The sequence below is a fragment of the Cannabis sativa genome, chromosome 5 (genome assembly GCF_029168945.1).
Source record: "Cannabis sativa cultivar Pink pepper isolate KNU-18-1 chromosome 5, ASM2916894v1, whole genome shotgun sequence".
Taxonomy (NCBI): domain Eukaryota; kingdom Viridiplantae; phylum Streptophyta; class Magnoliopsida; order Rosales; family Cannabaceae; genus Cannabis; species Cannabis sativa.
In genome coordinates, this window is record NC_083605.1 from 7,329,462 (window position 1) to 7,401,550 (window position 72,089).

At 32.2% G+C, this 72,089-nt stretch overlaps 2 protein-coding genes and 1 non-coding gene across 3 annotated transcripts; 2 read left to right on the top strand and 1 right to left on the bottom strand.

The window, feature by feature from the left end:
* Positions 1 to 23,689: 23,689 nt before the first annotated feature.
* On the top strand, positions 23,690 to 25,761 carry LOC115704347 (exopolygalacturonase-like). Its single transcript, XM_061116177.1, has 4 exons — positions 23,690 to 23,815; positions 24,503 to 24,811; positions 24,896 to 25,411; positions 25,528 to 25,761. Exons 1-4 carry the CDS (start codon positions 23,690 to 23,692, stop codon positions 25,759 to 25,761), a joined length of 1,185 nt encoding a protein of 394 aa, XP_060972160.1.
* Positions 25,762 to 37,029: 11,268 nt separating this feature from the next.
* LOC133038125 (polygalacturonase-like) lies at positions 37,030 to 45,349 on the top strand. The gene is made up of 4 exons (XM_061116178.1): positions 37,030 to 37,066; positions 43,488 to 43,564; positions 43,792 to 44,700; positions 44,817 to 45,349. Exons 1-4 carry the CDS (start codon positions 37,030 to 37,032, stop codon positions 45,048 to 45,050), a joined length of 1,257 nt encoding a protein of 418 aa, XP_060972161.1. The 3' UTR covers positions 45,051 to 45,349.
* Positions 37,471 to 37,577, bottom strand: LOC133038657 (small nucleolar RNA R71). The gene has a single exon (XR_009688157.1). It is a non-coding gene; the product is annotated as a small nucleolar RNA R71 (small nucleolar RNA).
* Positions 45,350 to 72,089: the final 26,740 nt, after the last annotated feature.

A 72,089-nucleotide genomic window follows, 5' to 3' on the forward strand; every position in this document is an offset into this window, starting at 1 on the left:
GTGCTGATCTTGTGGAGTTACCATTGGCCGAATTTGACATTATACTTGGTATGGACTTTTTGTCTAAATACTCTGCTAGTATTGATTGCAAACGGAAAATGGTGACTTTTGAACCGGAAAATGAGGAACCTTTTGTATTTGTTGGTTCGGTTCAAGGTTCTCGTGTCCCTAGAATCTCAGCTTTGAAAGCTAGGGATTTATTACGAGATGGATGTGTTGGATTTCTCGCAGTGGTAGTGGATTCCAGTAAACCTGTGTTACTTGGGCCAGAAGAAGTTAATGTGGTTAAGGAATTCCTGGACGTATTTCCAGAGGAATTGCCGGGATTACCACCTCAGCGGGAGATAGATTTCATTATTGATTTAATTCCGGGAGCAGAACCTGTTTCAAAAGCACCCTATCGAATGGCACCTGCTGAATTAAAAGAACTGAAGATACAACTCCAAGGGATGTTGGATCTAGGGTTCACTCGGCCTAGTGTGTCACCTTGGGGAGCCCCTGTGCTATTTGTGAAAAAGAAAGATGGAACTCTTCGTATGTGTATTGATTACCGGGAGCTGAATAAGTTAACCATTAAGAATAAGTATCCTCTGCCCAGAATTGATGATTTGTTTGACCAACTTCAGGGCAAGACTGTATTCTCAAAAATTGACTTGAGGTCTGGGTATCATCAATTGAGAATTCGAGAAGAGGATATCCCGAAGACAGCTTTTCGAACCAGGTATGGTCATTATGAATTCCTAGGTATGTCGTTTGGGTTAACAAATGCTCCAAAAACCTTTATGGATCTCATGAATAGGGTATTCAAGGATTTTCTCGATAACTTTATAATTGTATTTATCGATGATATTCTTGTATACTCTCAGTCAGAAGCAGAGCATGAGCAACATCTTCGAATGGTTCTGCAGCGACTTAGAGATCATAAACTTTATGCAAAGTTCAAAAAGTGTGAGTTTTGGCTGTCACAAGTGTCCTTTCTGGGGCATATTGTTGGAAAAGATGGAATTATGGTTGATCCGGGAAAGATTGAAGCGGTGAAGAATTGGCCTAGACCTAAATCAGTCACTGAAATTCGAAGTTTTCTCGGTTTAGCGGGTTATTATCAGCGTTTTGTGGAAGGATTTTCCAAAATTGCCATGCCGTTATCTGAGTTAACTAGGAAGAATCAACGATTTATATGGTCAGATAAGTGTGAAAAGAGTTTTCAAGAGCTGAAGCAACGATTGATCACAGCTCCTGTTCTAGCCTTGCCCTCTGATCAAGAAAAGTTTGTGGTATATTGTGACGCTTCAAGGCAGGGTTTAGGCTGTGTGTTAATGCAAGCAGATAAAGTCATAGCTTATGCTTCTCGGCAACTGAAAGATTATGAGCAGCGTTACCCAACTCACGACCTAGAACTTGCAGCGGTGGTGTTCGCCTTGAAAATTTGGCGACACTACTTGTATGGTGAAAGGTGTGAGATCTATACTGACCACAAGAGTCTCAAGTATTTCTTCACTCAGAAGGATCTGAATATGAGACAGAGAAGGTGGTTAGAATTGGTGAAAGACTATGACTGTGAAATCCTGTATCATCCTGGAAAGGCAAATGTTGTGGCTGATGCCTTAAGCAGAAAAGGACCTGATCAGATATCCAACATGGTTATGATTTCCTCTCAACTAGCCTCGGAAATGACTAGAGCAAACATTGAGTTGGTGACTGAGGAATTATTTAATTTGACACTTCAGTCAGATTTGTTGGAAAGAATCAGAATGGCTCAGTTAGAAGATTTAGAATTGATTAAGATTCGAGAAGATGTCTTAGCAGGTAAAGCTAAGGACTTCTCCATTGCTGACAATGGGATGCTGTTGTTTAAGGCACGGGTGTGTGTCCCTGATATCAGTGAGCTTAAGAAAGAAATTTTGGAAGAAGCTCATACTACCCCTTACTCATTACATCCAGGAACCACCAAAATGTATCAAGATTTGAAGCCCTATTTCTGGTGGTACGGGATGAAGAGGGATGTAGTGGACTATGTCACTAAATGCCTAACCTGTCAGCAAATCAAAGCCGAGCATCAGCGACCGGCAGGGTTACTTCAACCGTTAACACTTCCGGAATGGAAGTGGGAAGACATTGCGATGGACTTTGTGGTTGGCTTGCCTAAAACCACAGGAATGTACGACTCAGTTTGGGTCGTGGTGGATCGTTTTACAAAGTCAGCACATTTCTTACCTGTTAAGGTAACCTATTCAGTGGATCAGTATGCTGATTTGTATGTAAAAGAAATTGTTCGTCTTCATGGGGTACCAAAGTCAATCATTTCAGATAGGGATCCTAAATTTACCTCAAAGTTTTGGATGAGTTTGCAAAAGGCTATGGGAACTAATTTGAAGTTCAGCACAGCCTTTCATCCTCAAACAGATGGTCAATCTGAACGAACCATCCAGATACTTGAAGACTTGTTACGAGCTTGTGTTATGGACTTTGGAGGGTCATGGAGTAAGTATTTGCCTCTGATTGAATTCTCCTATAATAATAGCTATCAAAGTACCATAGGAATGGCTCCCTATGAGCTGCTCTATGGAAGGAAATGTCGTTCCCCAATTCATTGGGACGAAACAGGAGAACAGAAATACTTGGGCCCTGAATTAGTCCAGAAAACGAATGAAGCAATAGACAAAATCAAAGCTCGAATGCTTGCTTCTCAAAGCAGGCAGAAAAGTTATGCAGATCCCAAGCGACGGGATGTTACATTCCAACCTGGTGATCATGTCTTTTTGCGTGTATCCCCGATGAAGGGAGTCAGACGTTTTGGGAAGAAAGGTAAACTGAGCCCTAGGTTTATTGGACCTTTTGAAATTCTGGAAAGAGTTGGGCAAGTGGCTTATAGATTAGCCTTACCTCCAGCATTATCAGTAGTACATAATGTATTTCATGTTTCTATGCTGAGGAAGTACGTGTCTGATCCAATGCATATTTTAAGTTACGAAGCATTGGAATTGCAACCTGATTTATCATATGACGAACAACCAGTGCAAATTCTGGATAAAAAGGAAAAGGGTCTCCGAACCAAAACCATATCATTAGTCAAAGTACTTTGGAGAAACAGTAAAGTGGAGGAAGCCACTTGGGAATTGGAATCTGATATGAGAGCCCAGCATCCTGAGTTGTTTAGGTAGATTTCGAGGGCGAAATCCTTTTAACGGGGGGATAATTGTAAAGACCGCCTATGAAAGAATACTTTGTATTATTAAATATTTAGAGATTATGTATTAATAATTGTGAAATGCATATTTTAGAAATATATTTTATATTATTTATGTTTTTATGCTATTTTATATTTATTTACCTAATTTCTGTGATTGTGTCCGGAAGCTGTGGAAAGCGACGTTGGGCCTAGAGAGTCGTATTTTATAATTTAAATTGTTATCGGAGTATTATTGTTTAATAGTTGAGGCGTTAGAATTTTCGGGGATTAGTTTGACCATTTTGCCCTTGAGTTGTTTAATTATTTATTTATTATTTGGGGGCAAGGAGGTCTTTTTGCAAGACTTTTCCTTTGACTTTTTTGGTTAATTCTTGGCTGGAATTGGATTTTACTAAGCTATTTTAAAAAAAAAAAGAAAAAGAAAAGAAAAGAAGAAAGAAGAAGCAAAAGTGAGGTTACTTAAGTTTGAAGGAAAAAAAAAACAAAGGAAATAGTTTTTTTCTCTTTCTCTCTCTTTCGATTCTCTTGGGCTGTAACTGGGGGTGAGAATTGTGTTGAATCAAGGGAATTTTAGTGGTATTGAAGCTTTGTTTCAAGGTAATCTTTCTCTCCATCTTTTGCTTGAAGTTGTTGTAGTTAAATTAGGTTTTGGTGTGAATTTTGGGTAATAGGTGGCTGTTTGATTTGGGGTTTGTTTAGGTTAGTTTCTGGTAGTAATTAGAGGTTGTTATTCTGGTTATAAGCTAAGCTAAGTGAATATTTTGATGTTTGTATTGAATTTTAAAGTTGTGAGTTCAATTGGAGCTTTAATGGTGATTTGGGATTTTGTTTGATTTGTTGTGATTTGTCACTTGGGATTGGTTTAATATAATATATACAGGTATTCTGGAAGTTTTGAAAAGATTTGGGATTGTTTTGAATTAAGGGGAAGGTTTTTTTGGGTTCCCAGCTCAGAACCGGAATTCCGGTTCCTGGGGCCCTGTTGCAACCGGTCGACCGGTTGGTCCCAGGAACCGGACTTCCGGTTGGGAACCGGCCTGCCGGTTGGGGCATTTTCCCGAACCCCAGTTTTTCCCGTTTTTAGGTATTTTAGGGTATTGGCTTCCTTTTCATCGATAGGGTTAAGCTTAGTTTGCATTTTATATTCCCGATAAGTGTTTTAGCGAGTCTCTCATCGGTTTTCGAATATATTGGTTTAGGGCCCTGTTATACGTCGAGCTGCACTTCCACTCAGGCTGACCGGCACACTTGAGCACGGAACGAGGTAAGATAGCGTAAGAGTATATATATGAAAGTTATGCTTGTTTTGGATGTTATTATAAGTACGGTGTTACCAACACGAGTACCCAGGGTACGTCGTGTTTGTGGTACAACACTTAGTAATTCTCGGGAGTACACTCAGGGCTCTACCAACACAAGTACGGAGTTGGTACTTTAGTGCATTTGGTATAGTAGTCGTACTACCCTTAAGAGCGTTCTTAATCATTTGATGAGCTTCGTTGTTAAGCTCAGGGCAGCTTGATCATAAAGCTGGCGGCGTGCTACTTTTATATGTCTTGCATATCTTACTGAGTCTGTTGACTCACCAGTTTGCTACCTTGTGTAGGTAAAGGAAAGGCAAAGCTGGAGGAGCAGTGAGGTGGAACTCGGCATGATTGTACATATCGCGGCAGTGCAACCCGGAGGGTTTCGATCTTATATTATTTTGAATCTATATTTTGGAAATATGTCCGCTAAACTTTTAAAAAAAAATGTATATGTACATATTAGTAAAATATTTTAAACTAGTATTTTGATACTCGGGATCCCGATCCACATGATTATTAATATATAAATTATTAAAATTAAATTCCGAGTTTATTATTACAAAATGCGGGCGTTACAATAATACTCTTGAAATTGAGCCTAACCATATCAGGATTTCGATCATGTGATCTAGGATCAACTTATAATATTGAATTGAATAGATATTTACGGTAAGTTTCAAAATCTAATTCAGAGTTCAATATCGGTCCATTCCAATGCATACTCCATGCATCTAACCTGAGCTTTACTTTAACCTATGTTCTGGAAAGAACATAACATTTCTCCAAATGTAAGTAAACTCTGTTGATAATTAATTATATAATAAGAAAAAGTTAGTTAAAGTATATACCTATAATTGCAAGCCCAAATACGCTACACACAAAATTATGCCGAACCCTTACAATATAAAGAAATACAACGAAATTACAAAATTAATTATTTCATTACTTATAACTAGTTATAAAAAATTGTAACAAGTTACTTAGTTACTAAATTATACATACATATATATAATCAATTATATCTCACACTATTATCTCAAAAAAATAAAATTATATCACACACTAATTCAATTTTAAAATTTTTATTTCTAAACTAATGAAATCCCTCCAATGTCATTTTATTCACAATAAATATATATTACAAAAAATATATAAAATACAATTACAAAATTTATTTCCATAAAAAAATATACACACACTATATACACACAATACATACACACATTATATACAAATATTCAATAAAATATACAAATACATATATATACTATACATTGAGGTATAAATTATTACCTAATAACCGCAATCCGACGACCACCGTAAAAAATCCCGGCACTATACACATAAAACACAATAATATTACTAATAAAATAAAAAAACTCAAATAATAATTTAAAAAAACAAAAAATAAAACAATATACATAATACAAAAAGAATAGAAGCAATATTTATACCTTAAACGAGGTTGAGATTCAACAATTTCTCAAGAAAAATGGGTGGCCGGATTTCAAACCCAAACTTTACTATTTGGGTTCGGATGACACTCAAAGAGGGTAAAAAATCAAAACTTTTTAGGTGTATGTTATTAAGTATCGAAAATGGAGGATTTTTTTAAAAAAATGGGCTAAAAAGGTTAAGAAATGGGGGAGATAAGGGTGGGAGAAGGTGGTGGAGGCGAGGGTTTGGCTGAGAAAATGGGCTCTCTGGTTTTTTGCTGGGTTGGCTGAGTGAAGTGGGGAGGAAGAAGATGATCGAACCCTATATACAAGGGTCGACCCTATGGCGTCGGTTCCTTCATAGGAACCGACGGCATAGGGTACACGTGTCGGGCCAGTCCGTGTACCCTATGTCGTCGGTTCCTATGCAGGAACCGACGCCATAGGGTCGTTCAGAAAAAAAAATAATATTTAATTTTGAACCGCCTCTAAATGGTATAATGCAATTTTATACCTATGGTTTTTATCAAAAAACCGCCTCTAAATGTCAATTTCGAACATAACGGGTATTTTCACACCCTTTAGCTTCCCTTTTTATAAATGGGGTTGAAAAAACTGTCTCTAAAGGCTAACATTGTAGTAGTGACTAGATAATTCTCTAAAATATATCTTCAATCAGCTCAGTAATTTCTATTTCTGTACCTACAAAATCGTGAGCAGCAAGTGCGACTTTTTTTATATAGAAAAAGAAAGTCTTGCTTCAATTTTCTTCACAAGAAATCTGATCAAATATATTAAGAATCTCACACGAGATCAGATATACACAACTGGACAGATAGAAAAATGATGAGTTATCAAACTTACCCTTTATGCCTTATTTTTCATAAATTGAAAAGCTAGACATATTTCCTTCCATATATAAATCAATTAATACAAAAATGTGAAAGTCAAATATACAAACTATTGAAACCAAATAAATAACTCAGCCGAAATTAATAAATAAATTATAAAATATTTTTGTCAAATTAAAGATGTCAAAAATATAATTAATATATATAAAAATGTATATATAATAAGTGTACTTTTTTATTTCTTTTTTTTTAACACTTTTTTACTCTCTTACAAAATTTTATTTTATTACTTTTTTTAAAAAATACAAACACTTATTATATTTTTTTCTCTCTTTTATATTTTATTACTATTCACACTCAAAATATTCTATACTATTTTTCTTTAATTAATCACATCTTATAAAAAAAATCTCAATTAATTTTTTATAACCTTTACTAAAATATGATTATTTTACTTTCACATTTTTTCTCATATTTTTTAACACTCTTTCTCTATCTTAAAAAATGATTAAGAGCACTCCTATATCTTTCTCTCTTTTACATGACTAATAAAAGTAGTAATTTTTTTTTGGATATTTTGTAGTTTATTCGGAGTTGATCTATGAATGATTTACATATTTTAACAAGGATATGATGTCTTGTTATTTTTCTATTGAATTATATATGCTGTGTTTTTGTTATTCTAGAGTTGTTTTTATGTTGTTGTTTAGATGTTTTATAGTTATTTTTCTGTTATTTTTATTTGTTTTTTTTGTACAGTTGTTGTTTAGTTTATGTGTATTTTTTATGGTGTATATTTTTAGTTTATTCCACACAATTTTTTTTGTTGTATATATGTGCATTTGTTTTGTTATGTTTAAGTGGTTTTCAAAATATTTTTTTGTTTAGCAGTTATTTTTTATTTATCTTTATTCATGTGTATTTTTTATGGTGTATATTTTAGTTTCTTCCTCACAATTTTTTTTCGGTTGTATGTGTGTTGTTTTGTAGTTTAGATATATATATATATTTAGTTTATTTTTTTGACATATTTTATTAAAATAGAATGATAAGATTTTTATTTTTTTAATTGACACAATATGCAATAGTAGATATTGACATATTAATTATATAATAAGATTTTATTATTTTTAATATTAATGTAATTATTTATTTAATTTTTTAAAAAATAAATTATCATTTTAACTGTTACTAACTCAAAAAGAAAAAGAAAAAAAAGAAAAGTTGAAAGTATTGTTAAAATGTGCTACACATTTCTAGAATATTTGTATCTTAGAATATTCTAGTGAAAACTTTAGGAACTTAGCAAAATAAATAAACTAGAAAAGCCTAGAATATTTAGAAAACTAGAAGTAACCATTCAAGTAGAATGTAAATCAATTAGAAAAGTTGTAAGTCATATATAAAACTAGAATAATCTAGATGAAATTAAATATAGGGGTAGATAATTAGAAATACCCCATCAAGCTTCCAAATTGTAACCAAGCTTGAGTAGTCAAATCAAGTCTTTTACTACTTACTATCTTGTCTCCTCTCTTACTACATACGTAAAAATTAAACACATAACTCTTCCTTGTTCCACCAATCATCCAACTTATTAACTTAACTTATCAACATCATCATACTACACTACATAATATCCATCCTATACAACCTCCATATATAATAATTTAAATAATTCATATACAAATAACAACTATCTTACTCAATCTCATTTAACATTCCATCAAGTATGAATTTGTAATATCAAATTTCATGAAAAAAAAATAATGTAAAAGTATAAAAAGATAAATCAAGTTGTCAAAATTAAGTTAAAAAATCGTAATACAAAAATATATTAAAGAGTTGATATTATTTTGCATATTACAATTAGGTCTTTGTTTTGTTATATTTTGTTACTTTGTGGTTATCTTTGTTATTTTTTTATTGTTTATTAAGTTCTTTTAGAGTTGTTTTTTTACTAAAATATAATATTTGTAATTTGAAACTTTAACACTTAAAAATGTTAAAATAATAAAAACAAATAGATATTTTTGTAAGATTCCCTAAAAATAAAACCAATAAAAATAAGTATAAGCCAAACAAAAGTCCAAAAATTTCATTGTCTTTCTCCTTGTTGTAACTCACTGTTTCTTTACAACCATAGGAACCTTCTCGATTGGTCGGCAAGGGTTAATTTTAGTGCAACAGGTATAACTGAATAATAATCACACAAACCACCCAAACAAAAATTAGATATTATAAGCAACCATATTTATAGTTTCACTTTCTATTTTAACATAATAATCAATGCATAAACTATAATAAACTTAATGTTTTTAGAAATACTATACACACATGATTACATCAAAATTAATAACAGGGAAACTATTGCACAACAGAGTAAAATCAATTATATATGCACTCAACTGTTTATCTCCAATTTACAGAATTACAAATTTTGTCATTACTTGCAAATAATATATAAGCTTGAGAAATATGTGGTAGATGTAACATTTACAACAGCTTATGCATCGGATCAGATGCACTAAAATATTAGGAGATGGAATGAGAATAGTAATAGGAATAGAATGAAATAAAATTTAAAGTGCATAAAAAAAATTGATAAAAAAATCATTAATTTTTTTTTCTTGTTACATTGGAATGGTCACTCATTTCTTTTTAAAATGGAATAGCCATTCCACCAAAATGGTGGAAAGAGCATTCCATTGGAATACCATTCCAATACTTTAAAATGCAACCAAACAAAGGAATGGAATGAAAATTATTTCCTTTCCATTCCATTCCATTTCATTACCTCCAACCAAACGCCACCTAAATCTTATTTTTGGTCTATACAAACCCACTGAAACTATTTGCCAAGTCAACCCTGTCAATAATTTTCAAAAATTAAAAAGGGGTAAGTTGAAAAATATCCCTTTTATTAATCAATTAATCAAATTTGCCTCTAATTTTATATTTATTTGAAACATACCTCTTTTTATATGTATTGTACCCAAAATACCCCGACATAAGAGAGTCACATGGAGAGTATCTTGAAGTGACAAGGGCAAAATTGGTATAATATTTAAAAAAAAAGGTAAAAATGATAGACTTTAAAAAAGAGGATAAAAATAAAGGAGGACAATATAAAAATGGTATAGATCGTAATTTTCTCAATTAAAAACTCACAATTAACAATCAATATGAAATTTCTTAGCTTCTAACAATTATTAAACAATCAGTATCCATGACTACAAGAACTTCTAGTTTGAATATATTATCTCCAACCTTGCATCTCAACAATCAAAGTTCATTTCTCACAATCATAACCTAAATTTCAAAAAAAAAAACAAAAAAAAAAAGAAAAAAGCTAGAAAAAGTTTGATTTTTCAAAATTAAACAATTTTTAAAACCCAAATTAAAGAGAATCATCAAAAAATATATTACACTAAAGCAAGTTACAAAACAAGATAGATAAAATATAATAGAACCTTAATTCATTTTATTCAACTTGAGACATTTTGAAACGGAGATAAATCCAGTATTACATTAAAAAAAAAAGTCGGAAATGGGATAGCATCGGTAATAGACATGAAATTGTAAATGTATCTTTCTTGCAAAAAGAAAAAATTAGAAGATAAAAGAGATAGAGAGATGATATTTGTAAGAGTGGGAGGGATTTTAGTAGTGGCGCCAATCAATCAAACGTAGAAATGGAGAGAGGACTGACATTTGGTGGGGGTTTCGTTTCGAGAGAAGAAGGGAGGGTCGATGAGAAGTTTGGGTCACCGAGAGAGGAGATGGGAGCAGGACCAATTTTGGTGGGGGCTTTATCGAGAGAGATACAAGAGAGGAGAGAGGGCCGACGAGAAGGTGGGTCACTGAGAGAGAAGAGAGGGAGCTAGTCTGGGTTGAGAGAAGGAGAGAGAGGAGAGCTAGAGGGTGAGGCACGAATGGGGGGAAGATGAATGGTATTAACTTGCTAGTTTTAGGTTTGTTATTTTTTGGGTCCTAAGTTCGTTAGCTCCTAACGAACTTCCCTCTTTTCTGGGTTTATTTTGTTGGACCTACTGTGTATAAAAGGGGCTTTTCCCTTTACTCATCAGTAATCATTTTTATTTTCTTTCTCTTAAAAATAAAGTTTTTTATTTTCTGTTATGGTACCAGAAGAAACCTAAAGTCTTCCACTCATATGTATACCTTCTTCTCCAATGGCGCGTACTCGGTCTTCAGGATCCTCCTTTTCCAGAGCTCCTCCTCCGACCGTAGATCGGCCCATTCTCACTGCTGTCGACCTGTCCATAGCTCTGTATGATGCTTTGCCCATTTTTTAAGATTCTGTAATGCCAAATTCACTGCTCGCTCCGCCTCTCCAAACATTTATTATCGACAATAATGGCCATGGCATCATTTCAAATTTCTTTAATCGTCCAGGTGTTGGTCTCAATCGTCCTCGTCAAGATGACCATAAAAGTCCCTACCATCTTAACAATGGAGATCACCCTGGCTATCTCAATGTTCCTAAACCGCTAACAGGCCAAGAAAATTTCCTTTCTTGAAAAAGAGTTGCTTTGATCTCTATTGCAACAACTATTTGCCAAGTCAACCCTGTCAATAATTTTCAAAAATTAAAAAGGGGTAAGTTGAAAAATACCTCTTTTATTAATCAATTAATCAAATTTGCCTCTAATTTTATATTTATTTGAAACATACCTCTTTTTATATGTATTGTACCCAAAATACCCCGACATTAGAGAGTCACATGGAGAGTATCTTGAAGTGAAAGGGGCAAAATTGGTATAATATTTAAAAAAAAAAGGTAAAAATGATAGAATTTAAAAAAGAGGGTAAAAATAAAAGAGGACAATATAAAAATGGTATAGATCGTAATTTCCTCAATTAAAAACTCACAATTAACAATCAATATGAAATTTCTTAGCTTCTAACAATTATTAAACAATCAGTATCCATGACTACAAGAACTTCTAGTTTGAATATATTATCTCCATCCTTGCATCTCAACAATCAAAGTTCATTTCTCACAATCATAACCTAAATTTCAAAAAAAAAAAACAAAAAAAAAAAAAGAAAAAAGCTAGAAAAAGTTTGATTTATCAAAATTAAACAATTTTCAAAACCCAAATTAAAGAGAATCATCAAAAAATATATTACACTAAAGCAAGGTACAAAACAAGATAGATAAAATATAATAGAACCTTAATTCATTTTATTCAACTTGAGACATTTTGAAACTGAGATAAATCCAGTATTACATTAAAAAAAATCAGAAATTGGATAGCATCGGTAATAGACATGAAATTGTAAATGTATCTTTCTTGCAAAAAGAAAAAATTAGAAGATAAAAGAGATAGAGAGATGATATTTGTAATAGTGGGAGGGATTTTGGTAGTGGCGCCAATCAATCAAACGTAGAAATGGAGAGAGGACTGACATTTGGTGGGGGTTTCGTTTCGAGAGAAGAAGGGAGGGTCGATGAGAAGTTTGGGTCACCGAGAGAGGAGATGGGAGCAGGACCAATTTTGGTGGGGGTTTTATCGAGAGAGATACAAGAGAGGAGAGAGGGCCGACGAGAAGGTGGGTCACTGAGAGAGGAGAGAGGGAGCTAGTCTGGGTTGAGAGAAGGAGAGAGAGGAGAGCTAGAGGGTGAGGCACGAATGGGGGGAAGATGAATGGTATTAACTTGCTAGTTTTAGGTTTGTTATTTTTTGGGTCCTAAGTTCGTTAGCTCCTAACGAACTTCCCTCTTTTCTGGGTTTATTTTGTTGGACCTACTGTGTATAAAAGGGGCTTTTCCCTTTACTCATCAGTAATCATTTTTATTTTCTTTCTCTTAAAAATAAAGTTTTTTATTTTTTGTTATGGTACCAGAAGAAACCTAAAGTCTGTTGGAAGTTATTTTACCAGGAACTTAGATCTACTCACAAGTATGTTGATTTAACAACTTAAATATGAACTTCTAAAACGATATGAAATTAAACACATAAGAGTATTAGAAATCTTACGATTGATTGCAAATGAATATATATGTCTCCTCCCACTCAGATCTCTAACCCTTGATTCCTTTCTGTAGCAGAGTATAATCAAGATCTGAGTCCGAAAGTCCTTCTTTGTTGTCTCTGAAATCTACACAGCCTTCCTCACTATGATTGAGGTATTACTTGATGTGTGTGGGCACTACTCTAGCACTCATACATTTCGAAACAGTGAAGGAATAGAGAGAGAGAGAGGGTGGCGGCTCAGAGAGAATTTTCTGAGAGAAAATTCTTTCAGAATAATGCTGTGAAAAGGTTGTACAGATGTCTGTAACTCTGAAGCCTTTGCCTTCTATTTATAGAAGACCACCAAGGGCTATAATTGACATTTTGAATTGAAAAAATCAAAGGGAAAAGGAAGCTAAGTGGCCGGCCTAGGCAATGTGGAAACAAGGCTTGCCACTTTTCCAACTTTCCTTTTCCTACACTTGATAGTTTCCTTTTTGTGAAAAATTGCCAATTCCATTGTTCAACCATATTAATGATAAATCTAATTATTTAATAATTAAAAATAATTATCAAATAATATATTATCATTTACTTTATTAATAATGAAACTAATTAAAGTTTCCTAATTAATAAATATGCCCTTCAAAATCTCTATTTACTGTTTTGCCCTTAATAAGTGCTAAATTCTCAAACTGACAAGTCCATCTTGAGAATTTTTAATTGATTAATTAAAATCAATTAAATGAGTCTTACAAGTAATATCATCTCAACTAGTGAGGGGACCATGGGTCTATATATCCGAGCTTCCAATAAGCAGATCTAGAATTTACCACTTAAATTCACTAACTTATTAATTCTTCGTTGAATCCACACATAGAACTCAGAATTGCACTCTCAGTATATAGAATGCTCTATATGTTCCACCATATAGACACATTATTAGTTATCCATTGTTATAATCCTAATGTGATCAATGATCCTCTATATGGATGATCTACACTGTAAAGGGACTTAAATTACTATAACACCCTACAATGTATTTTATCCTTAAAACACTTAACCCTGTATAAATGATATTTCAACTAAATGAAATGAGTACTCAATCATTTATCTCGTTTGGTTAAGCTCGAAGGAAATCACCCTTTGCTTACTATTCGCTAGATAGAAGCTATAGATTCCATATTTATGTTAGCGCTTCCACTCAATCGCACTACCGTGTTCCCAAAATGTATGTATTGCCCAGACTAAAGATTTAGGCTTAACTAACAAATCAAAGAACACGAATAATACTCTTGAAATTAAGCCTAACCATATCAGGATTTAGATCATGTGATCTAGGATCAACTTATGATATTGAATTGAATAGATGTTTACGGTAAGTTTCAAAATCTAATTCAAAGTTCAATATCGGTCCATTCCAATGCATACTCCATGCATCCAACCTGAGCTTTACTTTAACCTATGTTCTGGAAAGAACATAACATTTCTCCGAATGTAAGTAAACTCTGTTGTAGATTGTCATATCAGTGAAACCCAGTGTTCTGATAAATCTAGCAATACTTTATTCACATAGTCATGTTTATTTTCCACTGTGTTGACAACACAATAAACATGTTCAAGTATGTGAAAGGGGTTTGGATGAATTTATAAATCAAATAGACAAGCAATTGATTAAGTGAACCAAAACATACACAAGTGAATGAAAAATTACTTCTATTACTTTATTGATATAGAATAATCTGGATTACATTGAAACAGAGTTTTATTTAGGGCAAAAAAACCCAACAAAGTCTTCCACTCATATATATACCTTCTTCTCCAATGGCGCGTACTCGGTCTTCAGGATCCTCCTTTTCCAGAGCTCCTCCTCCGACCGTAGATCGGCCCATTCTCACTGCTGTCGACCTGTCGATAGCTCTGTATGATGCTTTGCCCATTTTTTAAGATTCTATAATGCCAAATTCACTGCTCGCTCCGCCTCTGCAAACATTTATTATCGACAATAATGGCCATGGCATCATTTCAAATTTCTTTAATCGTCCAGGTGTTGGTCTCAATCGTCCTCGTCAAGATGACCATAAAAGTCCCTACCATCTTAACAGTGGAGATCACCCTGGCTATCTCAATGTTCCTAAACCCCTAACAGGCCAAGAAAATTTCCTTTCTTGAAAAAGAGTTGCTTTGATCTCTATTGCAACCAAGAACAAAATAAGATTCATTGATGACACTCTCCCTCTCCCTCCTGCTCATGATCCCACCCTCAATTCTTGGCTCACCTGCAACAACATGGTTATGGCTTGGATTCGTAATCAATTTCTCCTGAAATTACAGCTAGTATAATGCTCCAAGACAAGGCTATTGACATGTGGAATGGACTTCACGATCGCTTCAACCTCCCTCTCCAACCTCAAACAAGGTGATTCTAACATCACTTCTTACTTCACTCATCTCAAAGTAATTTGGGATGAGCTCCGAGAATTCTAATCTTTTACTCGCTGTACTTGCAGTTGCACTTGTGGTGCCATGAAGAAAATCCAAGACTGCTACAATCGAGATCAAATTTTACAATTCCTCATGGGTCTCAACGAGTCCTATGCTCAGGTTTGGGCCCAAATACTTCTTCATCACCCTATTCCCTCTTGTCTACTATTTTTTCAATGATTTTTCAGGAGGAGAGACAACGTGGCCATGGTTTTAATCCCATCATTGTTGCAGCTTCAAAGCCCTCTAGTCCACCTTCCAAGAAGGCAAGACTAACTTGCTTCAACTGCCACAAACCAGGGCACTGATGTAATGACCGAATAGTTAAATCATGGGAATTAGCAGACAATTAAGAGGTTTACTTATTATTATGTGATTTTGTGCCTCTTAGTAGAAATTAGAGCTTATTGTCAAAAAACAGGCCTGAGGAAAATATTTTTTCAATTACGGAGATATATTTGAATCCTAGATGCATTATATATGCTATATGTGAATTTTTATGAATTTTATGTTTTATGTCCGATAATAGTGGAATGCGACGTATGACCTATATAGTCACTTAGATATGGTTTAGTATTTTATAAATAGCATGGCATTTTAGATAGACATTCGATATGTAAGGATTATTCAGGATTATAAGTTTGACGAAAATGCTATTTGGTGGCAAGGTTACTTGTTGGTAGAGCAAGGGGTAAATTATTAATTTAACCTTAGATTTTTTTTAGTGGCTAGTGGATTATTAGTGAAATCCTAAGTTTAATTAGGTTATTCTACAAGCTGAAATAAAATAAAAGTTTATTTCTTTAACTTATCCTTCATTCATTTCTTAATCAAATAAATTAGAAACTCTCTCTCTCTCTCTCTCTCTCTCTCTCTCTCTCTCTCTCTCTCTCTCTCTCTCTCTCTCTCTCTCTCTCTCTCTCTCTCTCTCTCTCTCTCTCTCTCTCTCTCTCTCTCTCTCTCTCTCTTGGGTCGGTCACCAAGAACACCAAAGAACCAACCATTTTCTTCCTCATTTCTAGCCAATTCTTGGAAGATTGAGCTGCTGAAGCTTAAGTAAGGAGTGAGGTAAGCTTCCCTCTTCTTTGTTCCTTTGAATTCTTATCTCTGTTGGAATTATTTTACTAGGATCTAGATTTACTACCATGTATGTTGTTTAACATCCTAAATATGAATTTCTAAAACAATGTAAATAAACACATATAAAGTTTGAGAAACCTTACTGTGGGTGCAGCGGAATTAAATGACTCCTTCCGCTCAGATCTCTAACCCTTGTATCCTTTCTGTAGCAGAGTATCACCAAGATCTGAGCCCGAAACTCCTTCCTTGTGTTTGGATTCTTCATAGTCTTACACACTATGATTGAGGACCAACTTGATGTGTGTGGGCACTTACTCAATCACTAATGGCTGAATAATATTTGTGAAGAGAGGCTATAGGTTTTGAATTGAAGAGGAAGAGAAGGAAGAGGTCTCATCAGAAAGCTAGGTTTTTAGCTTTGGAGGCATTAGTTGGATGAAGAGACCATAGCCTTCCTTTTTTTACTATCTTCAATAGGGTTAGGGTTGAATTATTAGGAATAAAAAAATGATAAAAATAGGGTAAAAAACCACTTGATGGCCGGCCACTTAATGAGCCCCACACAAGTTTGGGTTTTGTCATTTTTCCCAACTATTTTACCTATTTTTTCATAAATACCACTTTTTACAATTTCAACCCTATAAATGCCAAAACTATTTATTTAATAATTAAAATAACTATCAAATTAAATTATCATTTATAATATTTATTAATTAGACTCCATAAAGTCTCTTAATTAACAAATAAACCCCAAAACACTATTTCTTCACAATCAAGCCATATCTTAGTGAAAAATTCATAAACTAGACATAGTCTAATTTTAAAATTATAATTGATTAATTAAAATCAATTAACTAAGTCTTACAAGCAGTTTGTCTCAACTAGTATGGGGACCATGGGCCTATATAACCGAGCTTCCAATAAGCAGATCTAGCATTAACCAAGTAAATTCACTAACTTATTAATTCCTCATTGCATCCACCATAGAACTTGGAATTACACTCTTAGTTACATAGAACGCTCTATATGTTCCACGATATAGATACGCTATTAATTATCCATTGTTATAATCTCAATAATCAATGATCCTCTATAGACGACCTACATTGCATAGGGATAAAATTACCGTTACACTCTTTCAATGTATTTTATCCTTAAAACACTTGGCCACCTATAAATGATATTTTTGTGAACTAATATAATCACTAAAATGAGATCTCAATCATTTATCTCTATTCAGCCAAGCTCGAATGAAATCATCGTTTCACTTCTAATTACCTATAGAAGCTATAGATTCCATATCTATGTTTAGCACTCCCACTCAATTGTACTATCATGTTCCCAAAATGTATGTATCACCCTGACCAAAAAGTAAGCTTAACTAACAAATCAAAGAACACGAATAACACTCTTGAGATCGAACTAACCATGTCAAGATTAAGATCATTTGATCTAGGATCAACTAGGTGATATTAAATTGAATAGATATTACGGTAAATTTATCATCGGTCTCTTCCAATGTATACTCCATACATCCGATACTAGTAAAGTTTGCCAATGCCCTGGAAAAGACATAACACTTATCCAAGGTGTAAGTATACGTATCGCTGATTATCATGCCAATCTAAACCCAGTGAACTGACAAATCAGGGAATTAAACTTTTGAACGTATAATCATGATTATATTCCATTGTGCTGACAACACTATAATCATGAACAAATACATATGTTCTGGACTTAATAGAATTTATACATTAAATATAATCATGAAATAAATCATGTGAACCATGCAACATAAAATGATTTCTGATCTTTATTAATTAGTAAATCTGATTTTATTGAAATGGGTTTTATTTAGGGCACAAAACCCAATAGTCTCGAGATTAGGTTTTCATGTGTATTTTTGAGCTAGGTTTTGCTGTACAAATTGTCTAAGTTTAATTGAATTTTTTGGAGCTTGTATATGTTGGTTTAAGTAATTTTAAGCTGAATTGAATGCTTGTTGTGGTTTGTGAACAAAGTTTGAGCTTTAGAGCTCAAACTTTGCTCTCTCATGGTGATTTTTGTATTTCGGGGTTATTGTTCAGTTCTTTTGCTTGGTTTAGGTTATTTATGGCTTGAATAGGTGGCCTGTAAGGTTTGAAATGATTTGGAGTCGATTTGAATAATTTAGAAGGTTTTTTGGGGTCCCTACACTGAATCGGTCTACCAGTTCAGTTTGGACCTGTAGGAATCAGAATTCTGGTTCATCCCTAGGCAGTCCCCTCAAAATTGGTTTTCTGGTTGAGGAACCGGTCTACCAGTTGGGATAGTTTAGGGTACCCTTGAATTTCATGTTTTTACAATGTTTAGGGTACTGCCATGTTTATGTTTATGTTTATGATTATACTGTTCTTACTGAGTCTGTCAACTCGTAGTTATTACATGTATGTGCAGGTAAAAGCTAGAACTGAACCATTGTGAGTCTAAAGCTAAGGATGAAGATTGTACATATCAAGACGGTTAAACCTGGAGCATTCAGGGTCTTCGGGACGATGTTGGCTCACTTTGCTAGTCGCAAGACGACAACTTTTGAAGTTAAAATATTCTGTAACGTTTAGAACGGGATCTCGGATTATGTAAATTATTATGTTTAATTATTAAAGTAAATTTATTTAATAAATTTTTAATTATTCACATTTTTCAATAAACCCTTTGATTAGCAAAGGTGTGCACAGTATTTAGAAAACACCGTAACATGCCTAATCTAGGAGGGTGTTACAATTTTTGTATTAGAGCCGCCAGGTTGTTCTTCGAAGATCGTCAAGATATGTACACAATCATTATCAGAGATAGAAATCATTTTAGTAGATTGATAGCTAAATAGGAGCATGCTAAGTTCCCATGTAAGCGGTAGTTAGATTTCAATTATGATCGCTACCTGATCGAGCTAACTCATGAATGCACGAGTTTGTCCTAGAGAATGGAAGCCTGGCAAGAATCATGCAATTTGGTTAAGATAGATGATACTGGTGGAAGATGGAGAGAATGGGATCCCCCTTGTTCCCAGGGCTAAGTTAGGAGCCGGGGAAGAATCTATAGAGGTAATTACAAAAATCCACCGTAGGGTTCGTTAGAATTGGAGCAAAGGTTCATAAAATATGGAAGTTAGAATTCAATATATAGAGGAGGAGATTAGGAAATTAAAGCAGTATGGACTTCCTATTCTGCCTTCATCTCAAGTACTGGTTGTGTTGATTCCAGAGTTGCCAGCAAAAAAATTTATGGCTGGTAACCAAATGGAACTATCCGGTGGAAAATATAGGATGCAAGGACCTTTAGTTAGGTTGGAAAATCTAGAAGTGATAAATACCCCTCAAGCCGCATGTATTATAGAGTTTGTTGAAGAATCTCGAGGGACTTTGGGTATTTGTAGAGATGTTAAAGTTTGTTCAAGAATCTCGAGGGACTTTGGGTATTTGTAGAGATGTTAACTCTCTTACGATCAACCTTGACGGAAGTGGCACTGATTCTTTAGATGATCAGAAAAGAAAAGATCTATCTACATTAGTGGGCTTGAGCCAGAAGAAGAGGTTTCATAGGAAACTGGGCCAGGGTGGCCTTGAAGGTCATTATAGTATTCCAGAATGCTCTTGATGTAAGAAGCTTCATCTGGGAGAGTGTATTTGTAAGACTTGTTTCCAATGCGATTTACTAGGGCACTTTAAGAGGAATTTCTTATCAACTGTTCTATTGGACTTTATGTTAATTGACTTTAGAACTACACATTAGCATGTGGTAGTCAGGGTGATTAATAAAGTGGATAAACCTTGAGATAGATATGAAATATGGTTTGGAATTATGTTACTTGGCGGAGAATCAGTTATCTCCAAAGGGATAACTTAGGTCTATGCCAATTAAAGTTGAAAATAGGAAGTTGAATATTGACCTCGTAGTTTAGGGTATATTAGAGTATGAGATATTACTAAGAATAGAATTATTATCTAAATAAGCTGCTAGTAATGATTGCAAATAGAAAGTAGTAACTTTTTAACTTGAAAGTGAAGGCTCGTTTGTATTATGGTATCGGGACGAGGTTTTTAGGCTCCAGCTTTTACGATGGTAAAAGATAAAGATCCATCATGGGATAGATGCATAGGATCATTAGCAATGGGAGAAAATTCAGCCTTTGGACATTAGATTGGTATAAGAGTTCTTGGATGTATTTCAAGTAGAGCTTCTTAAATTATCATCACAATAGAGATAGACTTTGTTGATGTTTTGGTAGTTAGATACAAAGTGGTTTTGAGGCACCATATATAATGGCTCCAACAAAACTCAAGAAAGTAAATTGGTGACCTCAAGGGATGATGAATTTAGGGTTTACCCAACCTGTTGTGTCACCATGGGAAGCTATGGGGTGGTTTATTAAGAAGGAAGATAGATCATTTCCTATGAATATTAACTATCAAAGTTTATGCAAGTTTTTAATCAAGAATAAATATATTCTCTATTTAGGGTTAAGGGTTTAGGATTTAGCTCAAAATTTAAGCTTTTAAAGCTCAAGCTTGAGATTTAACGGCACTTTTCATTTAAAGGCTTGGTTTTGATTTTTGTTACGTAAAAAATATTGTATGGATGATATATGGGTGTTCTGTGAAGTTTGGAATGATTTGGTTAGGTTTGGAGCTAATTTGGAGGGTTTAAGGTTGAGGAAAATCGTGTTTCTGGCTGTTCAAAACCTGAATTCTGGATGGTACCAACCGGAATTCCGGATGGTACTAACCGGAATTCCATTTGGTCAGTTTTCGAAAAAGTTAAATTTTGTATTTTGGCCATAACTTTTCACTCGGGTGTTCAGTTTAGACGTTCTTGATACTGTTTCGAAGCTTGCAACGAGCTCTATCATATGATGTATGTTTTAGAGCTAAAATATAAGTTTTATTTTAGTGTATTTATGCTATGGAATTCGGTAGGAAACCCTAAGTCATCCTTTGCAGGTGTTGAGTAGTGTTTTGGGATAAATGCTTATTGGTTTACCGTTGTTGTGAGATAGGATCGAGATCAACGAGAATAGTTCTCCACTTGGGTTGGTCGACATGTATGAACCTGGATTAAAGGTAAGAAAAGTATATTGTACTGCACAATACGTTATATTGTAATACAATTAATATTGTTATGAATTGATTAATATTAAGATTAAAATATGATTAATATTATTATATAATAAAAAGATTGAGTGGTTAAGCGTGATAATGTGATGATACTATGGACATAATATATGAGCTCACCTGATTAGGTGATGCGATACTCCTGGCGACGTATCGAGCGTAGGTACGGGCGTCAGTGATATGAAAAATTTCCAGGTTATGGCATAGAGTGAAACCTTTGTAGGGTTTCCTGCCAGGTTATGGCATAGAGTGAAACCATAGTAGGGTTTCCTACCAAGTTATGGCATAGAGTGAAACCGTTGTAGGGTTTCCTACCAAGTAATGGTATAGAATGAAATTATTGTAAGGTTTCTTCCTAACGACGTATCGGGCATAGGTACGGCGTTAGTGACATATGATAAGTACTATGCAATTAATTATGTGATATGTGGGTGCAGGCCATGGCACGGGCTTACCTAATTAGGCAATGCAATACAAGATTATCAGATTAAAGCATTGACTTGCCTGATTAGGCAATGTGATGTAATGAAGATGGTTACCTTATGAGGTAACATATATATAATTTATATTATTAAATGAATATGATTCCTATTATTGGTATAATGATTTTGTACTACCAGATATTTTTATATTGCTTCTTATTCATGGCAGATGTCAGTAGTAATTTGGATTTCATCTTATGAATAATGCGTAATGATTTGATTACGATTGTGTATAAATGATAATATTCGAATAATAAATTATATGATTATTATTATTATTTTTCTTGTTGAGTCCTTCTGACTCACGGGTGCTATGCGGTGCAGGTAAGGATAAGGAAAAGTTAGAGCTTCCATAAGGTGACTACCTTCTCCAGCAGTGTATATATTGACATCGCCGGCCTGCATGTCAAGTTGTCAAGAGTTGTTTTAGGCTGTATCTACTGTGTGTTTTAGTTTAATATTTTTGAGGTGTCGTTATATATGGTTCTTTTGTGAAACTTTTTATAAAAGGGATCCCTGGAACATATTTTTAATATCGTTATGATGACCGTTTTAAATATTTTACTTTAATCAAGTTTTTAATATTATCACGGTTTTTAATAATTAATTAATTTATTAGTATTAAACGAGTTTGTAAAATCACACATGTGGCGTCCCTATAGATTAGGGAATTACAATACATACATAAACAATCATTTTTAATTTCAAGCCAAAATAAAATAAAAAATTATTCATTTAGTTTTTCATTTGAAAGACCAAAGAAGACAAATACAAATATTCACTTGAAAAGAAGGTTAAACATATGACACACACTATAACATATCTCAACTTACCTTTAACATACTTACTAAGACATGTGCCTATAATATATTGATTGAAAAAATATTGAGAATTTAGTTGTTAAGAACTTGTTATTATTAGTTAAGAACGAATCTCATATTTATCATAAAAATTTGTTTAATAGCTCTAATGTAACAATATTGAATTATCATTAATATAACAATGTTGACCTCAATGAGGTAATCTCTACTAAAATTAACAGATTAACAATTAAAATTTTATTGCTAAGTTCACACTTAAAATTAATAAAAATAGTTATGTGTATAATTGTATATCTTAATAAAAGATTGTATGTATTATATGGTAAAAAGTAAATTACAAACAATATATACGTGTGTATATATGCTGATAGTTTAGCTTTCATCTTTATTATTTTTCGAGAAATTTATGTATATATTACAAAAAAAATTTCATATTGATATCTAAAAATGTGTGTTTTTCGAAAACTATAAATGTAAAAATTAAAATATATTACATACTTAAATATATATACATAAAAGATAAGTTAAAAAAAAAAACTAAATATGTATGTATTATTTTGTATAAAAACATAATAATTATGATATATGGTTATGTAGTTATATAAAGTAAATAATCTAGATTCATGCATACTAATTTTTTATCATTATCTAATGTTGAATTATATAAGAAAATTGTTTTTTTTTTCTTAAGAAAATAACAAGTCATATACAATTTAGTAATGTTTTGTTTTTTATTGTTTCACTACTATTTTGTATATAATTAGTTAACATTGTTGTTGGTAAATTTCAGTTATATTTTATTATATATATATTGATGAATTGATTCACCAAAACTAATAAGAAGAAGAAGAAAAAATTCCACTTTGTTAACATACAAAAAGTTTACAGAGTAAAGAACAAGAATGATATGGCTTTGAAATTTCACATAACAGTAACATATTTGTCTTTAATTTTAGGTTTCATTCTTGGAGCCAAATCTTCACTTTTTGACGTAAGAACATATGGTGCAAAACCTAACACGGACATAAGTCAGGTAACATATATACTTGCTTTACATGATCAAAAAGACAATGTGTAATTAAATTATCTTAAATTATTTTTTCATTGAAGAATATTGTGTTATAGTATGGTATGCTATGGAAAAGATATACTAGCTAGCTAGCTATAAATTTTTTTTACATATAATTTTTTTTTTATTATTATTTAATATTTACATCCAATAAATTTACAATTTAAAATATCTTTATTTAACTAAGTATTAAGATAATTATATTTGGGAGCACTTTTAATAGGCATTACCCATTCATGGGATTATGAAAAGTTTTTTCTATCTAATTAAAAAAAAAAAAAAATTACATTATATAAGTTGGGATCGTTCCATCGACTTAAGAAAAAAAATTAAAAAAAAAAGTTTTTTGGCAAAAAAAAATTGAGTTTGACTTGAGTAGTTTGTATATAAACATATTTTTAATATAGTGTGAAAAAGTAATATTTTTTGATATTTTTTTATTAAGTAATTAAATTAAGCATAAAAATTCAATTTTTTCTCTTATTATTCCTTATTGGATTAAAATCTAATAATTTAATATTTTTAAATTAATATTTATAGTTAAATTATTTAGTAATCAATGGGTAATTACCCATTGAAAAGTGTTCTAATTATGTTTATTGGATGGTGTAGTTATAAATTTTTATGAGTATTTTTCCATAAATATTTTAGGCTATCTCAACTGCATGGAAAAGTGCTTGTGCATCACCAACTCAAAGTGTATTATTTATTCCAAGTGGGGTATTCTATTTAAAACGAGCTATATTACAAGGACCATGTAAGGCTCCAATAAAGGTTCAACTTCAAGGAACACTGAGGGCCTTAAATGATCTAACTGGTTTCAAGGATGAAGATGGTTGGGTTATATTTGAACATATTAATGACCTAAATTTAATGGGAGGTGGTACTTTTGATGGACAAGGTAAATCAGTTTGGGGCAAACAATGTGGAAAAGGCAAATATTGTAGTAAATATCCCATGGTAATTCTTCTAATCATAATAAATTATTTTCTATTATTGGATAAATTATTGTTACCATCTTATAATTATAATTTATTGAAACAGAATATAAGATTCGATTACATCACCAATTCCTTAATTCAAGATATAACATCGTTGGATAGCAAACAATTTCATATGAATGTGTTAGGTTGCCAAAATGTTACCTTTTTACATGTTCATGTAATTGCAAATGGTGATAGTCCTAACACAGATGGAATCCATATTGGGCGATCATTTATGATAAACATAACAGATGTAAATATTCAAACGGGAGATGATTGTATTTCTCTTGGTGATGGAAGTAAAAAAATAACTATTACAAAGGTTACATGTGGACCTGGCCATGGTATCAGTGTTGGAAGCCTTGGAAAATATATGAATGAACAGCCTGTAGAAGGAGTGTTTGTTAGAAATTGTACATTAATAAATACAATGAATGGATTAAGAATCAAAACATGGCCAAATTCATTTGTTGGATTAGCTTCTAATATCCATTTTGAGGATATTATCATGGAAAATGTGGGCAACCCTATTTATATTGACCAAGAATATTGTCCTTGGAATCAATGCAACAAAGCGGTATGTGAAAGTACTAATAATATATATAGTATTATTTTTATAATTAATGTAAAATTAGTACTAATAATCATTAAGATAATGATGACTAACTTAATTATTATTGTGTTTGCTCTTAGGTTCCATCAAAAGTTCAAATAAAAGATGTGAGCTTCAAGGATATTCGTGGTACTTCTGCAACAGCAAATGCTATAAACTTTATTTGCAGTAGTGGTTTTCCATGCCAAAATGTTGAAGTTGTTAATATTGATCTTAGATATAATGGAAAACAAGGTCATATTACATCTCAATGTAAAAATATCAAACCCAGGATACTTGGAATTCACAACCCAACTGCATGCCTCGCTAGCTAATAACCTTAATTAATTTATAACTATCATTGAAATTTGTACTTATATAATTCTTCCATCCACCAGGACATGAGAAGTTTCATACTACTCTTAATTTGGGTAGATATATAATAAAATATTTTTATAAGCTGTAATTCCTTTTAGTGCTCTTAAAATTCATTAAACAACTCATAGTACAATATTATACATGGATTACTTTGAAAATTCTTCAACAAATTGATTACACCTGTTTGAATCACCATAATCGATGCAATAAAAATAATATTTTATTAAAATTTATAACTATGATAAATATAGATTTTTGTTTGTAATATTCTACAAAAGATCTCACCATAGATAATATATATGGTCTCCCAACTTTCATCAATGCAAGATGTTATTTGACTCATCGTTATTCACATTGGTGAAGAAGTTGTTATATGTTGAAAATTACTTATAGCTAGAAGATCTTATTACTTTCATATTATTTGTTTATTAAAGTTTAACAACATATAAACCCTAAAATATGTTACTAATTGAATTCTAAATGTAGTTCTCTTAGGTAAGTGATCAAGAATCTTAAAATAAAAATTAGAAAATTATGTGTCATTTTTGTGAAATAACTTTGCACAATTTAGTGAGCCGAACTTATACTTAAAAATAAAATAAAAAAGTGAACTTGTAAATGACTTTAGAAGACTAAGAAATGTACATAAACTTTTGATACTTTATAACACCTTGCCACAGATAGAATTTGAGTGTTGAACAGAAGGAGTCTTATAATATTCCGTTGTGTTCTCGTTATAAAAAAAATTCTAACTTTATCTTTTGGGTAGATCAATAATAAGGGTAATTATTGAAAATACATGCTAGTAAATAAGGTCCTAATAATATATGTTCTAACTAGGGCTGAGCATCAGTCGGTTTGGTCGGTTTTTTTCTATATAAAAATTCAAAATTCAATTTTTTGTTTGGATTGGTGCAATCCGAAAACCGACCGACCAATCCAGAACATATCTTAAAACCGACCGTTTTGAACCTCGATTTGGTCGGTGTAAACCGCCCAAACCGAACTTTTTTTTAAAAAAATAATCCAATTTATTCTATAAATACATTATTTTACATTTTACAACTACAAACATATAAATTAATTGTTCAAAAACTAATTATCTTATTCTTTTAACTTTAATATTAATAAAAAAATAATATATTATTTTTATATATTATTAGTAACTATAATACATGAAAAAAAACTTAATAAATTAATATATATATATATATGTATAACGGTCGGTTTCGGTTTTTTCGGTCGGTTTATTACCAAAAAAAAAAACCGACCGTTCAATAACGGTTTAAACCGTTAGTGGTTTTTTCGGTTTTCGGTTTCGTCGGTTTCGGTTCCAACGGTGTTCCGTAGGTCGGTTTGAACGATTTTTTCAGTTTTTCGATTTTATGCTCACCCCTAGTTCCAACAATTATCCTCAAAGTCTTTGGTAATATGTACCTTCATGTACAAATATTGTAATGACCGTATACTTAGAATAAAGATTAGTAAGGTAATTAGCATCAATTGATTATATTATATGATTAAATGTGATTATTTATTAAATAGGCCCTATTTTCAAAAAATAGGTGTTAGGGTTACATTTATTGAATTCTAAGTGTATTATACATAATATATGTGCAATTTAATATGTTTATAATTTTTTTTAGTAACAATAGAAATGCAACAGTTTAGCCAATTGTGTCATATGAGTAAGGTTTAGAACATTTCATCTAGTGGTCGGGCTAAGTATATTGAATATTGGAAATATCGAGATTAGGCGAGATTATGGTAATAGACTATTTTACTCTTAGGCTTTAAGATTACTTAAGTGGGAAACAAGGGGAAAATTGGCCATTTTTCTTAAGAAGTGAATTTTGTCTTTAGTGGTTTTAGTAGAATAATCAAGCTGATTTTAAGAAATAGGAATAAAAAATAATTCTTAATTATTCATTAAGGGGGGAAATTAGAGATATAGCTAAGTGTATCCTTTCTCTCTCACCTTGAGTTCAACCCTAAGAAAACCAAAGGAGGTCAGGTTTTTGTCATTGATTTTCTATGATTCTTAACATGAAATCAAGGAAAGGTGGTGGTACAAATTAAAGGTAAAGCCCTGTTGGAATTAATTTTACCAGGATCTTAGATCTACTCACAAGTATGTTGATTTAACAACCTAAAATTGAACTTCTAAAACGATGAATAAAATACATAAAAGTTAAGAATAACTTACAGTGATGGCAGCGGAATTAAGTGTCTCCTTCCACTCAGATCTCTAACCCTTGATTCCTGTCTGTAGCAGAGTATAATCAAGATCTGAGCCCGAATGTCCTTCAGTTGGATGTGATCCTTCACAGTCTTCCAAACTATGATTGAGGTACTAAGTGATGTGTGTGGGCACTTCTCTCTCACAAGGATTTTCGAAATTCTCTCTTCTTTTCTCTCTTATTTTCGCAAGTTGTGATGCATGCAAAGAGCAATCAATAGCACACCAAGAGTAGAGAGAGGGGCAGCTATATATAGGAAAAGGGAAGAGCACAACTTTCCAAATAAGCAGTTTCCTGTTTTACTGTGTAATTGATTAACTGCCTTATTTGGTGTGATCCACCACTTTCCTATTTTTGCTAGGCTTTGATTAGCAATTACATGGCAATTAAAATTGAAAATAATAATTGGGAAACAAGCAAACATGTGGCCGGCCATGGTGTGTTTATGGGCCTCTTATGGATTTTGCAGTTTCCTCAATTTTATTTCTATTTCTCCAAAAATGCCATTTTTCCAATTCTAATCATTTAAATGCCAAAACTAATTATTTAATAACTAAAATAGATTATTAAATAATATTGTCATTTAAAATAATTATTAATTAGACATGCAAAGTCTCTTAATTAATAATTAAACCTAGAAACCCTTTTATTTACAATTTCATCCTTAAACTGTGAAAATTCACAAATTAGACATAGTCTAACTTTTAGAATTATAATTGATTAATCATAAATCAATTATAGAGTCTTACAAACAGTATAGTCTCAACTAGAATTGGGACCATGGATCTATATGCTGAGCTTCCAATAAGTTGAACCGATTTACCAAGTAAATCCCTAACTTATTAATTCCTTGTTGAATCCACTCTTAGAACTTGGAATTGCACTCTCAGACTTATATAGAGCATATTATATGTTTCACGATATCAACATGCTATCTCATTTAACCATTGTTATAATCTTAATGTGATTAAAAGATCCTCTATATAGATGATTTACATCGAGATGGGACCAATTTACCGTTTACACCCCTCAATGTATTTTGCCTCTTTGAACACTTAGTTACCTGTAAATGATGTTTTAGTGATCTAATATATAGTCATTGAAACAAGAGCTCATCCATTTACTTCTATTTAACTAAGCTCAAAGGGAATTATCACTTTACTTCTATACACCAGTAGAAGCTATAGATTCCATATTTATGTTGAGCACTCCCACTCAGTTATAGATGATTTACATCGAGATGGGACCAATTTACCGTTTACACCTCTCAATGTATTTTGCCTCTTTGAACACTTAGTTACCTGTAAATGATGTTTTAGTGATCTAATATATAGTCATTGAAACAAGAGCTCATCCATTTACTTCTATTTAACTAAGCTCAAAGGGAATTATCACTTTACTTCTATACACCAGTAGAAGCTATAGATTCCATATTTATGTTGAGCACTCCCACTCAGTTATGCTATCATGTTCCCAAAATATACGTATCACCCTGACCCAAAAGTAGGCTTAACTAATAAATCAAAGAACATGAATAGCACTCCTGAGATTGAGCCTAAGCATATCAAGATTTAGATTCTCTTAATCTAAGATCAACTTATGATATTGTCTTGGAAAGATACAACGGTAAGTTTACAATAACTTTGGCCAAGTTCAATATCGGTCCAGTCCAATGTATACTCCATACATTGAAACTAGTATACTTTACCAATGTCCTTGAAAGAACATAACACTTACTCCAAGTGTAAGTATACTTCATCGCTGATTATCACATCAGTGTAAATCCAAAACACTGATGAACAGGGACCAAATCTTTTGAATCATATAATCACAATCGCATTCCACTGTATTGACAATACTGTAATTCTGAATAACGATATGTTCTGGATTTAACTAATTTTGTGCATATATCAAATATATATATTAAACCATAAACATGTAACATACATGTAATCATAAATCACTTCAAAATTCTATATTGATAACTAATCAGATTGTAATGGGTTTTATTTAGGGCACAAAACCCAACAAGCCCTAGAACTCTTCTTTTTGAATTTTTAGTAGTTTTTCATTGGTTTGAACATGCAAATTATAAGAATAATTTTTTTCCGAACCTAGGTTTATTTTGGGTTGATTTCTAGGATAAAATAAAGTTATTTAAAGCTTGTTTTAATTTGATGACTGATTGTAGTGTTGAGCAAAATTGAGTTCAAGAACTCAAACTTAGCTCAATAATATTGGTTTTCATAATTTTTCGTTACATATGTTGCTACTGCTTGGGATAAGTTTGTTGGTTCTTAATTAGGTGTTCTGGAGGGTTGTAAAAAGTTTGGAGTTGATTTGAGGTAGAAATGAGAGTTGGTGTGTTTCTGCAGCAAAAAAACAATAGACTGTTTTTTATCCTTTTTTCTGGAAGTGACCCAGAAAAACAATCTATCGTTTTTACAGAAACAACCTGCCATTTTTCAAGTAGTTTTTCGAAGTCTTACTTTTTATTTTTTTCTCGATATTTAGGGCAATTTCATGCTATTTATCGATAAGAAAACTTCTGGTTTTGAGTTTAAGTCCCCGGGAAGGTTTTAGCGAGTTATATATCTGTTTCACGTAAATGGACAGGGTCTCTGTTCAATAAGCAAAATTTCTTTTCAGGTTGATCGACACATTTGAATTTGAAAATAAGGTAAGAATAGTATAAAATGTATATATATGTATATGTGTGCGTGTGATATATATATAAATTTTTATGTTGCTAGAATAGATAAATTAGTATCATAGCAGCGCACACTATAGTATTGGGTCCGCAGCGCGACTATCGTCCTGGTAGTGGTCAGAATGAATAAATTAGTATCATAGTAGTGTAAACTATAGTATCAGGCCAGCAATGCGAGTATAGTGCTAGTTTTGATTGATATTTAATTCCATAAAGTATTAGTTGACACTATCATATAACGATACAAACTATAGTACCTAGTCGACAGTACGAGTATAGTATTGGTTAAGAGTGATATTATGGTTAATGATACTTTTAGGTATAGACTGATGCTAGCAGTACAACTATCGTGTCGGGTCCATAGCACGATTATAGTACTGGTAGTGACTGATATAAGATCAATCATACCAAAGGCAAGAACGTTCTTAATTTATCTATTAAGCCTTGTAGAGAGGTGTATTGGCGCATAGATGCGCAAGTCGGTAATGTGTATCTATATATCGGGATGGTTAACCTTAGAATGTTTAGTTTCAAGACAACATGAGCTTCTATTTTGTAATCGATGTGCGATACTTTTGAGAAAAAAGTATTTTAGATACAATTGTAAACTTTAAACAGGATCGCTGAAATTATGTAAAGTTATATATTTATCAAAGTTTAATTTCAAAAGTTTTAATTTATCACATTTTCAAAAAACTTTTTGATTAACAGAAGCATGTAATGTAATTAAAAACTAGTGTAGCGTGCAGCGTGCCTAAGCAACTAGGCATTACAAATGTTTAAAATGATTTATATGTTTTTTGATGTGTTCATGTATTGCATGTAATTTGATGATATTATATGAATTTTATGTATGTTTTTTTGAAAAATATTTTTCTTAGGCTTGTTTTAGTCTTTAAAATGCTTTAGAGACAGTTATTGGTTGAAAAAATGACTAAAAGCACCCATTAGTGCATGTTGTCAAGCCCCTTGGCTAGTCTTTGGGTCCCGCGCACTCGTGCTCGATCGGTGTCTCTCTCATGGTGCAAATGGAGTTGATGGTCCATATAGTTATTGGTAACTATTGTTTTTGTTACCAACTAGTAACCAATGCCATTTTTTTTATTTTTGGTTAAAATTTTGTTTTTTAATTAAAAAAATTGGGTGAAAATTTTAAAAAACTATAAAATATTAATATTTTCAATTTCAATCCTAAATATCATACCTCAATTAATAAAAAATAATTTTTTAATTATTTATTGTTTGTTGTTAATTTTAGATATATATGAAAGTGGTTTAAATTTGAATTTAATTAAGCTGTGATATAATAGAATTATATTCAAATTTAAATTTGATTATTTTACCATTTTTAATACATGTTTAAATAATAATATCTAAATATTAGATATTTGATACATTCTAAAACCTAAAATAACCTAAAAAAAATATAATCTCTCTCTACAGCCCCATCAATTGCCCATACCTTCTAGCCAACTCTGCCCCAAATCCACCCACCCGCGCAAAGAACGACCACAGTCCGACCCCACAATGCCTACTCGCACGAAGAACAAAGGACCCATTTGTACGGAGATCCTTCTCCGTCCTTCGCCGATCTTTCTCCTTGTATGAAGGACTCATCCACCGACGCAAAAGACCCATCTAAGCCCGTTCCTTCCCTGTCAGAGCCTGTCTCTTGTCTGATTCGCCTCCCGTCTCATTGGATCTGCCTCATTCTCTAAAGAGAAAGGTATTATTCTAAAAAAAGAAGATTGTTGTTAGTTATTTTTTTGTGGTTGATTTAGAGCGAATATATATTGTTTGTGTTGAAATACACTTAGTTTTGATGAATTTTTCTTAATTTTTGATAGGTTTTATATGGGGGTTTTGGTGTTTTGAACTTTCTAACCGAAAGGAAAATGAAAACAATGTATGTTCTCAATTATTTCATCAAAAGATTCTCGATAAGTTAAATGGTGGTTATGGTATTTTTTGATCTGGTGTTGTGTTGGTTGAGAAAAAACAGAACCGGTCGTGTTGGTTCTAGAAAAATGAAATATGGTGTTAGTTTTTATGTGGTTGTTATTTGTATTTTTTTAGTTTTGATATATTTTTTGTTGAAATCGTGAGATCTAGTTTTCTAGTGTATTCTTTGTGTTCGTATTTTTCTCGACACTTTTTCAATACGTTCTTGACGGGTTCTCGATGCAAATATCCCAAGATTAGGGAAGACCTTTATCGATAATTTTTCGATAGATTCTCGATAGGTTATGGATATGAGTGAGAATTCTTTTTATTGTTGTTATGTTAGTTATTCTTGGTTGACTATTGATAGATTATCGAGTGATTATTAATTTCGATAGTTATCGACTGATTATTTCGATAAGCATTTGATAAGTTTTTGATAGTTCAAGTTTTACAAAAAAAAAAATAGGAAATTTAGTTATTATCAATTGATTATTGATGGGTTGTTAAAAGGTTCTCGATAAAAGCGAGAATTTTATTTTGCTGTTGTTGTATTGGTTATTATTGCTTAATTATCGACATATTGTCGACAGGTTCTCGATGTAATTAAGAATTAGTTTTTTAGTTGTTATTTTTTGTGATTGTCTATTGACTATCAATTGGCCCTCGACAGGTTTTTGATAAGATTTAGTATTGCATTTTTTGTTGTCAGGTATTCATTTTACTTTTGTTATTATTGTATTATTTAACTTTTTTTTTGATATCATTGATAAGTTGTGTTTTCTTCCCTCTATTGTCTTCTATCTATTTCTCGATAGGTTTTCGATTGGTTGTCGATATGTTTTCGATAGAATTCTAACATTTGTTATGTTTTCTTTCTTGAATAGCAACTGATTGTTATGAGAGGGTTATTTCCTCTCCCAGATGAAGAAACGTATGTAAAGACAATCACTTATGAAACTAAGATAGTGATTGAGATGGGTGTCGATGAGACACATCCTTAATATGATGCCCAAAACCTTGTTGTTTTCAAAAGCCATGCTAAAAAGTAGTAGAACAAGTTATCAAGTTAAACTTTAAAAATTGTAATAACAATATCCGGAGCCTCCATATGAAATATTATCGAAAAACCATCAAGAAATCATCATAGAATACATTTACTAAATTTTATAAAAGATTGCACAAACCATCGACAAAGCATCGAGAACATATCGATATACTATCGTTAAATTTTAAAAATTACAATGACAGCATCTGGAACCTTCACATAGATTATCAAAAACCCATCGAGAACACATCAATTTCCCATTGAGAAACTATTAAAAAATACATTTAAGCTAAATAGAAATTTTATTTAGCATTAAATATAACAGAAACAATTTAAGGGATCCCAAGTAACAGTAAACTATGCCTCAAACATGAGTTTTTCATGTAGCTTTGTTGTGGCCTAAACCGCCATAGTTGCTGCAATTTCGAGATTGTAGTACTACTTATTTATCACTAATTTCAAATCATACTCCAATGGGACAACCTCCAATTCTTTATATAAAATGTTGTGTATTTTTTGTAAAGTTGTGTCGGTTTCAACCATCAATATCATATTTTCTTCGCTTTTATACGCCCAATTAAATCTCTCAATACTCCAAACACCATCATACAATACAACCAGAAATGCAGGCGATCTTGCAATTCAATACAAATAAAAAACAATTGAATTAGAATAACAAATAACAAAAATTACAATAATAGAAAATAGTGTCAACAAACAGTCAAGAACCAATCAAGAACCTGTTAAAAAAAACAATAACTGTTGAAAATAATAAATAGTAAATCATCAAGAAACAATCGATAACCAGCTGAGAAATCATCGATAACATGGACAAGATACACACCATCAATAAAACTATCGACAAACAATCGAGAACACGTAAATAACATGTCAAGAATGGTTGTAAACGCAAAATCATTCACTATTTTGACAAATAATCAAGAATTTATCAAAAAACTATCGAGAAAGGTTGTCCCTAACCTTTGGACAATTACATCGAGAACCCATCGAGAACGTATCGAAAAAGCGTCGAGAAAAATACAAAAATAGTACAGAATACATACGAAAAATAGATCTCACGGTTTCAGCAAAAAATATATTAAAACCAAACAAATACAAACAACAATTGCATAGATCTACCGAAAATAGAGTGAACCGTAGTAGGTTTTCCTGCCAAGTTATGGCATAGAGTGAAACCGTTGTAGGGTTTCCTACCAGTTTATGGCTTAGAATGAAATTATTGTAGGGTTTCTTCCTAACGACGTATCAGGTGTGGGTATGGGCGTTAGTGACATATGATAAGAACTAGGCGTAGGTAAGGGCTCGTCTGATTAGACAATGCGATATATTGGTGTCAAGTTGTGGCACGGGCTCACCTGATTAGGTGATGCAATTATGTAACGGGTATAGATATGGGCGCGTCTGATTACACGATGCGATATATTAGTGCCAGGTTGTGGCATAGGCTCACCTGGTTAGGTGATACAATTATATGCTATATGGGTGCAGGTTTTTGGCACGGACTCACCTGATTAGGTGATGCAATTATGTGATATGTGGGTGCCATGCCATGGCACGGGCTTGCCTAATTAGGCAATGCAATACAAGATTATCAGATTAAAGTATTGACTTGCCTGATTAGGCAATGTGATGTAATGAAGATGGTTACCTTATGAGGTAACATATAGAATTTATATTATTAAATGAATATGATTCCTATTATTGGTATAATAATTTTGTACTACTAGATATTTGTATATTGATGCTTATTCATAGCTGTTAGGTTATAATTAGCCTATGTCTCGGGTCTTTAAAGTTAGCATTATCTCGTCTATTGGTGTCTTTTGGAGCAGTTTTACGCTTGATTTTCATTATTTCAGGTTCTCGGAGTGCTAAAGTTCAAATTCAGTCAAATGGCGAAAAACTGGGATAAATTGGAAAAAAAATTGGAAAATTGTCTCCAGAAGCTACAGTAGTCGCGACTTCCATTGAGCCAGGTCGCGACCCTTTTTCCTGGTCGCGACCCTGGTCGCGACTTCGAGGTTTGGCAGAACCTTCGATTTTCGAGGTTTGCCTGTAGTCGCGACCAGCTTAAGTGCTAGTCGCGACTAGGTACGGAAATCGCAGATTTGACCTAATTTTGATTTTTCTCTCAATTGGAGGCACACCACTCATCCCTATATAAGGAATACGACATTGAAGGTCAGAAGTAAGCAAAAACAGACCTAATAGTGGAGGCAAGTGGAGAGGAAGCTATCTTGAAGACCCGGAGCGATACCACCTTCTAGTTTCTTTCTTTTACCCTTTTAATTCTTCTTTATGTTTGTTTTTATTTCTGAATTAATCATGGATGTTTTTAGAGTTATTATGAACTAAATTTCCCAATAAGGGAGGATGATGATTGTTGTTTAAGTTTATGCCTAGTTAATAAATAATTGCCATTCCTTCATCTTATGTGTGAATACTATCTTTATTTGTGTTTGATTCCATGTGCAAGCTTGATCACCTTTTACATGTTTAATGATCTCAATTCGAAATCTGAAAAAAGAGAATTGAGAATGCTAAAATTTGGATAGTCTAGGTTTTGATGTAAAACGAAAGTATTTACATAGCCTCAGTGACTAATAGATTATTGCTTAATGCTGATTTTGTGTTGATTTAATTAAGAAGTTAATTAGAGAACATATTATTTAGAACCTAAAAGATCTGAAAAGAGTTAGGTTAATTTATAATCTGTCATTCACATTGAGATAAGGATAGCAATTAGGTATTAATATTGGTAGCTTATCAACAGGATTCACCTCCCTAATCTCTCATCTTGATTAATCTTTGTTTATTTTCTCTTTAATTTTCTGAGTTATTTACTTTCAAATTGCAAACTTATTATTTTACCAAATAGAATTATAAGTATAGTTCAGTAGTACTTAATCCAATTCCCTGTGGTTCGACCTCACTTGCGTGAGATACTACTTGATTGCGTACACTTGCGTAATAACCATAATTTTCGTAACAAGTTTTTAGCGCCGTTACCGGGGAATTGTTTAAAGATTAATATTACACAAATTATACTAACTTCTGGCTACTTTGGTATATTTTCTCTTGCTGATTTTTCTAACCTTTTTCTTGCAATATTTTCGTGATCTATTTCAGGAATCATAAGTGTATGCGCGGTCAAGGACAAGCTGTCATATTACCAGTTGATCCTGAAATCGAGAAAACTTGTAGGAGAAACCGAAAGAACAAGAGGCAAGAAGGAGTTTCAGCTACTGCTGAAACTGCAGAAATCATGGCTGCTAATGCTGCAAACAATGGAGGCAATAACAGTAACAATGGTGGCGCAGTAGAAGATCAAGCTAATGGCCGCAGCTTGAGAGATTACATTTTCCCTACTCTGACGGGAGTGCAGTCATGTATCAGGCCACCGGCAGTGGATGCAAATAACTTCGAGATCAAACCTGCCATACTTCAAATGGTGGAGTCTTCAGTTCAGTTTGGTGGCCTCCCTTCTAAAGATCCTAACCTGCATCTCTCTAACTTCATGGAACTTTGTGAAACTTTTAAAGTTAATGGAGTTAGTGATGATGCCATTCGACTGAGACTGTTCCCATTCTCTCTCAGAGAACGAGCCAAGAGTTGGCTAAACTCCTTGCCACCAAACTCTATTGCCACCTGGAATGATCTGGCAACAAAATTCTTGTCAAAGTTCTTTCCTCCAGCCAAGTCTGCAAAGCTGAGAGGAGAAATTAATAACTTTTGCCAACAAGACAATGAATCTCTCCATGAGGCTTGGGAGAGGTTTAAAGATCTAATCAGAAAGTGCCCTCATCATGGTATAGAGAAGTGGATGCTGGTCCACAATTTCTACAATGGGTTGGTAGGAAACACTAGAACTCTAATAGATGCAGCAGCTGGTGGAGCCTTTATGAGAAAAAGTGCTAATGAGGCGTATGATCTATTGGAGGAGATGACTCTAAATAATCAGCAGTGGCCAACTGAAAGAAGCCAATCAAAGAGGGTAGCTGGTGTGTTAGAGGTGGATGCCATCACAAAGTTGACAGCTCAGGTTGAGGCATTGACAAAGATAATTGCAGGGCAAGCTAAACAAGCCCAAGTTGTGTGTGAGTTATGTGGAGGAAGCCATCACTTTTCAGAGTGTCAAGCAGATGTGGATGATTTGCCAATGGATGAAGCTAAAGCCATTGGAAACTATTCACAGAACAACAACAACAATTATGGGTTCAACCAGGGTAATAACCGAAGAAACAGTGGGTTCTATCAGCAACGAAATCAGAACCGAATCGAATCAACGCTTAATCAAAGAACAAACCTCTGGTGGAAATTCTAGTTTGCAAACAGATTTATTGCTTCAATTCATGACTGAAACTAGATCTTCAATCAAAGACCCGTTCACGTATGGGCCAACTAGCAACTCAAGTAGCAACTCGTCCTCAAGGGAATTTGCCTAGCACAACTGAAGTAAACCCCAAAGAAAACTGCAAAGCAATTACCCTGAGAAGCGGTAAAAATTATGATGGTCCTGAATTGCCACATTCAGCTGATGGAGAAAAGGAGAATGAAGCTCAACCAAAGCCAACCCCAACACCAACATCAGAGAAGGCTACTGACAGCCCAACACAACCACAACAGTCTCCACCAATTAGCATTGATCACCATGTGAAAATACCCTATCCTCAGAGGCTCAGAAAGTCAAGTCTAGACAAGCAGTTCACCAAATTCCTAGAGGTCTTCAAAAGACTACACATCAACATTCCTTTTGCTGAAGCCTTGGAACAAATGCCCCGTTATGTGAAGTTCATGAAGGAGATATTGTCTAAGAAGAGAAAATTGGAGGACTATGAAACAGTGGCATTAACTGAGGAGTGTAGCGCCATTTTGCAAAAGAAACTACCGCCCAAGCTTAAAGATCCGGGTAGTTTCAATATTCCATGCTCTATAGGGGGTTCGGTGGAAACTAAAGCTCTATGTGATCTAGGAGCAAGCATTAATCTAATGCCTTTGTCTGTCTTCAAGAGGCTAGGATTGGGAAAAGCAAAGCCTACAACAGTGACTTTACAACTGGCAGATCGTTCTTTGACTCATCCTCGTGGGATAATTGAAGATGTACTGGTGAAGGTTGGTAAGTTTATCTTCCCTGCTGATTTCCTAATTCTTGATACGGAGGAAGATTCAACTATTCCCGTTATTTTGGGAAGAGCATTCTTAGCCACGGGCCGAGCAGTAATAGATGTTCAAAAGGGAGAGTTAAAGTTGAGAGTGCAAGATGAAGAGGTCAATTTTAATGTTTTTGCCCCAGCTGACATTCCTACCTGTTGCAAGATTGAGATGGTGAAGGGTTCTTTTGTTAAAGCTGATAAGAAGAAAGCAAAGCCTAAAGAGCGACTTCGAACGATTCAGCGTCGTTTGAAAAGATTGATGTGTGGTAGTTCTGAAGGTGAGCTTACTCTTGTGCAAAAATCTGAAATCAACACTATTGGTGGTCAATTTTCTTCATTTAGTACGAGGGCTCTTTTGGATGAAAAGGGTCCACCCAACCCTTTTTGAGAGAGTCTCAGGTAAGTCTCTTTTCTCTGCATATTCCTGTATACATTGGGGACAATGTCATATTTTAGTTTGGGGGGAGAGACTTAAAAATTTTAAATTCTGCACTTTAATTTCTGCATTTTAATTTTCTGTTTTAGTTTTTTGTTTTAGTTAAGGAATGGCAATAAGCTTGACGATAGTTGTATACTGCTGATTAGTGTGATGTGATTTGAAATTGTAAAATAACTGTGTGCTTGATTCTATTAACTCTTTGGATTAGTTTGGATGCTTAGAAACCTATGTTTTTCTGCAAATATTCAATTTGTGAAAATTGTTATAACTGTTTTACTATGGTTTATGGTAAGGTTGACAGGATAGCTTAGAACTTGCATATTTATTCTTTTGAGGCGAAATCCTTGATAGTGTTCAATTGGAATATGACTTAGGCATTTGTTGGATAGTTTGAGCCTTTCGAGCCTACCATAATAATGTGTATCCCTAGTTAACCTTTTGAGCCTAAACCTGTTATGTTTTTCACCCTTTGATTTGGAAAAAATTGTAACCACACTATTAATTTTTCTTCACCATGTTATCCATGATATCATAAGCTACATGATTAGTTTGGGGGAGGAGAAACAGTTAGTGTGAGGAAATAATGAGAGGGGGAAAAACTTGTAAGATTGAGAAGAAAACAATTATGTAATTCAATGTCACTGAAAAAAAAATAAGAAAAAAAATTGAAAGAAAAAAAATAAAATATATGATTTCAGTGATGTTGGAAAATAGTAGAGATGTCTTCTATCAATCTTGGTAAATTTGGGAACAGTATGGGGTTTTAGAAAAAGAAAAGTAAAAAAGCTTGTGGGTTCTGTTTGTGTGCTTATGATATCTTGAGCCAAAATTGTCTTTTACCTATCCCTGAATATCTGAGCCATACTATCTAAGCCTTGAAAAGACCTAATGATTCCGAAGAACACTGTCAACATTAGTGGAGAAAGGTAAGCATGTAAGCTTATGAGTTATTGGATTGTGGAATTAATGGAAAGAGTAAAACTTTTATAACAATGTTTCACATTTGAGTAAATTGTTGCAGTTGTACATAGTGTTATTTATGGAGCATCCGAGTTAATTATTAGAGTTAGTAGGATCAAAATTCTAGTTTATGCAAGTAGAAAGCAGAGCATGAGTCAGCAGTGTAGTGATTATCTGATAGTGTAGTTAGTTTTTTTTATCTTACTCGGGGGCGAGTAAGAATCTAGTTTGGGGGATTTTGTTAGGTTATAATTAGCCTATGTCTCGGGTCTTTAAAGTTAGCATTATCTCGTCTATTGGTGTCTTTTGGAGCAGTTTTACGCTTGATTTTCATTACATTATTTCAGGTTCCCGGAGTGCTAAAGTTCAAATTCAGTCAAATGGCGAAAAACTGGGATAAATTGGAAAAAAAAACTAGAAAATTGTCTCTAGAAGCTACAGTAGTCGCGACTTCCATTGAGCCAGGTCACGACCCTTTTTCCTGGTCGCGACTTCGAGGTTTGGCAGAACCTTCGATTTTCGAGGTTTGCCTGTAGTCGCGACCAGCTTAAGTGCTAGTCGCGACTAGGTACGGAAATCGCAGATTTGACCTAATTTTGATTTTTCTCTCAATTGGAGGCACACCACTCATCCCTATATAAGGAATACGACATTGAAGGTCAGAAGTAAGCAAAAACAGACCTAATAGTGGAGGCAAGTGGAGAGGAAGCTATCTTGAAGACCCGGAGCGATACCACCTTCTAGTTTCTTTCTTTTACCCTTTTAATTCTTCTTTATGTTTGTTTTTATTTCTGAATTAATCATGGATATTTTTAGAGTTATTATGAACTAAATTTCCCAATAAGGGAGGATGATGATTGTTGTTTAAGTTTATGCCTAGTTAATAAATAATTGCCATTCCTTCATCTTATGTGTGAATACTATCTTTATTTGTGTTTGATTCCATGTGCAAGCTTGATCCCCTTTTACATGTTTGATGATCTCAATTCGAAATCTGAAAAGTGAGAATTGAGAATGCTAAAATTTGGATAGTCTAGGTTTTGATGTAAAACGAAAGTATTTACATAGCCTCAGTGACTAATAGATTATTGCTTAATGCTGATTTTGTGTTGATTTAATTAAGAAGTTAATTAGAGAACATATTATTTAGAACCTAAGAGATCTGAAAAGAGTTAGGTTAATTTATAATCTGTCATTCACATTGAGATAAGGATAGCAATTAGGTATTAACATTGGTAGCTTATCAACAGGATTCACCTCCCTAATCTCTCATCTTGATTAATCTTTGTTTATTTTCTCTTTAATTTTCTGAGTTATTTACTTTCAAATTGCAAACTTATTATTTTACCAAATAGAATTATAAGTATAGTTCAGTAGTACTTAATCCAATTCCCTGTGGTTCGACCTCACTTGCGTGAGATACTACTTGATTGCGTACACTTGCGTAATAACCATAATTTTCGTAACAATAGCAGATGCCAGTGGTAATTTGGATTTCATCTTATGAATAATGCGAAATAGTTTGATTACGATTGCGTATAAATAATAATATTCGAATAATAAATTATATGATTATTATTATTATTATTATTATTATTATTATTATTATTATTATTATTATTATTATTATTATTATTATTATTATTATTATTATTATTATTATTCTTGTTGAGTCCTTGTGACAAACAGGTGCTATGTGGTGTAGGTAAGGGGAAGGAAAAGTTAGAGCTGCCATGAGGTGACTACCTTCTCCAGCAATGTATATATTGACATCACCGGCCTGCATGTCAAGTTGTCAAGAGTTGTTTTAGGCTGTATCTACTGTGTGTTTTAGTTTTATATTTTTAAGGTGTCGTTATATATGGTTCTTTTGTGAAACTTTTTATAACAGGGATCTCCGGAACACATTTCTAATGCTGTTATGAAGGCCGTTTTTAAATGTTTCACTTTAATCAAGTTTTTAATATTATCACGGTTTTTAATAATTAATTAATTTATTAGTATTAAACTAGTTTGTAAACTTACACATGTGGCGTCCCTATAGATTAGGGCATTACAATACATGCATAAATAATAATTAATAATTTCAAGCCAAAATAAAATTAAAAATTATTCATTTAGTTTTTCATTTGAAAGACCAAAGAAGACAAATACAAATATTCACTTCAAAAGAAGGTTAAACATATGACACACACTAAAACATATATCTCAACTTACCTTTAACATATATACTTACTAAGACATGTGCCTATAATATATTGATTGAAAAAATATTGAGAAATTAGGTTGTTAAGAACTTGTTATTATTAGTTAAGAACGAATCTCATATTTATCATAAAATTTTTTTTTATAGCTCTAATATTGTAACAATATTGATAATATAACAATATTGACCTCAATGAGGTAATCTCTACTAAAATTAACAGATTTATAACAATTAAAATTTTATTGCTAAGTTCACTTAAAATTAATAAAATAGTTATGTGTATAATTGTATATCTTAATAAAAGATTGTATGTATTATATGGTAAAAAGTAAATTACAAACAATATATACGTGTGTATATATGCTGATAGTTTAGCTTGCATCTTTATTATTTTTCGAGAAAATTTATGTATGCATTACAAGAAAAATTTCATATTGATATCTAAAAATGTGTGATTTTCGAAAATTATAAATGTAAAAATTAAAATATATTACATACTTAAATATTCTACTAGTTATACATAAAAGATAAGTTAAAAAAAGAATTAAATATGTATGTATTATTTTGTATAAAAAACATAATAATTATGATATATGGTTATGTAGTTATATAAAGTAAATAATCTAGATAAAATTCATGCATACTAATTTTTTATCATTATCTAATGTTGAATTATATAAGAAAATTGTTTTTATTTTTCTTAAGAAAATAACAAGTCATATACAATTTAGTAATATTTTGTTTTTTATTGTTTCACTACTATTTTGTTAATAATTAGTTAACATTGTTGTTGGTAAATTTCAGTTATATTTTATTATATATATATTGATGAATTGATTCACCAAAACTAATAAGAAGAAGAAAAAATTCCACTTTGTTAACATACAAAAAGTTTACAGAGTAAAGAACAAGATTGATGGCTTTGAAATTTCACATAACAGTAACATATTTGTCTTTAATTTTAGGTTTCATTCTTGGAGCCAAATCTTCACTTTTTGACGTAAGAACATATGGTGCAAAACCTAACACGGACATAAGTCAGGTAACATATATATACTTTGCTTTACATGAGCAAAAAGACAATGTGTAAATAATCTTAAATTATTCTTTCATTAAAGAATATTGTGTTTTAGTATGGTATATGCTATGGAAAAGATATACCATGGTAGCTAGCTAGCTGTAGAATTTTTTAACCTATATAAATATAATTATGTTTATTGGATGGTGTAGTTATAAATTTTTATGAGTATTTTTTCATAAATATTTTAGGCTCTCTCAATTGCATGGAAAAGTGCTTGTGCATCACCAACTCAAAGTGTATTATTTATTCCAAGTGGGGTATTCTATTTAAAACGAGCTATATTACAAGGACCATGTAAGGCTCCAATAAAGGTTCAACTTCAAGGAACACTGAGGGCCTTAAATGATCTAACTGGTTTCAAGGATGAAGATGGTTGGGTTATATTTGAACATATCAATGACCTAACCTTAATGGGAGGTGGTACTTTTGATGGACAAGGTAAATCAGTTTGGGGCAAACAATGTGGACGAGGCAAATATTGTAGTAAATATCCCATGGTAATTCTTTTAATCATAATAAATTATTTTCTATTATTGGATAAATTATTGTTACCATCTTATAATTATAATTTATTGAAACAGAATATAAGATTCGACTACATCACCAATTCCTTAATTCAAGATATAACATCACTGGATAGCAAACAATTTCATATGAATGTGTTAGGTTGCCAAAATGTTACCTTTTTACATGTTCATGTAATTGCAAATGGTAATAGTCCTAACACAGATGGAATCCATATTGGGCGATCATTTATGATAAACATAACAGATGTAAATATTCAAACGGGAGATGATTGTATTTCTCTTGGTGATGGAAGTAAAAAAATAACTATTACAAAGGTTACATGTGGACCTGGCCATGGTATCAGTGTTGGAAGCCTTGGAAAATATATGAATGAACAGCCTGTAGAAGGAGTGTTTGTTAGAAATTGTACATTAATAAATACAATGAATGGATTAAGAATCAAAACATGGCCAAATTCATTTGTTGGATTAGCTTCTAATATCCATTTTGAGGATATTATCATGGAAAATGTGGGCAACCCTATTTATATTGACCAAGAATATTGTCCTTGGAATCAATGCAACAAAGCGGTATGTGAAAGTACTAATAATATATATAGTATTATTTTTATAATTAATGTAAAATTAGTACTAATAATCATTAAGATAATGATGACTAACTTAATTATTATTGTGTTTGCTCTTAGGTTCCATCAAAAGTTCAAATAAAAGATGTGAGCTTCAAGGATATTCGTGGTACTTCTGCAACAGCAAATGCTATAAACTTTATTTGCAGTAGTGGTTTTCCATGCCAAAATGTTGAAGTTGTTAATATTGATCTTAGATATAATGGAAAACAAGGTCATATTACATCTCAATGTAAAAATATCAAACCCAGGATACTTGGAATTCACAACCCAACTGCATGCCTCGCTAGCTAATAACCTTAATAATTTATAATTATCATTTAAATTTGTACTTATATAATTCTTCCATCCACCAGGACATGAGAAGTTTCATACTACTCTTAATTTGGGTAGATATATAATAAAATATTTTTATAAGCTGTAATTCCTTTTAGTGCTCTTAAACAACTCATAGTATAATATGATATAATGCTTACTTTGAAATTAATTCTACAACAAATTGATTACACATGTTTGAATTACCATGCAATATGTAATTGATGCAATAAAAATAATATTTTATTGAAATTTATTACTATGATAAATATAGGTTTTTGTTTGTAATATTCTACAAAAGATCTCCCTATAAATAATATGGTCCCCTATCATTAGGGCCGGCCCTAAGCATAGGCGGGCTAGGCGCGCGCCTAGGGCCCACTCATTTTAGACGCCCAAATAAAAAAAATATCTTCTAAAAATATACATATTTTTTTAATAATTTTTAAAAATACCATTTATTTTTGTAGTAAGGGTCCAAAAATTTTTTTTTGTCTATAACTCATTTCAACTCAGGGCCGGCCTTGCCTATCATCCATCAATGTATGATGTTCTTTGACTCGTCGTTATTCACGATGATGAAGTTATTATATGTTAAAAATTACTAATAGAGGATCTTATTACTTTCATATTATTTGTAAATTAAAGTTTCATAACATATAAAACCCTAAAATATATATGTTAATTCTAAAGGTGGTTCTCTTAAGTAAGTGATCAAGAATCTTAAAATTAGAAAATTAGAAAAATTATGTGTCATTTTTGTGAAATAACTTTGCACAATTTAGTGAGCCGAACTTATACTTAAAAATAAAAAATAAAAAAAAAAATAAAAAAGTGAACTTGTAAATCACTTTAGAAGACTAAGAAATAAAATAAATCTTTAACACTTTATAACACCTTGCCACAAAAAGAATTCAAAAACTAGTGTTGAACAGAAGGAGTAATCCCGTTGCGTTCCCATTATAAGAAAATTCTAACTTTATGTTATTTTTTTCGTTTTAAAAAAATATATTTTAAGTAAATTGATAATAAGGTTAATTATTGAAATTACCTGCTAGTAAATAAGTTCCTAGTAATATATGTTCCAACAATAAATTATCGTCAAAGCCTTTAGTACTATTTACTTTCATGCACAAATATATATTGTAATGATTGTATACTTAGAATAGGGAATAGTAAGACAATTAGCATTAATTGATTTTATTATATGATTAAATGTTATTATTTATTAAATGCATGGGTTCTATTTTCAAGAAATAGACATTAGGATTGTAATTTTTCAATTTCGAAAATTTTATTAAACTTTAAGTGTGTTATATATAATATATGTGCAATTTAATATGTTTATGATTTTTTTTCGGCAACAATAGAAATGTGACGGTTTGGCCAATTGAATCATATAAGTAAGGTTTAGAACCTTTCAATTAGTGGGGTAAGTATATTGAATATTAGAAATATCAAGATTAGGCGAGATTATGGTAATAAACTATTTTACCCCTAGGCCTTAAGATTACTTAAGTGCGAAACAAGGGGCGAATTGGCCATTTTTCTTAAGAGGTAAATTTTGTTTTTTGTAGTTTTAGTAGAATAATCAAGCTGATTTTAAGAAAAAGGAATACAAAAATAATTATATCAATTGTTCATTAAGTTAGAAAATTAGAGATAAAGCTAAGTTTATCCCTCTGATCTCTCTCACGTTGAGATCAACTCCTGAGAAAACCAAAGGAGACCAGAATTTTGTCATTGATTTTCTATGATTCTTAGCAAGAAATCTAGGAAAGGTGGTGGTACAAATCAAAAGTAAAGCCCTAGAACTCTTCCCTTTGAATTTTTGGCAGCTTTTTATTGGTTTGAACATGTAAATTTTAAGAATAGGTTTTTTCCGAACCTAGGTTTAGTTTGGGTTATTTTTGAGATAAAATAAAGTTGCTTAAAGCTTGTTTGAGGTTAATTTGATGGCTGATTGTGGTGTTGAGCAAGTTTGAGTTCAAGAACTCAAACTTGGCTCAATAATAGTGATTTTCATAACTTTTTTTTATATATATTACTACTGCTTGGGATAGGTTTGTTGGGCCTTAATTAGGTGTTCTCGAAGGTTGTGGAAAGTTTGGAGTTGATTTGAAGTAGAAATGAGAGTTGGTGTGTTTCTGCAGCGGAAAACGATGGACCGTTTAGAAACGGTCTAAGTGGTCTACCCTTTTTACTAGTAGTTACCTAAAAAAATAGTTTGCCATTTTTACAGAAACGACCTGCCATTTTTCAAGCAGTCTTTTTGAAGTCTTGTTTTTTTTATTTTCATCGATATTTAGAGTAATTCTACGCTATTTATCGATAAGAAAATTTCTAATTTTGAGTTTAAGTCCCTGAGAAGGTTTTAGCAAGTTGTTTACCCATTTTACGTAAATGTGACATAGGGCCTCCGTTCAATGAGCAAAATTTCTATTCAGGTTGACTAGCGCATGCATTTAAATTTAAAAATGAGGTAAGAACAATATAAAATATATATATATGTATGTGTGTACATGTGATATACATATTTATATTGTTAGAATAGACGAATTAGTATCATAGAAGCGCAAACTATAGTACTGGATCTGCATCGCGACTATAGTGCTGGTAGTGGATAGAAAGTATGAATTGGTATCATAGTGGCGTAAACTATAGTGTCGAATCAGCAATGCGAGTATAGTGCTAGTTTTGACTGATATTTAATTCCATAAAGTATTAGTTGATGTTGTCATAACAGTACAAACTATAGTATTTGGTCGGCAGTAGGGGTGTTCGCGGTGCGGATTGTGCGGTTTTTAACCATTTTTTCAAACCAACCCGCACATGCGGTTTTTCTAATTTTCCAAACCGCACCCGCACCGCGATACTAAAAAACCGCAAAAACCGCACCGCAAAAAATGATGCGGTGCGGTGCGGTTTTTGCGGTTTATGCGGTTTGAACTATCACAATTTTTTTTTTTGAAATAATCATAAAATAATTAAACTATCATTAATATAATTATTCCAAAACACTTAAGAAAATACAACAAACTTGAGACTAATAAAAGTTATAACAACAACAATAAATCAATAATCTTTTTAAAGTTTCAACAACACACTTAAATCAAAATAACAAACTTGAAACTAATTAAGTTCTAACAACAATATAAATGTACAACTAACATACTTACATCAATAGATTAAAAATAGAACAAACACAAACTTCCAACTCCAAATTTTAATACACATGTATGGACTTGGGTTTGTTGCTAAGAAGAGAGGGTTTGTGAAGAGTTATGGATTTTGCCCTAAGATTTATAGGCTTGGGTTGGGCTCATATGTATGGGCTTAATAAAATAAATATAAAAATTGAAATTTTAAAAGATGCGGTGCGGTGCGGTTTGAATCGCGGTTTAATAATTCAAAACCGCAAACCGCACCGCACCGCGCGGTTTGGGAAAAATTCAAACCGCAACCGCACCGCGAAGAATTTCAAACCGCATTTTTTTTGCGGTGCGGTGCGGTGCGGGCGGTTTGAGCGGTTTGAGCGGTTTGATGTACACCCCTAGTCGGCAGTACGAGTATAGTACTGGTTAAGAGTGATATTATGGTTAATGATATTTTTGGGTATAGACTGATGCTATCATAGCGGTACAACTATCATGTCGGGTCCACATCACGATTATAGTGCTGGTGCCTAGATACAAGTCAGTAATGTGTATGGGTGCCTAGATACAAGTCACTAATGTGTATATATATTTTATGCTTTTCTTACTGAGTCTGTTGATTCACAAATATATTTGTATGTGTAGGTAAGGAAAAGGCAAAGGCTAAGCAGTAGTGAGTCCGGAGCTTGTGAGTCTTTGAAAATATTGAGATGGTTAGACCTTGAGTGTTTGGTCTCGGGACAACATGAGCTTCTTTTTTGTAATCAATGTGTGATACGTTTGAGAAAAAGTATTTTGGATACAGTTGTAAACTTTAAACGGAATCCCAAATATTATGTAAAGTTATATATTTATTATAGTTAAAGTTTAATTTTAAAGTTTGAATTTGTCATGTTTTTTAAGAAACTCTTTGATTAACAGAAGCATGCAAAGTAATTAGAAATTTCTATAACGTGCGTAAGCAAATAGGCATTACAAATATGTTTAAAATGATTTACTTGTTTTTTTTTATGTGTTCGTGTTAATTGTATGTAATTTGATGGTTTTATATTTATGCATGTTTCTTTGAACAATATTTTTCTTAGGCTTGTTTTAGTCTTTAAAATATTTTAGAGGCTATTATTGGTTGAGAAAATGACTAAAAGCACCTATTAGTGCATGCCCCCTAGGATAGCCTTTAAGTCCCGCGCATGCGTCTCTGGTGTCTCCATCTCATGGTGCAAATGGAGTTCATGGTCCATATGGTTATTGGTAACCATATTTTTTTTTTTTTGTTACCAACCAATAACTAATGCTATTTTTTATTATTTTTGGCTAAAATTTTATTTTTAATTAAAAAAATTAGATAAATTTTTTGAAAAACTATATGTAGAAGGTAGATACCTTGAGAAACAAAAATGGCAGAAGCCAGAGCAATTAAAGTAAAACATAACAAACAGAGGAGAATTGAACAAGGAGCCTTACTCAACTGAGTAGCTCAATCCTTTATTTATACTGCATAAAGAGATACAAGTGGATAACAGAAAATCAGAAAAATACAAGTAGTTATAACTAACTAACTAACAATATATCTGTCAAATAATAGTGTCAAGAATGTGTTTAACATCCCCCCTCAAACGAAAAGGTGTTTCAGCCATCTTGAGTTTGGACCTGAGATACAAAAACCGTTCTGTTGACAGAGACTTAGTTAGAACATCAGCTATTTGATCCACAGCTGGGACATATCGGACAGAGAGCTGTTTGGACATAATGTGTTCTCAAACAAAATGTAAATTGATCTCAATGTGCTTAGATCGAGTATGAAAAACTGGGTTAGCTGTAATAGCAGCCGCACTTTGGTTGTCAACCCAAAGTATTGGACATTGAGAGGTGGAGTACTGAAGTTCAGAAAGAAGGGACATCAACCATTTAATCTCTGCAGCAGTGTTGGCAAGTGATCTGAACTCACTCTCAGTACTAGAACGAGCAACAACATATTTTTTTGCAGACCAAGAGACTAAATTACCACCAAAGAACATAGCATAGCCTCCAATACTTTTTCTATCATCCAAACATGATGCCCAATCGGCATCCGAATACCCTTGGAGATTAAGAGAATCAGCTGGTGTAATGTGTAGGCCATGAGAAATTGTGCCCTTGAGATATCTCATCAGTTTTTTACAAGCTTCCAAATGGGAAGTTGTTGGTGCGTGAATAAACTGGCTTAATTTGTTTATTATGAAAGCCACATCCGGCCTTGTCAAGGTCAAATATTGAAGAGCACCGAGGGTGCTTCGATACAAAGTTGTATCCTGAAATGGTTCTCCCTCTTTCAGTGATAGTTTGACAGAGGCACTAGAGGGATTAGGACTTGGTTTAGCTCCTTCCATGTTGAGTTTAACTAGTAAATCCGTGATATACTTAGTTTGTGAGAGGTACATCCCATTTGAATTGCGACAGATTTCAACACCTAAAAAGTAGTGAACATTGCCCAAGTCCTTCACAGAGAAGGTGTGATTGAGATCCTGAATTAGTTGGTTGATGAGAGAGGAGTTTGGCCCTGTAATAAGAAAATCATCCACATATACCAGCAAGATTATTAGAGACTGACCAGACCCGTAGGTGAATAAAGAGTTGTCAAACCTTGAAATTTTAAACCCTCTCTGAACCAAGGTATCTTTCAACTTCTGATTCCAAGCCCGTGGTGCTTGTTTTAATCCGTAAAGTGCTTTGTGAAGCTGACAAACATGAGTGGGTTTAGAACTATCAATAAAGCCCTCCGGTGGCATCATATACACAGTTTCTTCTAAATTCCCATTCAAGAAAGTATTGCTAACATCCATTTGTTTAACAATCCAATTGAAGGAGACAGCAAGAGTGAGGATTCTTCGAACTGTTGCTGGTTTAACAACTGGAGAGAATGTTTCCTCATAATCAATGTCGGGTGTTTCAAGATAACCTTTTGCCACAAGTCGAGATTTCAATCTGTCTAAGGTGCCATCAGCATTAAGTTTCACCTTATGGACCCATTTGTTACCAATAACAGTCATACCAGGTGAGAAGGGCACCAATGTCCAAGTACCAGCCTTTTTTAAGGCAGTAAACTCAGTGTCCATGGAGTTTAGCCACTGTGGGTGTTTAAGAGCAGCAGCAGTATTTTTTGGTTCAGAAGGAATGAGGGCAGAGGGCAATGGATATTTTGTGGCTAAGTAGGATTTTGGTTTGACAATGCCATTTAGAGATCTAGTAGTCATATGGTGTGTTCTGGTGACAGGGTTGGGATTGGTGGAAACAATGGTAGAAGGTGAGCTTGTAGATTGTGTTGGAAGGGCAACAGGAGGAGCATCTGGGGTGGGATTAATGGTGGCTGCTGGGACATTGGTGCAAGTAGCAGTGGAGTTGTTTGGGAGAGCAATATTAATTGGAATATTTGGTGGTATGACAGTATGATGTGGCTGTTGTGCTGCTGGTGTGCTGTCATTTATTGCAGCAGGATGAGTGTCCTCGGGTTGTAGTGGCATTGAAGCATTGTTGACAGAAGGAAAAATATGATTAGTGTCCACATAAGAATTAGTGGAAAATGTAGAAGTAGGATAAGGATGAGGCTCATTTACCTTGAGTGGAGTAGCAACAGTAGGTGAACCAGGAAAGTGGGACTCATCAAATACCACACGTCGTGTTATAAACACTTTGCCATTAAGATGCTCACAAATGTATCCTTTGTGATGTGTAGAATATCTCAAGAATAAACATTGATCAGATCTAAGCTCCAATTTATGTGAGTTGTAAGCCCTTAAATGAGGATAGCAGCTGCACCCAAAAATCTTTAAAAGGCTCAGACCAGGCTTCTTTGAAAAAAGACACTCATAGGGACTCACATTCTGCAGAACAGGTGTTGGTAACCGATTAATAGTGAACACAGCTGTGGCCATGGCATGCCACCAATATTCCATTCCAAGTCCAGCTTGTGCTAATAAAGTCAACCCGGTTTCAGTTATATGTCGATGTTTGCGCTCAGCCCTTCCATTTTGTTCACTTGTTCTAGGACAAGGGTGCTGAAAATGAATGCCTTGGTCAGACAAAAACCGAGCAAATGGTCTATACTCACCTCCCCAATCAGCTTGAACACTCTTAATGGGCAACTGAAATTGTTTCTCAACTAGACTTTTCCATTTAATGAAAGTGTCAAAGGCTTGGATTTTTTGTGTCAAAGGAAATATCCAACAATACCTACTATAATCATCTAGGAAGTGAACATAGTATTTAAACCCTTCCTTGGATGTTATGTGGGATGGACCCCATAAATTCGTATGAATGAGAGCCAAGGGCTGAGTAGCTCTACTGTGAGAAATAGGAAAGGGTAATTTGTGACTTTTGCCTTGATGACAAGCTTTGCAAAATTGCAAATTGTTGAGTGATCCAGTGTGTGATATATTAGGCAAAAGTTTTGCTAAGGTGCTGTTGGCTGGATGGCCAAGCTTACAATGCCAACTATTAATATCAAGAGATTTAGAAGCAGTGAAAACTTGATAAGGGGACTGAGACAAAGTGAAATTACTGGTATTATTATCATTAACTTCTTGAAAATTACAAGCAGTAGGTGTGTTACATTGACACATACAATGAGTTACAGAATTATTAGACTCAGTGGTAAGATTACACTCAATCGATGAACTGGGATGGTCACCAAGCTGGTAAAGACCGTCTTTAGCTTTGCCCTTGAGAAGCACAGTCCCCGTGAGTTTGTCCTTGACAAAACAACAGGATTTGTGAAATTAAAGAAACACATCGTTATCAGTTGTTAGTTGAGAAACACTAATAAGGTTTTTACGCATAGAAGGGACATGAAGAATGGAATTTAGATGTAAAGATTGAGTGTCCATAAGAGAGGGGAGTTTAGAATGACCAATGCTAGAAATGACCAATTTCTTACCATTGCCAACTGCCATGGTTTCATTTCCTTTGTAGGGTGCAGCAATGTCAAGATGGGCAGAATCATTGACAACATGATTCGTGGCTCCTGTGTCCACGTACCATGATTCATCATCACCAAGCTCAGTAATCATGGTTGTGACATGTGCCCGTGGGTCATAAAGAATATCAGATTCAGTTAAATGAGCTTGAGGATGAAAGTTACCATACTTGGGAGTGACCCAATTTTTATCAAAGCGATAGTGACAAACAGCAGCGGTGTGTCCTGTGCAGAGGCAGACTTGACATAGGAGCTTGCTACCATTGCCACGACCATAGGGGCGAGGTCGATTGGGATGATTGGGTTGACTACGATCCATACCACGGCCATAGGAACGAGAGTTCCCGTTTCTTGATTGCTGGAATGCAAGATTAGCTTGCATGTTGAGAGAAAGATCAGCAAGAGAATGATGATGTTCGAGCCGAGTCTCGTGAGAGAGAAGAAGAGCCTGAACTTCTTCAAAGGAAAGAAGATCACTGCGAGACGTAATCCCTGAAACCATAGGGTCAAATTCAGGACCCAAGCCATTTAAGAGTTGCAAAACCAAGTCTTGATTGGAGATTGGAGAACCAGCAATCGATAGAGCATCAGCCAGATTTTGAGCCTTGTCCACATAGTCGGAAATTGAAAGATTAGCTTTCTGCAGATGGGAGAACTGGCCTTTGAGCTGCAATAAACGAGCCTTCGTCTGGCTAGAAAATCTCTGCTCCAAGACACGCCAAACAGAGTACGAAGAATTGAGTGTAGCAACCGAAGCAAGAATTGGTTCGGACATCGACGATCGTAGCCAAGAAAGCAAAAGTTGGTCTCTCTTTTTCCATTGGGTATATTCAGGATTAATGGCACCAGTGATCAATGTTGGTGGAGGAGAAGCATCCGAGAACAACACATGGTCAAGATCGTGACCAATAACTGTGGGAACAACTTTGGATTTCCAAGAAAGGAAATTGTGACGATCGAGTTTGAGGGTTAAAGAAGAAGAGAGAGAATTGGAGAATGGATTCCATGGGATATTCTGAGCAAGTCCAGCAGGAAGCGTTGTGTGAGGATCGGAGGAGGAAGACTCGGACGTAAGCCAATTGGACGATGATACCATGTAGAAGGTAGATACCTTGAGAAACAAAAATGGCAGAAGCCAGAGCAATGAAAGTAAAACAGAACAAACAGAGGAGAATTGAACAAGGAGCCTTACTCAACTGAGTAGCTCAATCCTTTATTTATACTGCATAAAGAGATACAAGTGGATAACAGAAAATCAGAAAAATACAAGTAGTTATAACTAACTAACTAACAATATATCTGTCAAATAACAGTGTCAAGAATGTGTTTAACACTATAAAATATTTATATATTTAATTTCAAAGTTAAATATCATACCTTAATAAATAAAAAATTAATTTCTACTTATTTATTGTTTATTGTTAATTTTAGATATGAAAGTGGTTTAAATTCGAATTAAATTAATATGTGATGTAATAAAACTATATTCAAATTTAAATTTGATTATTTTACTATTTTTAATACATGCTTAAATAACTATATCAGAATATTAGATATTTGATATATTTTAAAACTTAAGAACCTAAAAAAATATAATCTCTCTTTACAGCCCCATCAGCTGCCCATACCTTCTAGCCCACTCCCCCCCCCCCCCCACTCCACCCACCTGCGCGAAGAACGACCACAATCCAACCCCACTCCGCCCACTCGCATGAAGAACAAAGGACCCATTCGCACGAAGATCCTTCTCCATGCTTAGCTGATCTTTTTCCTTGTACAAAGGACTCGTCCACCCACGGGAAAGACCCATCTAAGCCCGTTCCTTTACTGTCAGAGCTCATCTCCCATCTGATTCGCCTCCCGTCTTGTTGGATCTGCCTCATTCTTTAAAAAGAAAGGTATGATTCAAAAAAAGAAAGTTTATTGTCAGTTATTTAATTTTTTGTGGTTGATTTAGAGCGATTATATATTGTTTGTGTTGAAATACACATAATTTTGATAAATTTTGCTTAATTTTTGATAGGTTTTATATGGTGGTTATGGTATTTTTCAATGTGGTGTGGTGTTAGTTGAGAAAAAACAGAACCGGTGCTGTTGGTTCATAAAAATGAAAATGGTGTCAATAGATTTATGTGCTTGTTGTTTGTATTTGTTTGGTTTTGATATATTTTTCGCTAAAATCGTGAGATCTAGTTTTCTAGTGTATTCTATATGTTCGTATCTTTCTCGACACTTTTTCGATATGTTCTTGACGGGTTCTCGACGTAAATGTCCCAAGATCAGAGAAGACTTTTATCAATAATTTTTCGATAGGTTTTGGATAAGTTATCGATATGAGTGAGAATTCTTTTTACTGTTGTTATGTTAGTTATTCTCGCTTGATTATTGATAGATTATCGACTTTGACAAGTTTTCGATAGTTCAAGTTTTACAAAAAAAAAATTAGGGAATTTAGTTATTATCGATTAATTATCGATGGGTTGTCAAAAAGTTCTTGATAAAAGTGAGAATTTTATTTTGTTGTTGTTATGTTGGTTATTGTTGCTAAATTATCGATATATTATCGATAGGTTTTCGATAGGATTAAGAATTAGTTTTGTAGTTGTCATTTTTAGTAATTGTCTACTGACTATCGATGGGTTCTGAACAGGTTTTGGATAAGGCTTAGTATTGTACTTTTTTGTTATCATGTCTGCATTTTATTTTTGTTATTATTGTATTGTTTAATTTTTTTTTATATCACTAATAAGTTGTGTTTTTTTTTCCTCTGTTGTGTTCTGTCTATTTCTTGATAGGTTTTCGATTGGTTGTTGATATGTTTCCAATAAAATTCTAACATTTGCTATGTTTTCTTTCTTCAATAGCAACTGATTGTTATGATTCATCTCCCAGATGAAGAAGCGTATGCCAAGACAATCACTTATGATGCTAAGATAGTGATTGAGATGGGTGTCGATGAGACGCATCCTTAATATGATGCCCAAGACCTTGCTGTTTTCGAAAGCCATGCTAAAAAGTAGCAGAACAAATTAAAATAACAACATCCTTGTATTAGAAAATATTTTGTATGGTTTTATACATTTTGAGACAATTAGTCTAACTTTTTCTTGTTATCAAAGTTAAACTTTAAAAATTGTAATAATAACATCTAGAGCCTCCATATAAAATATTATCGAAAAACCATCGAGAAATCATCATAGAACACATTTACTAAATTTTGTAAGGATTCCACAAACTATCGAAAAAGCATCGAGAACATGTCAATATACTATCGAAAATTTTTAAAACTTGCAATGACAATATTTGGAGCCTTCACATGAAATATTATCAAAAACTCATCGTGAACACATTGATTTTCTGCCAAGAAACTATCAAAAAATACATTTAAGCTAAATAGCAATTTCAATTAGCATAAAATATAACAGAAACAATTTTATGGATCCCAAGTAACATTAAATTATGCCTCAAACATGGTCTTTTCATGTAGTTTTGTTGTGGCCTGAACCGCCATAGTTGTCACAATTTTGAGACTGTGTTACTACTTATTTATCACTAATTTTAAATCATACTCCAATGGGTCAACCTCCAACTCTTCATATAAAATGTTGCGCATGTTTTGTAAGATTCTCTCAGCTTCAACCATCAATATCATACTTTTTTTTTCGCTTTTATATGCCCAATTAAATCACTTAATACTCAAAATACCATCATACAATACAATCAAAAATGTCGGCAATCTTGCAATTCAATACAAATAAAAAATAACTGAATCAGAATAACAAATATTAAAAATTACAATAATAGGAAATAGTGTCAAGAACCTGTTGAAAAGAAATTAATAACCGTTGAAAAAAATAGACAATCAATCATCGAGAAACAATCGATAATTAATTGAGAAATCACCGATAACATGGGCAAGGAAGTTTAAAAAGACAACTATACACACCATCAAAAAATTATTGACAAACGATCGAGAACACGTAGATAAGATGTCAAGAATGGTTGCAAATGGAAAATCATTTACCATTTCGACAAATAATCGAGAACCTATCAAAAAACTGTTGAGAAAGATCGTCTCTAACCTTGGGACATTTAGCTACAAGTTGTGACTAATTTAGTTTTTGTCACAACAAATTTTGTGACTAAAAATACTAGGAGTGTTCATCAAACCGTTCAAATCGCCCTCACCGCACCACACCACAAAAAAATACGGTTTGAATTTCTTTGCGGTGCGGTCGCGGTTTAAATTTTTTCTAAACCGCGCGGTGCGGTGCGGTTTGGTTTTGAATTTTTAATATACAGTTCAAACCGCACCGCACTACATATTATAAAAATACCAATTTTTATATTTATTTAGGTCCAATATGTGAATGTCCAAGCCAAAGCCCACTAATTATTGTATTATTGAAACTTAAAAGTTTTTTTCATATTTATTTTCAAGCCTTATGGTATTTTTGACAAGTGTTGCTCAAGCTTTGTTGTATTTGTGATAGTTTAATTATTTGGTAATAATCTAAACCGTAGAAACTGCAAAAACCGCACCGCAGTGCACTATTTTTTGCGGTGCGATTTCTGCGGTTTTTTAGTTTCGTGATGCGGGTGCGGTTTGAGAAATTGAAAAAATCGCATGTGCGAGTTGGTTTAAAAAAATGGTCGAAAATTGCACCACCCGCACCGCGAACACCTCTAAAAAATACATTTAGTCACAACAATTGTAATTTTTATGACTAATACTTTTAACTACGGACTTTTTAGTCACAACACAATAATGATAATTTATAATTAGCCACAACTTTTTTATCTTTAGTCATAAATTTTGTTGTGGCAAAAAGTAAAAAGTTTTTGTAATGATAGGACGAGAGCGACTCCTTTGGGTAGACGAGAGAGGGAGCTAGAGAGAAGTAAGGGGGGAGGGTTGGACTGGAGGGTGGAGGGAAATGTAGAGAAAATGTTTTTTTTAGGTATTATTAATTTTTGAAATAAAATAAATAAGAAGGATTTTTTAGGTAAAGTGAGATATTATTAGAATAGAATGGTATAAATAGGAAAGTATTTTTTGTAATTTTTTATTTAAAAATAATAAATGAAATTTCCCAATATAATATATGGTAATGGTAGTCATGAGTAATCATAAATTTGAGTGGCCTCCAAAATTGTTGTAAAACTCGTATTGTTTTTTTTCCATGTAAAACTCATATAGTTGGTATATAAAAGAGCCTCAGCCAAAAGTTTCTCCCTCTATTATTGAGCGCAGAACGATATTCTTTACACACCACTCGTTAACATTCCATGAAAAAACAAAAAACAAAAAGCAAAGTCATGACATGATATAATATAATATCATATTCGTTCATGTAATTTATGGCTGATAGTAAATTCAAGTGAGATTTTTTCTTTTTTTTTTTTAACTGCTATAGTGATTGTTCCTTGGCAAAAACATGCAGGATTTTGTGTTCAAAACATGGGCAACAAAGTAGTGTTGATCAAGTGGTAGAGTTTTGAAGAGTGAGCATCATTTTTTTTCTGAGTAATGCTAAATAAATAGAGCCCAAACCCTTTAAGAACTAGTGGCATTGGGGTCCTAAAAAGCTCAGCCCAATTCATTACGAAAAGAAAACAAAAAGGGTCATTATGTGGACCAGGCTGAAATATGGAAGCCTAATGGAAAATTTGCACGCTTTTTCACACTAAATATTGAATTTTTTTTTTCCTGTTTTACTGTGGAGTAGATTTTTTTTTTTCCAAAAATATTGTATTTTTTGCAAAAATATTATGTATTTTTTTATACTATGTATTGTGTTAAGTTTTCAGTGTTGTTCCACAGTTATTTCTTAGCTGTCCACTGTTATTTTAATTGTTTTGTTTTCTTATTTTATGATTGTTTTATAAAAAGACAGTATTTTTATAAAACAAAATTTCATGTAACAGTAAAATTGTAAATTTTTATTTAAAATTCAGTATTTTTTTTTTTAAGAAAAATCACTCTATTTATCATTGTGTTGTCCACTACCTATTAAGGTCCGGAAATGTAGGGGACATATATATACACTAGATCAGTCATTATCACTAACTACTTGATTCTAATTTTCTAGTGCTTTGAACTGAACCTATGGCAACTCCTTGATGAACTTTAGATTCTCTGTTTTATTTTATTTTTTCTTTTTGGATGGGTTTATGGGTACTAAACTGTTTGGTGGGCTTCTTCATTGTCACCCAATAAATTTTGGGCCTCTAAACAATTAACAAGAGTTTGCCCACTTTGTCAAATCGAAACATAACTTTAAGCATTTCTTGTTTGCCATAACAAAGTATATGTTTTGCATAATTAGTACTTTTTTATTATTCACTGAAACACTCAAAGTTTTTAAGCATTAAAAGTGTCATATAGGAAAAATTAAAGACTTTACTTTTTTATGACATATTTTTTTTAAGGAATAATTACATAAGATATTTTTTTTTGTAAAAAAATTACATTTTACGTTTTTCTTTTTATATTTTTACATTTTCATAGTAACAACACAAAAATAACAAAAAAACTATATAAAAGTAACATCTAAATAAAATCAAAACAACAACAAAAAATAAGATACAGATAACAAAAAATCAACAGCAAATTAACAAGAGTACAACATAAAAAAGCTGTATTTTCTGTAAATAAAATAAAAAAAATCGTAAAAATATTTAAAATTCCATGAAACCGTATTTTTGTAATTTTTTTTTATTTTTGTATATTTGTAAAATAATCCTTTTTTTTTTAATGTATTTGAGTTATAAGTTTTTGATTGTCTTTACATTTTTTATAAATTTTTTATGTCATATTTTTTTTTGTAAAATAGTTTTTCAATATCACATTTTAACTCTTTTTTTTTTTTTTTCATTTCCTGCCACTTTTATTTACATAAAGTTTAATTTATACGAAGGTATTATATTAGTTGATTCATTTTATTTTAATTTTTAAAATTACAAATGACAATAAATATGAGTTTAATTATTAATATATATAACATAATATTATTTGGTGTAAAAATTATAAATGTGGAGATTTTGTAATTAACTGGAGGTGGTGACATTAATAGTGAATTGGGGATATTTTGTTTGTTTTATTATTGGAAAATATTGAAATAAATTGGCAGTAATAGCTAAAGAAGTATTGAATTTTTTGCTTTTTTAGTTATACAAAAAGATATCAATTTAAATTATTTTTATAATAAATTGAATGACTATAATATTTAGGAGATTTGCCAACCCATCTATTTTAATAATTGTTGTAAACAAACAACACAAACTCAAACCTATCAATGGTTAATTAATCAACAAGAATTAAACCAGCAAAACCATAAATATAAACAAGATAATTAAACAATGAAAACAAAGAGAGAACACAAGGATTTAACCTGGTTCGGATCTCAAATTTTGAGTCCTACTCCAGCTCTCCTCCAAGGAGATATTGTTGGGTTTTATGCCCTAAATAAAACTCATTTCAATATAATCAGATTTACTTATTAATATAGATCAGAAATAACATTTAATGTTGCATGGTTCACATGATTTATTTCATGATTATATGTACATAATGTATAAATTCATCTAAAACCCTTTTCACATACTTGAGCCTGTTTATTGTGCCGTCAACACATTGGAAAGTAAACATGACTATGTGAATAAAGTTTCCTAGATTTATCAGACATAGGGTTTTACTGATATGATAATCTACAACAGAGTTTACTTGCATTTGGAGAAGTGCTATGTTCTTTCCAGAGCATTGGTTAAAGTAAAGCTCAGGTTGGATGCATGGAGTATGCATCGGAAGGGACCGATATTGAACTTTGACTTAGATTTATTAAACTTACCGTAATATCTATCCAAGTCAATATCACCAAGTTGATCCTAGATCAAATGTTCTTAATCCTGTTATGATTAGGCTCAATCTTGAAAGGCTATTCGTATTCTTTGATTTGTTAGTTAAGCCTACTTTTAGGTCAGGGTGATACGTACATTTTGGGAACACGGTAGTGCAATTGAGTGGGAGCGCTAGCATAAACATGGAATCTATAGCTTCTATCTGGCGAATAGTAAGCAAAGGATGATCTCCTTCGAGCTTGACCAAACGAACATAAATGGTGGAGTACTCATTTCACATAAGCTGAAATATCATTTATACGGGGTCAAGTGTTTTAAGGAATAAATACATTGTAGGGTGTAACGGTAATTTAATCCCTTTACAATGTAGATCATTCATATAGAGGATCATTGATCACATTAGGATTATAACAATGGATAACTAATCATGTGTCTATATGGTGGAACATATAGAGCATTCTATATACTGAGAGTGCAATTCTAAGTTCTATGCGTGGATTCAACGAAGAATTAATAAGTTAGTGAATTTTAGTGCTAAATTCTTGATCTACTTATTGGAAGCTCGGTTATATAGACCCATGGTCCCCCCACTAGTTGAGATAATATTGCTTGTAAGACTCATGTAATTGGTTTTGATTAATCAATTATAATTCTCAAACTAGACTATGTCTATTTGTGAAATTTTCACTAAGTAAGGGCGAAATTGTAAAGAAAGAGTTTATAGGGGCATATTTGTTAATTATGATACTTTGTATGGTTCAATTAATAAATATGATAAATGACAATATTATTTAATAATTATTTATAGTTATTAAATAGTTAGAATTGGCATTTAAATGGTTGAATTAGAAAATTGGCGGTTTTGAGAAAAATCAGATGCAGAAAAGGTAAAACTGCAAAATTGCAAAAAGTGAGGCCCAAATCCACTAAGCATGGCCAGCCACTTTTGTAGGAAATTTAAACTGATATTTTCATTATTTTAATGCCAAATAATTCAAACCTAACCCTAGTGGAATGCTATAAATAGATAGTGAAGGATTCAGGAAATTTACACTTAAATTTTTTATTTTTCCTTCAGAGAAAAACCTGAGCCTTCTCTCTCCCTATGTTTGGCCGAATCCACTCTCTTTCTCTTCCTTATTGAGATTTCGAAATTCTTAGTGTATGAGTAGTGCCCACACACATCAAGTGATACCTCAATCATAGTGAGGAAGATCGTGAAGAAAGACTTTCAGCAAGAAGGAGTTTCAGCATCAAAGATTTAGAGAAAGAGATCCAGGTTCAGATATTGATAATGCTCTGCTACAGAAAGGAATCAAGGGCTAGATATCTGAACGGAAGGAGTCATATTATTCCGCTGCACCCAATGTAAGGTTTCTTAAAATTTATATGTGTTTAATTTCATCGTTTTAGAAAGTTCATATTTAGGGTGTTAATCAACATACTTGTGAGTAGATCTAAGATTCTGGTAAAATAAATTCCAACAACTGGCCTCAGAGCCATGGTAATTGATTTACTTGCAAGAAATTTGGACTTTAAAACGATTGTCTGTTTGTTTTTGGATGGTATCATGTTGTATTGAGTGTTATTTGATGATTGATTAATGTTTGTAAATTTTCGTGAAAAATAATTGCGATTCTGTTTCTGGCATTATTTTTATTGGATAGTATGGAAAAAATTAAGCAAGTTAGCCTTTTACAGAACTCAATTTCGATTTTATTTGAATTAGTTATGAATTTTTGAAGATTTGAAAAAATCGGAGCTGTGCTGAAATTTTCCTGCGATCGCGAAAACTGTCCGTACAGCTCACAATTTTTTCGTTTTTCTTCGATTTTTCATGCTTTTTCATGGAATTAACTTCCGATTTTTGTGTTGTTCTATATATATACTATTACTATTCCTAATTCAATTCTAATTATCATTTTGAATTAATTTAATATTTTTTAAATTTAATTCAAGATATTAGTGTAATTTGAATTTGAATAGAATTAGTATCTATCTTCTTGCTTAAAAATCTATCTTATTTTTAAATTTGATTATATCTTATCTTATTTTTAAATTTAAGGTCAGATTTGATATATATTTTTTTAAATTAAATCTTTTTTAGATATTTTGACCTTATTTAAATTTAAAATAAGATAATTATAATCATGTAATTTTAAATAGATGTAAGATATTTTGCTAACTTTTAAATTTTGCTATTTTATTTATTTAAATTAAATTTAAAATCTGAAAAAGATATTTAACTTATCTTTTCTAATTTTTATTTAATTTTTATTTATAAAATAACATTTAAATTTTAAAAGTAGTTAGCAAATTTTGAAATGATATTTAGGTTGGTTGAAACCTAATTTTTCAAAATTGTAGGTTTAATTTTAAATTTAAATTATTTTTAAACTTTCGAATTTTTGAAATATTTTTTTTAAATTTTCGAAAATTATTATTTATTTAATTAATTATTTCGAAATTAAATATTTAATTTAAAATTAAATAAATCCTACATCCAACTATCCTGTTGGGAATTATTTTACCAGGATCTTAGATCTACTCACAAGTATGTTGTTTAAACATCCTAAATATGAACTTTCTAAAACGATAAAATAAACACATATAAAGTTAAGAAAACCTTACATTGATGCAGGGGAATTAATGTCTCCTTCCACTCAGATCTCTAACCCTTGATTCCTTTCTGTAGCAGAGTATAATCAAGATCTGAGCCCGAATCTCCTTCTTCTTCAAGCTTTGATCCTTCACAGTCTTCCAATCTATGATTGAGTTACTGCTTGCTGTGTGTGGGCACTTACTCTTTCACTAGGATCACAAAAAAGATGAAGGGAAAAGAGAGAGAGGTATTTCGGCCAAGGTAGAGAGTGAGGAAGGCTCAGTTTTCTGAAGAGAGAAATTTCTGTCAGAAAGGCTTGTTGAAAACTTGTGTTTTGACTGAGCCATCACTTTCTATTTATAGGCAACTACTAGGTCTAGGTTTAGAATTATTTGGCATTAAAATAATGAAAATATTAATTTGAAAAAGCCTTTTAAGTGGCCGGCCATATGGTGTTAATGGGCCTCACTTAATTTTGCAATTTTATCAAATTTTATCTCTATTTTCTCAAAAATGCCAATTTTCCAATTCTAACCTTTTAAATGCCAAAACTAATTATTTAATAACTAAAATAGATTATTAAATAATATTGTCATTTAATTTAATTATTAATTAGACATATAAAGTCCATTAATAAATAAATAAACCCAGAAAACTCTTTTCCTTACAATTTCACCCCTAATTAGTGAAAATTCATAAAATTAGACATAGTCTAACTTTAGAATTATAATTGATCAATCACGGAAAAATTAATGAGTCTTACAAGCAGAATGTTCTCAACTAGAATGGGGACCATGGATCTATATGCTGAGCTTCCAATAAGTGAACCAAATTTACCAAGTAAATTCCTACTTATTAATTCTTCGTTGAATCCACTCTTAGAACTTAGAATTGCACTCTCAGACTTATATAGAGCATATTGTATGTTTCACGATACCAATATACTATCTCATTTAACCATTGTTATAATCTTATTGTGATTTAAAGATCCTCTATATAGATGATTTACATCGAGATGGGATTTCTTTACCGTTCTCACCCCTCAATGTATTTTGCCCCTTAAAACACTTAGCTACCTGTAAATGGTGTTTAGTGATCTAATAATTAGTCAGTTAAACAAGAGCTCATCCATTTACTTCTATTTGCTAAGCTCGAAGGGAATCATCACTTAACTTCTATACACCAGTAGAAGCTATAGATTCCATATTTATGTTCAGCACTCCCACTCAATCATACTATCATGTTCCCAAAATATACGTATCACCCTGACCCAAAAGTAGGCTTAACTAATAAATCAAAGAACATGAATAGCACTCCTGAGTTGAGCCCAAGCATATCAGGATTTAGATTCTTTTTAATCTTAAGATCAACTACTGATATTGACTTGGAAAGATATGTATAACGGTAAGTTTGTAATATCTTAACTTAGTTGCAATATCGGTCCAGTCCAATGTATACTCCATACATTCGAAACTAGCATACTTTACTAATGTCCTGGAAAGAACATAACACTTACTCCAAGTGTAAGTACACATCATCGCTGATTATCACATTAGTGTAAATCCAATAACACTGATGAAACAGGGACCAAAACTTTTGATTCATATGATCACAATCACATTCCACTGTGTTGACGATACTGTAATTGTGAATAAACATATGATCTGGATTTAACTGATTTTGTGTGTATGAATGTAATAAACATATTAAACATGTTAAACCATTAGCATGTAAAATTCATGCAAACATCAATCACTTCTAATTTCTTTTATTGATAACTGATCAGATTGTAAAGAGTTTTATTTAGGGCATAAAACCTAACATATCCAACTAACCTTGTTGCAGGAGTATGTGTTTTAGCTTGTGTGTAAGTTTTCATAACCTATTATTACTTGATTGCAAATAGCCATGGTTACTTTTTGCCAGATCTAATGATCTGATGGCTCCCTTGGTCAAGTTAATAATTTGTAACAGGTATATTTACAATCTTCTTTCATCTGTGTATGACCTAGCAACATGATAGGACCCATCCAAAGTGTGCCTGTGTGAGCCTATGTGTTTAATTTTATTATAGATGCATATAGGTTGCTGTTGCTAAAATAAATTATCATAGTTCTTGATAGAATTTATTTAGGCCCATTTAGTTTTTGGGCCTATTCAATTAATAACAGTTGTTCATTTTAAGGTTAAATTCATCTCTTTTGGGCCTTGTGTGAGAGTTGGGAGTCATAGTAGTGGGTACGACATACTGAACCCAACACCCCCTCACATGAACTACCCCAATTGTGAAGGCCCATTTGCCTGATTTGAATAACTGTACTAGGTTAATTAAACTAGTTTAACCTAATAAAATTGATTAGCAACATAATTAATTTCATTTATTTTGAAATTAATTTAAGAAAATTATAGTTTAAAGAATTTTTTATTCTAAGCTAAACTATATGTATTTTCTTGTATTTAATTAAATATAGAATTATAACCATCTAGATTCTTTCTGGAACTTAATTTAAATTTTTCATTAAATATTCTTATTTAAGTTGATATTTAGTTATCTACAACTAACCAACTTAAATTTGAATATCTTTTGAATTTTAAATTTCAAAATTAAGTTGAGGAATTTTAGGCATTGGTTATTAAGATTCTTTAGATATTTTTTAAGTTAATATTTTTTTCGAATATTAACTTAAAATGGAATATTTTCAAATTAAGTGGTTATAACTTAATTTTTGATATTTAATTAAATTTAACTTTGAAAAATATTTAAGTTCTAGATTTTTTCTAATACAACTTAAATTAGATATTTTTTTTCAAATTTTGTGGAAAAGATACTTAGTCAAATAAGATATTTTCTAGATAGTTATTTCTAGACTACTTATTATTTCTAATATTAAATAGGAAAATATTATACACTGTGAAATTAATTATTTAAATAATTAATTTTGGTACAATTTATTTTTTCCTAGTATTAAACTAGAGATTAATAATTAAGCCTTCTCTACACTTAATTATTTATTTCTTGAATTTAATACATTTAATTAATTTGAAAAATTAAATATCTAAGTTGATTTTCATCATGATACTTAAATATTTCTTTTTCATGACACTTAATTAAATAGAAAATTATTTTTAGTTGAAATTTATTTTTTCAACTAAATTTAAATAATTTTCAAAATATATTTTTTCTTTATTTTATTAATCAAACTTCGAAATTGCATTTCTTAAATGCTGGAATTTCGAATTTTATTTGAAAAATAGATTAAAGTTGTAAATTATTTATTTTAATTTTGGACCAACTTAAATGAATAATTTTTTTCATTTAATGATTAATTAAAATAAATTGAATTAAAGTATATTATTACAAATTGAATTAATTAGTCAAAAGAAAATCTAGATAGGTGATATTTTTTTGCTTGAAGTATTTTTCTAGTGTATTTAATTAAATAGAAAATTAATATTTAAGTTGATTTTCATCATCATACTTAAATATTTGAAATTTTTTCTTATATATTTAATTAAATAGGAAAATTATATTTTTTGTTGTAAATTAATTTTATTAATTAATTTTGGGCCAACATTAAATTAGAATAATTTTTCCAGGATTAATTTTTTATTTTAACATGCATTTTCGAAAATTGTATCCTTGAATACTTTAATTTCTCAAAATGCAATATATATTTATAGAAAATTAAATTTGAGTTGTAAATTAATTTAAATTAATTTTGTAACAACTTAAATTGAATATTTTTCTAAATATTTATTGGAAATTATTACTAAGATGGAAATAATTCATGTTATTTTCATAACCATCTAAGTAAAATTTATAAATATTAAATTAAAATTTATATTTAGAATTTTTCATTCTAAATTGGAAATTTTAATGAAATAAATATATATTTAAAATAAATAGAATAAATAAAGAGAATCAAAGAAAATACAACTCTCTTTAAATAATGAGCTTTATTATTAAGATATTCGATCTCCATTGTGGGTTTTACACCGCGTTTGTTTTAGTGAGTAATCCTCCCTAATGGAGGAACGTTCATTAGCAATTTCGCACCGTTTAACCTCGCATGATAAGTAGTTTGTAAGTGTTTTGTATGGTATGGATCACCCTAATGGTGGCGACCATACTTGACTTGCAAATTATGAAACAATGGTGGAAGCTCATAAGATAGAATTGCCTTGGCTCTCGCCTAAACGGGACAACGCTGCATTCCAATCTTGATCGAATAAAAGGTTGCTAGAATGTTTAACATTTTAGACGAGCTGACAACTCTATTCAATGAATGGTAGCTTTGACTCTCGCCTAAACGGGACACTGATATCAGTTTGTTGAAAACCTTGGAAATTATTTAGGATTATAAGTTTTAGTATTTTCACTTGTCATTCCTACTTGCTATATGTTTATAATTTCTGAATTATGTATGAATTTATATTGAACCATGTTATTTTCTGTTATTAAGTTGTAGTTTAATTTCGAATCTTCATTGTTGGTCTAACTTGGCTTGTTTATCTAATGAGATAAATCCCTAGTGGATTTTCACCATTACACATACATAATAGTGTTAGATCTCGAAAGATAAATATTGTATATGCGACATCTAGCTGTTCATCAATTGATGACACCTTAGACTAGTATTTTTACGATATGAAACAAGAAGATTGTATAAATAAGATTACTTTGACTTTCGCTAATCGAAGCATTGTTGGATTCTTATTTTAAACGAAATTATCCTAATTCCTCTTAGCTTATTCATTTCGAACTAGCTTTAAAAACATATCATTGGATGAATGGTCTATAAATCATTTCATGTCATTTTAAATGACACATATGATTATAATCCCGAAATTCTATTCCCAATTGATATAAATCCTCAATCTTAGAAATTTCCTACTTGTATGGGCAAATCTGACTTAGAGTTTGTATTAGTAGTGCTGGTCCAAGATAGAATTACTCATAATATTTGGTATAAATTTAAGTCTTTGACTTTAATTTTAGATTCCAAATAGAAATTTTCTTATATTTCTAATTCCAGAATACAATACAGTTACACTTTCTCAAGTGTTTAATATCCATCTTTTATTAATGGATTCAAACTGTATGGAATATGAGTTAGGTATTCTGTGACCAGGATCCACTTGCACTATTCTAAGAATTCTTTTATAAACCTATGTCATCAAAAGACACTACCACATTTTTTTTAATCTATGGCATTTGTATCTTATTCATAGTGGATTTGACAAGATCAATCTCTGCAAAGAGTTAATATGCCTATATCCACTGAAAGTAGTTCATCTCATTCGCAGATGGATGTACATTTAGGGGTGGATATGAGTTTTTTGTTGTATTCTTAAAACGATAACTCTAGATTATACCTTATGCAAAGAAATTTGAAATGTTTGAAAAATTTCATTAATTTCTAGCAATGGTTAAACACCATTAAGGTATGTGGTTAAAGATCTTGCGAACTGATAGGGGTGGAGAAATAGTTAGTAGATATGCAGTTCAAAGATCATTAATTTGATTTTTGAATTATATCCAAACTTACCTCCCCAGAAATTTCGAGTTGCATAATGATGATTAGTTACTAGTCGTTGCCTAAATCCTTCTATGGTAATACAATTTCAGAATAATGTAATGGTTGTATACTTAATGTAAATCATTACTAGATTCATGGATGACCTAATCAAAATCTTAAGAAAAGCTAGAACTGTTAACCATGGTTTGTTAGCTGTTCTAAGTGATTAGGGGTGGACCATCCCATTGTCAATAGATAAGAAAGTGTTTGTTCAAACAAATATTACTTTTCTAAGATAATGACTAAGTCTGAAAACAAGTAGCAAATAAAGGAGATATTTCTCTTGATTCCAAAAGTGTTCTATCATCTTATATGACATATGATGATCCCACTGTCTCTGCTGTCTTGTCACAACCAAAGAGGTTAATACCATTTAGTTTTCTTCGACATAATTCACGGTACCTTGTCGTAGTGGGAGAGTTTCTAGGAACTCACCTTCTTATGACTTGGGAGACACTAGTGATTAAAATCCATTGTGAGTTTAAACAAGTAATGGATTGTCAAGATAAGAAACTAAGAAGAAAGCCAATAGAACTATGGTTTAATCCATTCACATGGAATAACCTAAAGTTTTCTATTACAAGGACATAAAAGGAAATTTTCGTATATAAGTCCATTCAATGGACTTAACAAAACTTCTTGTTCCTAGTATTATAGGTTTAAGTTTATCTAAACCTATAGCTTGTGGTATACCTGGTAATTACTTACTCTAATGTAAGCAACTTACTTTAGTGAGATGCTAAGCATTTTCTGTCTAATGGAAATCTATAGAAGTTTCACAACTTCTTAGGCATAGATTTTATTTATCTAAGGAAAAGTCTTAACTATTCCAGAAAAGATAAAGCCATGAAAGAATTTCTTATATCAACAGTGAGAGGTCTTGGATATGCTTTTGTATGCCTTAGACCAGACACCTGCTGTTGAGTGGGAGTAATGAGTAGGTATCAGATTAATCCAGGAGAAGAACATTGGAAGACAATCAAGTAAATCTTAAGATTAAGAAGAGGAACTATATGTTAGTCTATAAGGGTGTGTTTAAAACTCTTAAACTACACCATATCAGATTTCGAAATTTGCCTTTGTGCTAGTAAATCTTTCTGATAAGATGGTGGTTACTCTGGGGGTGGAATAGTGATTTTGGAGAAGTGTAAAAACCTATCTGAAGTCTCTAGGTCTACCAGAGAGAGACTGAATGTTAAAGTTACAGGAAAGGTACTTATTCAGTCTGAGGAAAGTTCTATACATTTTTGGCACCATTCCAAACTGCCTAAACTACTAGTGTTAATTTCCTGATTAACCAAAAGTAGTTGCCAAAGATATAGAATCCAGTATCCCAAGAGAGTAGACATATAGAGAGGTATTTCACATTATCAATGATTTTGTGATTAAGGAAGAGTAATGGTGGAGAAAAGGTTGTGGTTAATTCAACCTTTCAGATCCTATTACGAGGAGTTTACTACTAATACACTTGATTTGTATATCAAGGTGTTGAGATTGTTTGAAACGCACTTTTTGTTTTATATTAGTGCAAGTGGGAGTTTGTTGGGTTTTATGCCCTAAATAAAACTCATTTCAATATAATCAGATTTACTTATTAATATAGATCAGAAATAACATTTAATGTTGCATGGTTCACATGATTTATTTCATGATTATATGTACATAATGTATAAATTCATCTGAAACCCTTTTCACATACTTGATCCTGTTTATTGTGCCGTCAACACATTGGAAAGTAAACATGACTATGTGAATAAAGTTTCCTAGATTTATCAGACACAGGGTTTTACTGATATGATAATCTACAACAGAGTTTACTTGCATTTGGAGAAGTGCTATGTTCTTTCCAGAGCATTGGTTAAAGTAAAGCTCAGGTTGGATGCATGGAGTATGCATCGGAAGGGACCGATATTGAACTTTGACTTAGATTTAATTAAACTTACCGTAAAATCTATTCAAGTCAATATCGCCAAGTTGATCCTAGATCAAATGTTCTTAATCCTGTTATGATTAAGCTCAATCTTGAAAGGCTATTCGTGTTCTTTGATTTGTTAGTTAAGCCTACTTTTAGGTCAGGGTGATACGTACATTTTGGGAACACGGTAGTGCAATTGAGTGGGAGCGCTAGCATAAACATGGAATCTATAGCTTCTATCTGGCGAATAGTAAGCAAAGGATGATCTCCTTCGCGCTTGACCAAACGAACATAAATGGTGGAGTACTCATTTCACATAAGCTGAAATATCATTTATACGGGGTCAAGTGTTTTAAGGAATAAATACATTGTAGGGTGTAACGATAATTTAATCCCTTTACAGTGTAGATCATTCATATAGAGGATCATTGATCACATTAGGATTATAACAATGGATAACTAATGATGTGTCCATATGGTGGAACATATAGAGCATTCTATATACTGAGAGTGCAATTCTAAGTTCTATGCGTGGATTCAACGAAGAATTAATAAGTTAGTGAATTTTAGTGCTAAATTCTTGATCTACTTATTGGAAGCTCGGTTATATAGACCCATGGTCCCCCCACTAGTTGAGATAATATTGCTTGTAAGACTCATGTAATTGGTTTTGATTAATCAATTATAATTCTCAAACTAGACTATGTCTATTTGTGAAATTTTCACTAAGTAAGGGCGAAATTGTAAAGAAAGAGTTTATAGGGGCATATTTGTTAATTATGATACTTTGTATGGTTCAATTAATAAATATGATAAATGACAATATTATTTAATAATTATTTATAGTTATTAAATAGTTAGAATTGGCATTTAAATTGTTGAATTAGAAAATTAGCGTTTTTGAGAAAATCAGATGCAGAAAAGGTAAAACTGCAAAATTGCAAAAAGTGAGGCCC

Bases quoted from the DNA above. Each gene is read 5' to 3' on its own strand.
- LOC133038125 (XM_061116178.1), top strand. From the start codon at position 37,030: ATGGCTGCTAATGCTGCAAACAATGGAGGCAATAACA. The intron at 43,565-43,791 runs GTAACATATATA...TAAATATTTTAG, and splicing joins CTAACACGGACATAAGTCAG to GCTCTCTCAATTGCATGGAA. The intron at 44,701-44,816 runs GTATGTGAAAGT...GTTTGCTCTTAG, and splicing joins GGAATCAATGCAACAAAGCG to GTTCCATCAAAAGTTCAAAT.
- LOC115704347 (XM_061116177.1), top strand. From the start codon at position 23,690: ATGGCTTTGAAATTTCACATAACAGTAACATATTTGTCTTTAATTTTA. The intron at 23,816-24,502 runs GTAACATATATA...TAAATATTTTAG, and splicing joins CTAACACGGACATAAGTCAG to GCTATCTCAACTGCATGGAA. The intron at 25,412-25,527 runs GTATGTGAAAGT...GTTTGCTCTTAG, and splicing joins GGAATCAATGCAACAAAGCG to GTTCCATCAAAAGTTCAAAT.